Source organism: Calypte anna, chromosome 4B (genome assembly GCF_003957555.1).
Source record: "Calypte anna isolate BGI_N300 chromosome 4B, bCalAnn1_v1.p, whole genome shotgun sequence".
Classification (NCBI taxonomy): Eukaryota; Metazoa; Chordata; class Aves; order Apodiformes; family Trochilidae; genus Calypte; species Calypte anna.
In genome coordinates, this window is record NC_044249.1 from 1,430,860 (window position 1) to 1,502,948 (window position 72,089).

A 72,089-nucleotide genomic window follows, 5' to 3' on the forward strand; every position below is an offset into this window, starting at 1 on the left:
TATCCTCTCAACTCAGCGTTTTTAATTTGTTCTTAATGTATTTTAACAGATGAATGATCTTGCCTGTGAAGTCCCTTCCTAGGGGGAACTTATTTCCTTTCTATTGGCTCTATGTACACTTTATTTACCCAGACATTGCTTTTAAAAATGTGTTGCTGGTTAATGTTTAAGTGCCTTTTAAACTCTTTCCTGTTTTCAGCTACTGCACTTCTTAATTTAAAAGTAATTCCCCCAAAGAATGACTGGGTAGTTCCAAGCTGAACTTGCATTCAAATTCAGTATAGATAGGGTAAAAAAACCTAAATATAAAATTCAGAGGCTAAAGCTTAGGACCTGTGGGAGTCATGATCTCATGCTCTCTCCCACTGTTACCACTGTCCTTGCTCATCCTGACTTGCTCATGTTTTCCTTGGGGAGCAAGGTTTTACCACAGAATAACAGAATGGGCAGATCCCCATCACTGTAAAGGCATGGATATGGGATGGAGTAATAGAGCAAACCCCTTCTCTGTCTTGACTCCTCTGCTATCAATATCTGTGGAGCACTGAGGTTGGGAGGCTCACACAAGCATGAAGTCCTTTAAGGGGTATGTGAGGTATCTGGTTTGGGGTATTTGGGGGTTTATATTTGTTTTTTCCAAACTGCACTACCAGTACCACATGCTTTTCTGGGCTGATACCCATCTTCAGCCCTCAAGGCAGGAGCTGTCACTGTCATCCATCAGAGGGCATCTGGAAAGTAAATTCATTTGGGAAATGAAAGCAATGCAGTTCCCTTTCATATCTGTTACCTGCTGTAAAAAATATTCTAATACTTGAATTAGAATATCTGACTCTGTTGAGTGCTCTTCACTTAGGAAAACTAAAAATTTGTCTCAGAATAGATGGGGGTGATGGAAGAATAATTATGGATTATGTTGATGCTACTATTTGTATACACAGGATTGCATTCTTCTTTTTGTCTGCATGGCACATTCCTAAGCTGTAATTGCCAGATTTTCCAAGTTTCTCTAGCTGCCAAATCCCCCACTGTGACTCTAGCAGTGTTTTGCATTAGCTGTACTGAACAGTAAATATTATAAAGAAAATAACCATGAGTAAGTATTCTGCTAATGCATCTAAACCACTAACCCCCTGAAATTACTTTTGACCAGCAGTACGTGGCCCCAGATTTCAAGGCTATTTAGAAAAGAAATCAATCTTGGTTTTTTCTGTAAGGCATTACTCTGAGTCCCCCAAGCACTGCAAGCTTTGGTGACCTTTTTATCTTCTTGCATTGTGCAGTATTTCAAATGTTAGCATCTCTCCTTTGTTATTTGTTTAGCACACTGAATACTGAAACTGCACTACGACACGGAAACCTCCAAATTACAATACAAAAGAGAAAAAAAGTGCTTCCTGTTGTATTAAATAAGAACAACAGAAATCTGTTGACATAGCCACCACTGAAAGAATGATCTGCACAAAAGGAAGTTCATCAAAATGAATAGACACCAATGTTGGGCAACATCCCAGACTTTAAAATTAAATTCTAGATTAATTTGCTTTGGAAAGAATGGAGAGAGAAAACTAAAGTTTTAGTAACTGTAAAATGAGGAACAACGAGCTTCTCATATGCTGTTAACATCTCTAAAATACCATCTGAAGAACGAATATTCCTTGTAACACTTTTTAAAATAAGGTGGCAGCATGTACAGCATTGGTTTGTCAGTCTGTTTCTATTTTTAATTAATTTGAGATTGAGTTCTAAATGCTCAGATAAATGACAATGGCAGGAATCAGTGTTCAGCACTTGAAATAAAGCTGCATCGGGTGCAAATAAAGTTTAAGAGATCCTAAAATGAAAACTGCCATCTAAAAAGTATGAAACAGAGTATTTCTTCAGACTGCCTAGTAAGTCTGAGGTGATCTAGGAAAGGTCTGAAGGCTATGATGATAAACACCAAAGGCCTCGTTATGGTCATTACTGCAAAACTGAATAATTTTGGCTGAGGAAGTCATGAGTGTGAAGGCTTGTTCAGCTGACCCAGGTGTGCATCAGGGATGAAAGGGTTGTTATGCAAAGTGAGGCAATTTATTTCATAGGTTTTGGGGTATGGACTAAATGTGTTCACAGAAAATTACGTCTTTAAGTCATCTCTTTACACAGATCAGGAAGTATTCTAGAGGATATAGAGGCTGGAAAAACTATTTTGAATTAGGAAGCCTGATTTGGAATGACAGATCTTGCTGAGGACCAGAGAACTATTCTTAGTAATGACAAGTGGCTTGGGGGCTGGAGAAGGAATACAGATGTATTGAAAGGGGGAATTAAAAAAAAAAATTAAAAAATGGAAGGACTAGACCTGCACAATGGAAAGAGTTTGTTGTGTGGAGCTGTTTGGAAGAGGCTGTAAGGTTAATGTTAATGTCAGTGTCTGTGTGAGCATGCACAGCACTTTCAGTGATGAGGACTCCCCTTCACCAGGCAGCTGCAGAGCAGTTTGCTGAGAGCCTGCAGCTCAGGAGGGTTTGGGCTTCCCATGCTTAAAACAGAAAGTCAGGCTGGAAGAGGCAATTATCCAAGAACGAGAGGTTTTCTTGCCTTCCACTGAGTGGAAGTTGCAGTTCATCTTTTGGACCTCCCTGCAACAGGGTTTGCTCTGTCTGTTCCTAAAACACTTTTTCTGGAATGCAGATTTTATCCCATCAGAAAACCTAAACAAAACAACCTACAGCTTCTCCCAGTCGCCTGTGGTATAAGAACATGTGGGAGGCAGATCTTCCACTGAGCAGAAGGCAGAGAGCAGGAAGGGTTATTTGTTGGGCTGTGTTTGGGTTCAGTGAATACACGGAGAGGCAGAGCACAACACTGCGTGTGCCTCTTCCTCATCCCCGAGTTTCTGTCTTCTGAAATGCCACCTCTGTCCTGCTGGGCTGAAACTGCACAGAATGGAACTCGACTTCATCAGTGAGACGTGAGAAAGGGCTCACGGGTCAGCTGGGGATGGGCAATCCTCAGTTTACTGCTCTCTTTCAAGGCATGTTAGCTTTAGGAGAGCTGCTCACTCCGTGTTGATGTATTGCACTGCTACACCACGCTGCCTCAACACATCAAACCAGTTGAGTGTTCTGTGTGGAGGCTGAGGATGGCAGGTTCCACAAAAGAATATCTAAGTAATTAGCACATCCAGGCACAGAGAATGGCAGTGCTGGTTCTCTTGCCTTGCCCTTTTATGTGAGCTCAGTGTTGGACAAGTGTATCATTTACTTGTAATGCAATGCTGTGCTGCCTCCCCCAGTGCTGTGCCAAGTGACTGCAAACACCCCTGTGCTTTCTCAGCTTCAACTCTCTCTTGCTCTCTCCAAAAAACAATGCCACATCTTCATTTTATTACCACTCTCTGCACTCCAGGAAAGCCCTGTGAATAGGGATGTCGATTTCCAGGTTGGGTTCCTGCCTCCCCTGGATGCTGCAAAGGGCTTTGCTGTATAAGGTGAGCTCAGGCACAGCTGTGAAAGTCTCAGGGTGTTTCTTCATCTCCTTAGGGGTCAAGAAGGTGTTCAGACAAGCTTTCCTCTGCTATTTGTGTCTCAGATGCCCTCGTGCTGCAGGACATACCACATCCCTGGCAGATCCCCTCCTGAGAGGGTTACAGCATCACTGCTCTCTGCAGTCTGCATGGGGTTTGGGCTTGATCAGTCAGTTCTTCATCTGGAGTGAGTGCCAGGATGGCCATGAGGCTTTGCCCCAATGTCTGCTGATAATGGCATCACATCTGAAACAAGAATGGCAAGGTTGTGTTCAATGACTATAGCAGAGACTGACTAAGAATTAAGCTTCTGAAACACATTACAAATGTTTGTGGTTTGCAAAGTAGCAAGAAAAAGGCAGAACTGCCTTTTAAGAAAACATTTATAATGTGACTGGATGACTCTGTGACAGATCAGACATTTTCATTCTGGAAGAAAACATCACTGGCTGGCCAGAATTAAGTAAAGATGAGGAAATCTTTTCCATATACTCAAGTGTTATGCTTTGTGTGAAGTTCTAGTGTTAACTCAGATATGATTTAAGACAGCTCTGATTTCATGCAAATATCATGTCACAAGTGAAAGAAGAAAAAAATGTGAAGTTAAAATTATATGAATCTTTGAAAAATGACACACTAGCTTTATTTCTTGTCTTCAGTACCTACAACTGCACTAACAAGTCCTGTTTGTTTTGAAGGCAAAAAGCAGGTTTTCTTAGTGCAAAATCCTAACATTTTGATTGCTTGGCTCAAGAGCTGAAGCTCACTTGACTTCACAAATTTCTTTCTGATGTACTTAGTGGTCATGAGCTTTTCACAGCTTGGAGCAATACATCAAAATAATGAATGCAGCTAAATTGCCTTACAGCATTAACCAGCTAAGTCTGCCTCTTGCTATTAAGATCAGAGGGGCAGCAGTGCATGTGTGTGCAAACCCCAGGGATGGCAGGCTGGGTGACCAAGGGCAGCTGTGATAAGCAGAAATGTCATTCTGGAATATGATCCTTCTGCTTGATGTTCTGGCTTGGGATCCAACAGGAAAATCACAAATAAATGTGGGTTCTTTTTACGTGGTCCATTTTCATGTTAAACATCACACAATGTAGATCAACTATTGCTTGCATTCATAAGTATAACCAAGTATAAGTATAACCAAGTATTTAAACATGAAGTTGGGAGGCCTTTGCTGTGAATGTCCTCCCCACACACTAAACACAACCTCCTTTTTCCCTCTATGCAAAAGAAGTGCCCTTTATGCTCTGTCCTTCTTTAAATGTTCATCTCTCACCAAAACTCAGATAGTTTCTGTTCTGAGTGCAATCCTCACACCAAAGGTACATTGGGTGTCTGGAAGGCAGAGATATTCCTGCAGCTTCACAGCCATGCCAGAGAATCCATAGACAGGGGGACTTCTCCACTGCTGGAAGAGTCTTGCTGAGCTTCAATATACTTTTTCAATTGAGTCACCAATTAAAGGTCAGGAGAAGTCTTTATAAAGCATGGTGTTAATAGAAAAACTTCTGTTTGTTTCATTGGAGATGAAAGGTATATGATGCACTGTATGCCTCCCCTTTATCAGACTGGGAAGAACAATTGAAGAAAAACCTTGACTGCTATATTTCATGTTTATTCCACAGGAAAATCTCAGATATTTTCTGGTGGAGCCTAGGAATCTGTGTAGGCTTTCTCCCCAAATGAAAATAAGAGATAGGAAGATTACACAAGCACATACACACCCTGGTAAGCACTTGAGAGGCATTTGGGAAGTCTGAAATGGACATGCAAAGGAACTTCTTCCTCACATACAGCAGATTCCTGAACACCTTCAGGGATATTAAGGACTGGCTATAGAGGAGCTGACTTCATGGGAACAGAACTGCCCCAGACCCGACACACTGCTATGAAAAAATGGGTCAGTTCCTATGACAGTGCCTTAGGATTCCTAAGATCACTTAATAGAAGTCCTCCTATAATTCCAATAACATATACTAGGCAAGTATTAATGTAATAAATAAATGTAGTAAATGTGACTACATAAAATAAAAAATAAATGTGACTAAATAAATGTAGTAAAACATTCAATACAGCCCTCAGTACGGGCACCCAGAACATAAAACTCTGGTGTCAGAGCGTGGCAAAACCCCAACACACATGTTATGTAAAGAACCTCTTCCCAGCCTCCTCACTGGACTTTCACTCTCTGTTCATGGTTACCAGCAAGAACCTTAACAATTTTAGGAAGAAAGAGCCTCAGATATTTTAAGGCTACAAACAGAGGCTGAAATTTGGGGTTTGGTTATTGAACAAATAGATTAGTCGAGAGATCTGAAAGAGAAGATGTAAACAATTCACATTCTCAGTGAAACTGGAAGCCTTTCCATAATGTTTGGTTTCTTCATGGTTCATTTGAACTCCCTGGAATCCCACCCAGGGAAAAAAAAAAAAAAAAAAAAAAAAAAAGTTGCATTAAAGAGTTTGAGATGTGTTAGACATGTAAGAGTTGTGAGTGGTAGGAGCCTCAGGTCTGAGTGTGAATATCTCTGTGTTCCATCTCCTCTGTTTGAACAGGAATGTTTCCAGTAGTATTGAATTTGCTTTTCAACATGGCTTATAAAGATTTGCATCAATAACAAATAGTTGATTTCATAATAAATATTTCAGCTTGTACTCAGCCTAATCTGAAACACCAGAGCAGTGATTTCCCTCAAGTCCACATAGCAGAAAATAAATCAGGTAAAATCCAATACTCTGTACACAAAGACTTCATGTGCCATATTTTTTTTTTCAGACATACATGTTAGGCTTACACTGAATACAAACTAAAGCTTTAAAAACCCAGTGGATGTGTTGAGCTCTATTTCTGTTGATTCCACTGGGTTTTTTTTCCAGTCTTTGGTAGCTCTGAACCCATAGTAATGGTATTGGAGAGACTGATATTGCTGCTGTACCTTTTTGCTGTAAACTTTGCTTGAAGTTCTTGTAAAAACTGTGTTCTCTTATTTAAACCTGATTTTTTGTTTGCCCTTTGCAAAGCCTGGGAAGACTTAATGGTTTGTCTGTAGTGGTACGAGTAGGATTTTTCAGTCAGACACTATTATTTCAGCAATTTTTCCTGCTTAGCAGAGAAGACAGAGGCAAAGATCTTTGCTTTGACTCACTGACTGACTTGAACTTGTGAAGTCCTGACCTCTCTCTGATCCCCCAAGTGCTGCAGTTACCAGTCCCTTCTCCAAAACCATTTCAAGCCAATTTACTACTGTACTTGAACAGCCATATGGAAGTGCCAACTCAGACTTAGCTATGACTTTGCTAAGAAATACTGGCTAATCCCATTTACTTCAGCAAGACTTTCTCTCTCACACGCTAAATCTTACTCCTAGTATCCCCAGGCAGGATCAGGATAAATGTGTTCCAAGTGTTTGGGAATATTCCCTTAGCACTAGAAGAGCACCACTGCCTGCTGCAGATCCCACATTATCATACTCTGCTCTTCCTATACTCCCCAACATATTGAAACCCTTCCTCTCCATGGGGGGCTGTATATTTTTTGAGGTTATCATCTTCTTTAAAAGGAAATGACCCCCTGCAACCACGTGGGCTTGCTCTTCAGATGCCTAATTGGAAGTGATGTGGCCCTGCTAATTACTTGCTTGGGTCTTTGGTTTTCAGCTGTCTGACCACAGAGCTCAGAGGTGTCCAAGGGGCATTGTTTCTGCAGCTCCCTCCAATTCCCTTTTAACTGAGGCCCAAACTCCAAACTGGTTTCCTTTTAGGCAAAAAGAGATGGACTGGAGTCATGGGAACCCCAGCTGGTCAGCAGGAGAGAGGAAAAGGTCCCTCTCTTGGCTCTGGCAGGAAAACTGCTCATAATTAAACTCCAGGTTTATGGGTCCAGTGCAGTGGGCTTGACTGACCTGCTTATCAGTTATGGGGAACCTCATTATTTCAATTTTCAAGTAAAATCTGTTTCAGAACAGAGACAACCCAGCAGGATCCTTTATTTGGGCTGCTTAGTAACGGGTGGCTACTTGTTAATTATCAAGGTAGGGAAGCAGGGCTCATTATCAGGATGAGTAGTCATGTCAGCCTGATATTTTTTCCCATCAGCTCTTTTTAAAAGTCAAATAAGACATGAGTAACAATAGAAAACTTCGTGTGAGCTCTGAACTTTCAAGTGAAATGTATTTTTTCCACTTCAGGTTTTAAAGCAAAAAAACTTAAGTGTTCTGTTCCCTTTAATCCATAGAAGGACACGAACACTCCCACCAGCCATACAAACAATAAAAATTAAGTAGCAATTGTTTTACATTTGGAATCAATCTATAAAGCCTTAAAAGCATATCACTGGTTACTTGTTAAGGCATGTACAAGTAAAAGAGTAGCCAGTTTGAAAACACACTCAGATTTGGATGAAAAAAGGGAAAAAGTGAACAGAACTGGAGCAAATCCCTGGTGCTTCTTGAGTCTTGTTAAGGTTTTGCAGTGAAACTGAAAGGCAGGAATTCTGGGGTGATTTCTACCCCTAGTGGAACTGTGGCACCCCTCGGGTACTTGTTAAATCTGGTTATTTCTTTTAATTTTCTTACAAATAGATTATCTAGTGACCAATCCTTGTATGAACTCAAAAGCAGACTTATTGCTGTCTGAAAATACAGACTGGTCTTGTGGCTTTTTATTTTTTCTTTGTGGTTTGTGCCTCCACTGCACTGGGATGGACAGAACTGCAGAATGCAGCAGGGTGGTGATGACTTCATGAAGAATCTCTTCCCCTTTCCTCAGCTAATCGTTCCTGTTATATCTGAGAACACTGGTTTGATCCCTTCTCATGCTTTTTAAAAGGACACATTTCCTGAGTTTGCCTATTTTTCACAGGCAGGTAACTCCCCATCTTTGCTGCTACTGAGTCAAACACCACTTTAAAAAGTGCTCCAGTTTTTTGGGTTTTTTTTTGGGGGGGGGACTTGTTGGTTTTTTTTTTTACAGGAATGAAGTATAAACATTTCCTGCAAAAGTACATATCATGGAGGTTTGTTTGCCAAGTGGTTTTATTTTTCTCTTTGGCTGTGATTCTCAGAAAACGTTTAAACAGTAATGTAAAAATAAATGAGTAGTTTTTCTTCGTTACTATTTTCTTTCCCTGCAAGAATTTGTGCCTGAGGGACACGAGGGTATAGAGCAGATTAATGGGGAACCTTTGGTGAGAGCCCCTTGTTAAATATTGGCAGTACATCATGGTACTGGGGAAAACTGGTGCCCGTGGAGTTCTGGCTGATAACTGATTGCAAGACGCCTTCAAGGCTGCCATTTATCTTCAAGAAATGCAGCTCCTAGAGCTGGGTAAGCTTGGGCTGTCTGTATGCAGTGAGGAGGCAGATATGATTTTGTTATTCAGTTCCTGTGAGGTCAGTAGGAAAGCTCAAGCTGGCTGGGGTAACTTGGCCTCTGAGAATGAGGAGGGAAAGCAAATCTATTTCTTACAGTGTCAGAGGAGAGCTGAAGCCCTGCTGTATATTGGTGCACAAGGAAAAAAATAGAAAAAGAAGCATCCCTGTGGCATTGCAGATGTCAGAGAAGGGCCTGAGGGCACCATGCTGCCCACACTATTGCACTGCACCTCTCAGCCTTCCTCAGCATGAACTCCTCTCCCACTTGCAAAAATAACCTGAAGAACCTTGCAGGTTCAATGATATTGACACAGACCTCTTAACTCTTGGGCACCAGCAACACCTACCCTGGCTGGGTATCTCTGAAGTATAAAGGAGTAGCTACCCATATTTCCCAAATTTCCTTTGTTTTTCAATGAGAAAACCAAACTTTTACTGAGTATAAACTCTTCCCATGGGGGGAGTGGGATAAAAACACATCAGTTTGGGAGGATTTTAAGTATACATTTCCATGTAAAATGTTATAATCTATCAGCATCTTGAAGTGTTAGCTCCTGTTTCATTGAAACAAGGTGTTACACTGGGTTTAAATCATTTCCCTGGCCAGCAAAGAGGAAAACCAATAGGTGTGTATGTGATCTATCCAAACCTCTCATTGGAGTGGGATTATCCATGGGAAGAACCTTTGCCCAGCCACAGAGCAGGCAAGGAACCCTACATATAGCACCCAACAAGTCATCTCTCAGCACTATGCAGTTCCCAGGGGCTTGGGGAGTCTCTCTGCACAGAGCACAGGGAGAATTAATGGCATCAGACAACCAAGTGAAAGTGCCAGTAGGTGAAGATTGGTAGGATGGGATCCTTACACCAAGCACAAGCATGTCAGAATAATGATAACTTTAAAAGTAGTTAAAAAGAGATGAAAAAACAGAAAAGGAAAAGCAGCAGTAAAGCACAAGAATCTTGTTGGGGTTATCAGAGCAGAATCTAAAGTTCTGTCCTCTGTTTTTCCTGGCAGCTGTGCAGACAGTGAATAGGTAAGCAGACTGTTAATCCCATCTAAAAAACTCCATTTGTCACCTGTGAGCAGCAGGAATCCTTTCTATTGGTTTTTCAGCTTCAATTTTCGGAAACATTAAAATGTACTTTTCAGTACACCTCAGCTATCTCCTTTCCCCCCTCTCCTCTGCCTATGTGCTCTCAAGTCTTTAATGTCTGTATTTGCACATATACAAATGTAGTTGATAATTCTGAGTACAATTACAGATTATTACATTGCAAGGGGGGAATATTTCCTTTAATTCTCCTCTTCTCCATGTCAGTGCTGCTCAGGCTTTTCTTCCCAGCTGCTTCACAAGTGGAAACAGCCAGAGGAGCCATTTGTATGATACTATTAGATTGTCAAATAAGTCTGCCAACTGTCTTCATCTTGACAAATATTCTGATGGCACTGCTAGAGCAGTGGTAATGGACAAGTGGCCCTGGATGTGCCACACAATGTGAGGAACAGGTTTGCAGAGCTATAGGATCAAGCTCAGTGATTGGGGCTTTCTTTTGCCTAGGAGTTTGCTCTTGCAAGCCTGAGCATGCCAACTTTCCAGGCCCCTTTCTGGATGCTTATTTAAGTGAGATGTCTGGACAGCAGGTGATGTGCTTTGCTTCCACAGGGGGTGGCATTTTCCAGGCTGCAGTTTAGGACAGAAAGTCTGCAAATGTTGCTCTCCCAGTACCCTTAAAACCAACCCACCAGCTTTGTTCTCCTGTCTGCACAGGGAGCAGAGCTGCCAGGACACAGGGGCCCTGGGGACCAACTGGAGTTGCCTGTTTGAACCTTTTTGACAAATTCCTGCACGTGAACTCTTAGTGGAGACATGCAGCATGCTGGGGGGTCGGCAGCAGGGGAGAGGAGGGAGTGAAGGCACCAAACAGCACCCTCAGTCTGGGTCAGGATGCTCCCTGCAGCAGGACAGATGCTGGAGCAGGCTGAAACGCTGCCTTTCTGCACTACCCAGCAGATCTGATGTTATGTCTGGCCATCAAACAACAAAGTGAGCCAACCTTACATTTCTCTGAATCATCACAAGTGCTTACTTTGTATTAAAATGAATTTCCTTCTGGGCTGGATCACAACAGAGAAATGATAAATCTTGTCAGAAGCCCTGCTTGCCCTGGCAGGACACAGCCCTTGTGGTTTTGGCTCTGGCACATCTTTGCTTCACTGAGGGCTTCCATCCCACCTGCCCAGTTAAGGGTCAGGTTTGGCTGTGTCCCAACTGCTTGGGAACTTGTTTAACTTTCTCTTTAGAGACCATAAAGTGTGCCCTGATTCACCTAAAGCTCATTTTGTAGGGCAAACTGGAATCCAACAGAGCTGCTCTAGTGAGACAGAATCCCAGAACAGTTTGGGTTTGAAGGGACCTCAAAGCTCCTCCAGTTCCAACCCCCCTGCATGGGCAGGGACACCTCCCACAGCCCAGGGTGCTCCAAGCCCCATCCAACCTGGCCTTTAACTTCCAGGGATGGGGCAGCCACAACTTCCCTGGGCTACCTGTGCCAGTGTCTTGCCACCCTTACTCTTCTTCTTCCTAAGAACCAATCTAAATCTACCTTCTTTTAGTTTAAAACCCTTCTCTCTTGTCCTATCACTACATGTCCTGTAAAAACCCCTCCCCAGCTTCCTCCTAGCCCTTTCAGAAACAGAAGGCAGCTCCTCTAAATGCAAACCTCTAAACATCTCTCTAAGCATCTCCTGTTGTCAGCTGTGGATGTCTCTGGGAGGCTGATGCCTCTCTCAGAGCATGCAGTGGGGATGTGTGCTGGAGGGTCCTGCAGCTCCCTCCCATGTCCCCAGGTTTTCTTCCTAGGGAAAGCAAGGCACGGGCAAAGAAGAAATATTTGTGCACAAATCTCATCCTGATTTAGGTTTGGAGCCTGGCTTGGTTTGGGCTGAGCAGAACTGCTCCCAGGCTGTGTGTGGAACTCAGCACCAAAGAAAATCTCTGAAGTGCCAAGAATATTCCTGAAAAAATAAACTGTGTGGTAGTCTTGAGGTCTTTTAGCAAAAAGGGTTTGGGAGGCTTATGTCTCCTTGATACTTTATCAGGGGATTTCATAGTGTCCTTCAAGCTATTTTGGTTTACAGGGTAAAGAACAATGGGGGAATGATAATATCAATTGCTTCCTCAGATTGTCTTTGTTTATTTTTTTCCTCTTCTGTTTTGGGAAATAGCTGAATTTTTCATGATGCAGCAGACTGAATAGTCATTTGTTGTACTGGGTCAGGTCACGTCAGACAAATTACTCTGGGATATACTTCTGACCTTCATTTTTTTCCATAGCTGTATTAGTCACTACTGTGGATTATGTGGAGTAGTTTCATAAGCATATTTCTTTCCTGTGCTTTCCATCACATTCTTTGTGAAGTGCAGTAAAAGGGCAGTGTATCTTCCTATGACTTTTTTGTTTGTTTGCATGGTAATGAATCTAAAACCTGGACTAATACTTGATGTGAATTTACCACAGGTTGCAATAGGGGTTCTATTCAAATGATATAGTTTTTTTCCCAGATTTTCTTTTATTATTCAGGGTACTCAACTGCAACTTTTCAGTACATAGGAATTATAATTCTGCAGTATTTCATATAATTAGTTGTACTTCGTTCATTGGTAAGAAATGCTGCCCAGACTGGCTGGAGAATTTCTGCTCCTCAGTCCTCCTGGTTGTTGCAATAGGAATAATGGAGTGTTCCCTGCCAGTACAGGAAGGATTACACGGCTGGCATAAGAGTTACAGAGGAATTTAATTGCCTTATCCTAATTTTGCAGATCCTCTTTTGCCCTGCTCTCTGAGCATAAGGACCAGAACAGTCTGGGCCATTGTGTTAGGAAAGTAAATGTCTTACAGGGATGTCCCTCGTTGGTCATTCTGTGGTTTGATAACTCTTTTCTCCACCAATCCATCTTCCCTAAATAAACTGAGCTGCTTTGTTGTTTGGGTTGAGATAGCCCAGACCTGCTGTGAGTAATTTCTGCTTCCAATTAAGATATCTTCATGATTTTATACATTTTTTGACTGGGGTAGGAAGGCAACTTCCTAGAGGGTTCATGTGGGAGAGACAGAGTGAGAGCATTTTTCTTCCAGCAGGCTGGTTTTGTTGTGATGGGGTTTTTTGGCTTTGTTGTGATGGGGTTTTTGGTTTTGTTGTGATGGGGCTTTTGGTTTTGTTGTGATGGGGATTTTTGGTTTTCTTGTGATGGGGTTTTTGGTTTTGTTGTGATGGGGATTTTTGGTTTTGTTGTGATGGGGTTTTTGGTTTTGTTGTGATGGGGATTTTTGGTTTTGTTGTGATGGGGATTTTTGGTTTGTTGTGATGGGGTTTTTGGTTTTGTTGTGATGGTTTTTTTTTTTATTTTGGTCAGAGAGTTTTGAGTGTTTTTTTTCAGTAGGATGCTGTTCACAATACGTGTATCAGAGATTCTCCTTAGCACTAAATATCCTCTCCATATTCTAAGCAGCAATCAGGTGTGTCTGATAAGAGCACCAACCTGCAGTGCCTCTGGTTTGTAGTTCTGATGCTCTGTGCATTAGGTGAGAAGTCTCATGGTGGGACAAACCTCTTTTCCAAAAAGCTGCTGCAATTTTGCTTCTGTGGTGCCCATCTGTGCCATGGGCTGTCACAGCCTTTGCTGCTGCTCTCTCACCACCCCCAGTGCTCATTACATCAAAAAACAAAATGCAAAGAGCAGACAGACAACGCTCTGGATGTCAACATTTTAAAGTCAAGTCAGGTAAAACTGGTTTCAGACAAAAGGAGAGGAACCAGGATGGACATGTGTTAAAGGTATCAGGCTGAGGCTCAGAAGATCTGCTTACAGTTCCCAGACCTGTCAAAAACTTTTTGTAAAATCTCCCGCAAGTTGCTAAATCTTTTGGGCATCAGTTCTCCAGCTATAAAGTGAGGGATAACGTTGCCTGGCCTTAAAAAATAATTGTGGGGGAAAAGTCACTTGGTGGGGCTCTGAGGGAAGATGGCAGGGGCTGCTGCTTGCAGTCTGACCTCACAGAAATGAGCTCATTTCTTACTGGCTTAGGTTCCAAATCTGTCGAGTGGGAACAATAACTTTGCTACCTCTTCAGGTCTGGTATGAAACTTACTTCAGTAATATTTGAAAAAAAACCACTTGCCTTTAAATGTTCCCTTTTCCCAAGGGACTCCTCAGTAAAGTGGCAGCTTCCTGATGCTCACCAGAGAGTTTCATGCTGAAGGGGCTTGGCTCAAATATCTAAGCCAGCTGAGGCTTTCCAGGGTAAATCCTCAAAGAAGGGATCATTTAATCATTCTCATCTTCATTTAGATTCCCCTAAGTCTTCTGCCTTGTACATTATAACTCTGGCTTCTCATTTCCCTGAGCAATTTTCTCACGTGGGATTTGTTATCCTAAGTGCAGGAGAACTGTACTCAGTTGTTAAACTCCTCTGTAGCAGGAATAATGAAGCCAACAACACCTGATGGGGAGTGCTTTTCTCTTCAAGACTCTACTTAGAACCTTTGCTCTTGTCTGAGCACTCAATCACTTGAAAGGAAACAGAGAAATCTCCAATTTTAAAAATTATAAATAAAAAAGATGATGACACCTTGCCCATTTCCTTCAAACTAGAAGCTTGAAATAGGGCTCAATAGGTCTGAAAGGTGAAAAACCTCTCCCAGTGTAAATTACACATACCTGTATATAGAAACCCTTCCTTTTTCCTCTCAAGTCACATTTTTTTGCATCTTTTGGATGTCCAACAGTTCTTCCCAAACCTTCAACTAAAACACAGTGATCCATGTAAGTAACCTAAGTCAGGCAGTGCCTGGCTGTGCTTTATGGGCTTCTTTCTCAGCAGAACTCCTACAGAGGGAATTCCTATTATTATTCTAGAGCAGAGGAGAATGCTGAGTCAGTCCATTTCTATTTTCAACAGACCACACAGGTATTTTCCTTTTTTTGTTTGCTTGTTTGTTTGCTTTTCTACATATTTTCTAAGCTTGCTTTCATACTGGCACTTCTTTTTCTGTGTTTCTCAGATTCTCTAACAATAAATTCTTACCCATTGCTTCTTTTAATCTGGTTCTTGTGAAGAGATTCCTAAACATGTGATTTCTCTGCAAAGGAAGAGGTAGCAAATTCCTTCAAGATTTTTGGAATGTAAGGATGTCAGCCAAGTCTCGGGGAACGTGCTGGGAGTTAACAACAGCCCTGGTTTTGTTTTCTGATAAGATCTGGTTTAGAGGGATTTCCTTCTAGTGACCTAAGGAGTTGCTCATTAATCAGACTCATCAGGAAAACAAGAAATTAGCACCCTGTAGCCTCATCTCAAGACTAAACAAACCTACAGGAGGATGCCAGTGTTACAAACAGAGGGAAAACTAATGCTAAAGAAATACCAGTCACCAAAATAAGTTGTCAGAATCTTTCACACCTCAGTAGTTAGTTACCAGCTTCCTTGAGGTGGAGAGTTTATACTTTGGTCTTTAAAACACCACAGTTATCTACAGCAGAATATTAATACAAAAAGGCAAAACAACATAACTTACAAAGTCCTCTCTCTGCACTCTTTGGGGACAGTAAACAAATAAGTAGAATATATACAAATAAGGGGTTTGTGACTTAAGCTGGATTTAGAAAATTCATACGAGTGAACAGATCAAATCCCCTTAGAAATAATCTCCAAATTCCAGTGAAGTTAACCAGGAAAAAAGAAAAAAAAAGATCCCATGTCTCCTGAGGATAGCAGCTAGTAGCACTCACACGACATACTAGCTAGCTATGAGGTTTAATGCCATGCCTGCTGGCTTTTAACCATCACTAACAATGCCCTCTGAAAACCTTGGTGACTTTTCTTACAAAGCCTCCGTGCCCCCTGCCATCCCCTCTGAATTCCAGCCCTGCCTTGCCACAGATGTCAGGGCAAAATCCTTTCCCCTTTACATTGCCCTTATCTCTTCATTTATCTCCACAGATTATCTTTACACAAGTAAAACAGTCTAATGGTCACCTGATTGGTGTCTGAAGTCAGGTTTATTTTTAGAAAAGAAGATGCAGTGGTTATGGGGTGACAGGGGCAGAAGCAGCAGCTCTTTCATGCCCAAGTCACAATCTGAGGGTTTGCTCAATGCAAACACAAAGCCTGGGGACCTGCAAGAGCCAAAGTGCATCTGGGCTCAGCAGTTCTTAACATGAGAGTGAGTTTGCACATAAAAAGCTGGAACACGTGGTCAGCAGCTGGAATTTATGAGGATCTCCCATAAAACAGTAGTAACCACTTTGTGCTGCTGCTGCTGCATTCTCTGCTTGGTGACAAAGGGTGGCACACCAGCAGAACTGTGGGCATGAGCAGGAACATGCATTTCCCAGGGGAAAATTCAGACAGGAGGTTGGAGCAGATCATTCATTAGCTCTGCATTAGGTTTGGAAATTTGTCCCAAGCAATAAGCAACTGCTCAGTTCCGAAGTTGCAATCAGACCTTCTGCCACAAAACCAACCAACCAAAAAACCCAAAGTATTGCCCATTTCAAGTCAATAGCTGAGCAGGGTGCATTTCCCCAGATGCTGCTGAGGCTGCCTGCACAATCACTGTCTTTCTCAATTCAGCTTTTTGTGGGAAATAATTTGTTTCAAATCTGACTCCAGCTTGCATCCAGTACCAACCAAAAATCCCCATTTGGAGCTGAAGAATCAGACCACTTAAAAATATGAAGTGACTGATGCCAGCTCTTCTTGTATGCAGCAGGCATTTAGAAGCAGCCTGAAAGACATTTGTCATTCTTTCAGTGTTGTCCTCATACTAAAGCCCAAGAAACTTTTGAAGTGATTCAGTCGTGCAGGCTGTTCAGGGAGGCTTTTTCTGATTGTGGCAGCAGAGAAGCAAAGATGTTCTCTTCTCAGGCCTCACACGAGTAGAAATATATGGCTTTGAAATAATGCAGATTTATACTGGGACTCAAGAGAGAAGGCAATATTGGAAAATCCCTGATTACCTGATCCCAATGTTATTTTCAGCACACCACATTTGCTCTATCTGCTCAATAGTGTGCACCAGAACAAACATTGTGTGAGTTTATACACAGTAAAAGGAATATGTCATTCCAGGCTCTCCAAATATAACCACAAAAACAATGTAAGGGATCCAGGAAGAACAATAAGAAAAAATGACTGGGTAGGGGAGTCATACCAATGGTAGTCAATCTGAGAACACCTTCAGAAATTAAAGAAAATATATTAAGGCAGGCTTTAAAAGGTAGGAGGGAATAAATAAAATCAGTTTTTAGGGGGATATTGTGCCCCCCCAGTTACAAATACAGTGACCTGCCAATGTGGGGAGTGATAGCAGATTCTTGACAGGGCAGGTGTTGTGTTACTGGGTGTCTACAATTCAGCCAGGCCCAACACCTTCAAGGCTTTCCAAGCTAATAATCCCAAGTCAAAGCCAACCAGCCACTTTGCAGCCAGTGATGGAAAGAACATAAGGGGAGCACAAGGTGATTCCAGCAGCTCAGAGCAGCCCCTGTGCATCCTGAGTGCATTCTGTGCACTGACACAGCCCAGCAAAGGTCTGAAAAGAGGGAAAAATCCTTCAACCAGTGAATTCCCAATAAAAAGCTGAGAGGAACAGCAGGGATCAACAGTCTTTAACACGTTTCTTAAAATGTTCTGCTGTGGGAACATCCTCACTCTGGTGTATTTTTCATCCCTACTGTACTGAGTTGGAAGTTCTGTTTTGTTATTATTGTTTGTTATTATTCTTTTAGCTAAGTCATGACAAATTTGTCTACTAGTGATACAGCCTGTGCCAGCTGCTTGGTTACTGTTCACTGATTAATAACACGAAGTGGTATTTCTGATCTGTGCTAAGCAGGACTTCTGCTAGAGGAACCTCATCCTGTGAGGCTCCCACGTTGGTAATTCACATTCAGTTGGCTGACTGGAGCTGTGGACACACTGAAAAAATGGTGCAATATTTAGGCAACATCTTCTTTTGTGCTTGTTCTCCTTTTCATGCCTGTTTTCCATTAATACACTAAAGAAAGAATTTAGAGCCAGAAATGACCACAGAAACGGTTTCACCAAATACTGAAGAATTTATCTACGAGGCAATTTCTGCATTTGTGAATCAATATTGACAATTAATCTTTCACCTGCAGAGTATGTCCACACTTTCTGTAACACAGACAGCCAAGAGAGATTTAAACCCTAGTTTTGGAGCCTCCTAATTTACGAGTTTCTTGGCTATCAAGCAGAGATAACCTCCACCAGACTGCACCCCGAGCTGCTCTGTATCCTATGCATCTTTCCATAAAAATCCATATGCATATATGCAGGGTGTATGCCTATAGATCAGGGCATACTCTGCAAGCAACTGCAACTGTTTCAGGAGATGAAAGCAAGCAGAAGCAGAGTTCCTGTGCTGGTTATGTTTGCCAGGCCCAGAACTGTTTGGCATTTCTCCAATGACAAATGGTGACCACAGCCACCACACCAAGAGGGCACAGCATTGAGGCCACCACTGACTCAGCTGTCCAATAGGCATTGCTTCTTTTCTGTAACATGTCACAGCCTTTGCATTCTGTTTAAGGTTTAACTGGTGACTTAAATGGAAATGGTATTAATTATATGCTAGAAGGATGTCAACCTTCAGAACAGCTGCAGGCTTTTAGTCCAAGAGCAAAAAACCATAAAAGCGTTGTAAGCTTTTTTGCAGAGGGATGAGGTTAAGATGCGACCACAAGACCCCGAGTTATCTCATGAGAAAATCTCCCAAGGAGTCCATGTTCACCCTTTCTTTCACCTCTCTTCTCACAGGCCTCAGTTTCCCCTCCAGAAGACAAACCCATACATGCCCATCAAGAAATGGGAATGCAGGGGTGAGTTCATGTCCAGATCCTTTTTTACTGCCTGCTCTGGGCTCCTTTTTTTTAATTTTATTTTTCTGTAGTAAGTCTGATAAAACCTGCCAAGTTTCTCGTGATTTTTTACTGATATGAGCTTCACCTGCTGGCACACTTGGCTGAAGCTGAAGCACGTGTGTGTGTGTGTTTGTGTGTGTGTGCGTGTCTGAGAGTGTGTCTGTGTCTGTGTGTTTGTATGTCTGTCTGTGTGTGTGTCTGTGTGTTTGTGTGTGTGTGTCTGTGTGTGTGTCTGTGTGTTTGTGTGTGTGTCTGTGTCTGTATGTCTGTCTGTGTGTGTGTGTGTGTCTGTGTATGTCTGTCTGTGTGTGTGTCTGTGTGTCTGTGTCTGTATGTCTGTCTGTGTGTTTGTGTGTGTGTGTCTGTGTCTGTATGTCTGTCTGTGTGTGTCTGTGTGTGTCTGTGTCTGTATGTCTGTGTGTTTGTGTGTGTGTGTGTCTGTATGTCTGTCTGTGTGTCTGTGTGTCTGTGTCTGTATGTCTGTCTGTGTGTTTGTGTGTGTGTGTCTGTGTCTGTATGTCTGTCTGTGTGTGTGTCTGTGTCTGTGTGTGTGTCTGTATGTCTGTCTGTGTGTGTGTTTGTGTGTCTGTGTCTCTGTGTGTCTGTGTGTGCATGTGTGTCTGTGTGTGTGTGTTGTGTGTGTGTGAGTGTCTGTGTGTGTATGTCTGTGTTTGTGTGTGTGTGTCTGTGTGCCTGTGTGTGCCCTGACCAAGAGGGCTCCGGAGGGGCAGTGTTTGGATTTTGTGTTCTCTCTGGGGTTATCCATGTTCTATAAGGAGGCTCTTGAGGCCGGTGCCTCTGGTAGAACCCTGTTTTTCTAATAACCTTTCAGCTGGGAAGGCAAGTGTTGACAGGCTGGGACACAACCACAAAGGCACATTTGGGGAATGGATGGGGCTTTTTTCTCCCGTTCCTTTTATATTGCTGGTGGGCTATTTTTTTTTTTTTATTTTTTTTTCCCCAAGCCAAGGCACATATTTTGGTGATGACTGCATGATAAAGAAAAGCTTGTAACTATTTTACAGGCAACTGCATTGCTTCAGAGCAACACATTTGGTTTCTTGTCTGCTATGTTATTTTTTGAAGTCAGCACTATTTGGTCAGGCATTCACGTGGCACCCAGAGCTGGGTTCTGGTCTGACACAGTTTTGGAGAGGCTCTCGTTAGCACTTGGCTTTTTATTAAGCTCCCAACCTCTTGTTGCCACTAAAGAAACATGATCAAAAGGGGAGTTTTGCACTCTGTGTGTGAGGTGGGCATCTGGAGGAGCTACCAACCCATCAGAGGTGATAAATATGAACCCAATGCCATACCTAAGGTATTATTTAATTACTTTTGACATTTCTGATTGAGAGGCCTCTGAGATAATAACAGTGTAATAATTCCTTACCTATCTCTCCCAGTCACTGCAGGTATTTCTTGTTCTGCCCCCATCCTCTACACACCTGAGTAGCTGGGAATGTGTGTGTGGCATGGGACACGACACAAAAAGGTTTTTGTGAAAGTTCCCCCTGGCCAAATATGCCCAGCATGGCCAGTCACACAGCCAGCATCTGCTGTGTGTAATATGTGAAAGACTAGAGATGAGTTTTCTGAGATATGAATCAGTTTTACTTGTTTTACTTTGGGACAGGGATGGGTTGGTTCAGTTAGCTGCGCAGATTCATGGTTTTAAATAGTTCAGAATGCTGGAGTATTTTGGGCTAACTGTTTTATAACAGTTTGATAAACCCCACACATCTTGGCCACACGCTTGTTAACCCTCCTTGTGTGATGTCTCTTCACCATGCTATTACTATGCTCCATGCTGCTGGAAGATTTTAGTGCTCTCCCAAATTTATCCATTTCACTTTTTACCATTTCACTAAAAGAACCACCACCGAGTTTGCTACATCCATGGCCAAACCTCTCAAGCTTTGCACCAAAAATAATTCAAAGATTACTTCTCTTGCTCAGAGGGACTGCTGATTTCAAAGGATTGTTCAGTTATCTATCCATTGACTCGAGCTCCTTGAGAAGATGCTAAAATTCAGCACTTTTCTCAGCAGTCTGTTGTTTTTCTTGTCCCCATCAGCCCAAGCCAGGTGTGCAAACACTGTTATAGATACAGCAGTTCTCAATCAAGTCTGAGAAAGATGGATTTGTATTTGTGAGCAGAACTCAGGCACAACTGCAACACAGCAAACACTTCAATCTGTCCTGTGTTTTGCCTAGAGTAGTATTCACAATTCATTGACACTTCCCAAACACTGGAAGGTTTGCACTACGGGACAGTGCAAACAGTGCAAGGTAGTGCACTCTGGAAGTAATTTAAGAGTTATCCGAGTTCCCCTGAATGTTTTAAGAGGGAATAAATAAATAAACAAACCAGTAATCAATACATTAGAGCATTAGTGGAATTGTCAACAAACAATAATTCTGAATACAGCTGCATAAAAACAGGAGAGAAATCTCTTAAAGCCATGCAGTGTTCTTAGTGGCTAACCTTCAGTTGCTTAGTGTTTTAGCATATTAAAAGCAGTGTTTTGAAAGCCTGAAAGGACTTTTCACTTCCAATTTATTTACAATTCCTTTTCCTATGTAAAGCTTTATTTCTGAGTCACAAAATAGCAGCAAAAGTTTCTGGTTTTCTGAAGTACATAATTTCTATGGGGGTTGAGTGGAAAACGTAGCAAGTCAGATATTTGAATTAATAATCAACTCTAAAACATGTTTAATACATGTAGAAGGAAAACGTGCTAAGTTGTAGGAGGAATTGTGTGGTCTTAAGGAATTTTGTTAAGCTCCTCTACTTTTATGCATGGCCCAATCCTTTCCCAGCAAGGTTTATGTCACCATTTCTGTGGATGTCAGCAGGAAGGGATCAGAACAAACTGGTGAAGCTGAGGATTTGGGCACCTTTCAGTTGGCAGCTGTTAAAGTGTTTGAGGTTGTAATACTGTTACCTTCCTGTTTTCCCCCTCAGAATTATGTTTCATACATAATCCAATGAACACAAGTAATATTAAAACAGTTTGTATTTCAATGGTCAGCTTTTCTGTCACTTTGATTTTAAAATCTTTAAAGCTTTTTAAATTTCATTTACATGTTAAAAGTATTCACCCTCACCTCTTTTTTTACAATATTCCATGGAAAATTTCTCTTGAACTCCAACTGCAATGAAGACTTTTCAGGGAGATATTCATCCTAAGGAATGATTTTAGCTATTTAGGCAATATTGTAGAATTACAACAGAGAGCAAACTACAAAAAATACAGGTAAATTTGTCCAGCTGGGCTTCTAGGGCAAGAAAATTGCAGTCTATCTGTTGATATAAGGATTTATCTTTCCCAGCTCCAATATACACATGTGAGTTTCTAAAATATTTCTAGATCCAATCATGGGAATAGATTTTTTTCTTTTCCATTTGAATCTTTTCCTTACATTTCATTCAGGTGTTGCTCACTTTCTTTTCCACATTCCAAAGTAGATGTAAGTTATCTGGAAGCTTTTGGCTCCGTGGGTACCTCCACTATGGAAGGGAACAGCACTTTTAAGATACAAACTAAAGTGGCCTGAGTTCAAAGCTCTTTTTTCTTTGAACACTTTGGCAATGGCTCAGGGTTGGTGGGGCTGTTTTCAGTGGCACATCCACCCAAAGCTGGTTATCACATTGACACTCCTGGCCATGATTAGCAACTCATGTATGGCTGCTCCAACAAATATAGAGAACACATTATGGACTCCAGTGATTTCATTCCCAGAAAAATAAACTGTTAGATCTTTGTTTTCATTTGTATGTTTTTTTCCTAGCTTTTTCTTTTCTTTTCTTTTCTTTTTTTTCCCTATGTGATCTCCAAAAACCTGTGCCTATGGGAGGTGTGCACTCCTGCTGCTTTCCAGCAAGGCTTCCCCCTGGCATGGACAGCAGTAATTAGCCAGAGAAACAACGCTCACATTATGACACAGACATTTTGGGTAGGAGTCCTTTTTCAGTACCACAGCTCAGAGCTGTTTGCTACACACACTGCTTTGTCACACTCTTTATTCAGTTTCTGACATCTGCTTTAAACACTTGGGCACTTTTGTGTGTTTGACAAGCAGAATCATTTCGAGCATTTTCACAGTACGAGTGACATTCCTTCCTCTTTGAAAAGAAACTTGACATCTAAAAAATTCTGCATATTAATAACCCGACCCAGCCTGTTGTTTAACCATGGTATGAGCTCACCATTCAACCAATGAACACATCAACCTGTGCAAGCCATAAAATTCCTCCAAACTTAACAGTTCAGACATTCATGACTTGGATTTTAATGGATTTCAAACTCTGCTTAACATTGGGCTTCTCTGTCCCTCTTTACTTCCACTTCCTCTTCTCCCCATTCCCTTCCCCATTCCCATTCTCATAGAGGTCTTAGAACAAAAAGCCTTAATTTTTCTCCACCTAGTGCAGGTTTGATTAGCCTGTAGAAAACTAAGATTTAAATATTTAAATGTCAGCTTTTCTTGAAATAGTCAAAGTGTTCATAAAGCCATAGGTGACTGAAAGTGACTTCCTCTCCCTCAACTCCAAGCGACACAGACTGAATTGATGATGATTATGACAAACTACTCACTTTTATTAAACTCTCTTTTTTTCTGAATAGATGTATGTATCAGAGCTGGTTTATGTTTTGGCAGTTTCGTTTTGCTGAGGTTTGTGCCAACATTTCCTTCAGTTTCAGTCCAGATGGGTTCACACCCCTGAACTTAACTCTGGCTTTCAGGACTGAGCAAACTCAGACTCTTGACTGAAATAATAAGGCAAATGACTTGCACTTGAGAGACATATGAAACCACTTAAACCCAAAGCTTGAGTTGCCTCAGGTTTGTTTGAAATTTAGGCCAAAGTTACTTTATTAAAGCCACAAAACTTACCTGTCTTTTGTCAGACTGACCCATGCTTCAACTAAAACCCAGATCCATTTTCTTTGCAAGCATTCAAAGTGTTGCTTGTGGTAAGAGCCAGAGCCTGTACCCCTCCTTTAGCACTATGAGGGCAATTGAAATACCTCATTTTTTTGGATAGTCAAAGGAACAATGTTGAGGGGAGGTTGCTTTGGGTTTTCTGTTGAAGATTATGAAATGCAAACCCAGTGCAGGTCAGAAAATGTTACCTGAAACAACAGACTTAAGTCACACTCAGGCAATGTTTTCTCCCAGGTTGCTGCTTTAGCTCTGAGTTGACTCATTTGGAATGAAATGTGGATTATGAGAGTGGACAGTGACTTTACATTAAGAACAAATCTCATTCTCAAGCTCTTGTCCTGGGCTATCTCTGACCTTGCCCAGCTTTGGCTGTGGTCTCTCCCCACTGAGACTGAGGGAACACGGGGGACAAATGAGTCCCTCTGGCAGGCACCACTGGGACCTTCATTCTACAACCAGAACCCCTTCCCAGAGCAGGCTTCTATCTTGGACCAACCCTCTGGAGCCTTTTCTGAGCTTTGGGTTAATACCTTTCTTCAGCAGAGAACTCCCTAGTAGCCTGTGTTCACCTTAAGAAAGTTGAAAGCATCTTGGGAAGCTCCATCAAAATGTCTCTAGATAAGGTTTGGGTAACAACCCCATGAGGTGCAGAGGGATCTGGCAGAAATGCCCATATGTGAATTGTCAAGAACTCTGAAAGATTGCTTCATGAGAGGTGGGAGCTCTCCTGCTTTCCTCAAGACATGGACCTTAGCCCAGAAAACTATATGGTTTCAAAGGCTAAGTTATAGTTAGGAATGTCTTTCATTTCAGCAAATAATTCTCCCATCACTCTCCTGTGCTATCAGTACTTGAGAGCCCAGCAGATCACATTTGTGTTTCCTCAATTCCCAAGTCCCAGCATTATTTGCTCTGTCTCTGCTTCAGTTCTTAGCTACCAGCTCAGAAAAGTAAAGCTTCCCAAATGTGCACGGTGAGCAGCCAGAAAAAAATGAATTTATGTTCCTCTAGAGGAGCAGAGTCCTACACACACACAGACACACACAGACACACACGTCTTGGCATGCACCCACACACAGAGAGAGCAGGTGGGACCTTTGGGAGAAACAGGAAACCTTCTGCTGTTCTCCTCTGAACCCATCACATGCATTAGAGAGGAGAAAATGGGTTTCCCCATCTCTAGTTGCCTCATACATCCATCTCCCACCACACACACTGCAGCCACTGAGCCTGTATGTGTCCAAGAATATCTTGGAAAAATATATTCTGTCAATCAAATTAAGGCAAGGCTAGATGCCTGGAAAAATAGGATTTTCTGGTGGATGCTTGGGTAATGCTCAGGGGGTCAGTGCATAAACGGTGCAGGACTTTGCAGGACTGACAGGTAAGGCACCCTTCAGTTTTCTTATGCAGAGGTTTTTGCATGGCTGTTTTCCTCTGTGTGTGACTTCCCAGTTAGCTGTGAACTTTCCTAACACCAAAAAGAGAAGCAGACAGACCTGGGGGTGGCTGGAGTTGGTATTTTATGTTTATGAAGTGCTGTTTAGCAGTTGTTCAGATACTGCCTAGCGTTGCCATCGCTTCGGTGTATTTATGCTCATGCTAGGGAACTGAAATAACAGATCATGAGCTTTCATAAGTATCCAGGAACACCTCTGGTGTACAGGAGTTTGTTCTAAACCTGTGCTGCTGAATGAGGGATCAAGAGCCAGGATCAAGAGGGAAAGCTCCAAGGAGCTCCCCAAGGAGAAAGGGAATTAATTCCTCACCCATCCATTCTTTAAGCTGCACTTTTGCAGCTACAGCAGCATTAGGAATCTTCTCTTGGCAGTACTAAAAACATGAAACTGGGGGCTTATTCTCTTGCTGGTAAAAAAAAAAAAAAATGTCTCTCTCTCCCAACTGGCAGGTCAGTATTGATGTGACAGCTCTCTGTAGCTCCTTGCTGGTGGAGTTTCAGGCTGCCTCCCCGCATGCCTAACAGGGCAGCTATTCAGCTAACACTGCCTGGCCCCAGGGAACACCCTGGGAAGTACTGTATTTATTAAATGTTTTCAAGATCAGGGCTGAGATAATAGCTGCAATAAATCAATGGCAAATTTCCCAGTGCCTTTGTGGGGCCAGGACTCCACACCTTCATTTTTTCACAGAGCGTTCGGAAGGTTTGAAGGGTGCTTAAATGAAATAAGAGCTGCCTAGGACAGATTTATTGCACGTAATGCCATGGTATCTTGCTGCCTAATTCTGGCTGTTATATAAAGTCCGTGGACAGATAATCTGCAACCACTAAATTCCTCATTCCTTTTTGGTTTGGTACACCCTGGGACTCTGTGAAGTGCTGAACCTGGGTGTGCTGTGTGCTAGAGATCAGCACAGCTCCCTGGGAATCCCTTCCATGCCTAGAAAGTTGATTTTTGTGTCATCAGAGAGCCACAGAAGTGTTCTGAAAACTGTTCTCTTGTGAGAGGCTGAATAGCTTTTAGGACACTCAAAAGATGGAGTTGGCATCAGGCCCCAAAACAATGACAATAATTTTCCAAAACTCTTTATTGCTTTTTTGGTTTTGTTTTCTTTGAAAGCTTGAAAACAGATTCAGTCCAAAAGCGTATTCTCAACTCTAGCTACACCTCAATTGTGTTTATATGGAATAACTGTAAAGTTCTCAAAATCCTTTTTGGTTTTCATCTACAATATTGTGTATAACCTGCAGGTATCATCCCAGTGCTGACAGCAAATTTCTGCCTAGTCCACAGGCACAGGAGTCCTTCCCAGCTTGTCCTGTAACAAGGAGTTAATTGTGAGTATTTTTCGTGATACATTATTATAAAATGAACCTTTCTCCTATTTTTCTTCTGTATATTTTATCAGTTGAAGTTGTTCCTGTTGCACACCAATGTATGTTCAGTAAGAGACTGGTATGACTTCTGTCAGCAACCTGGCTGGTTTGCAAAGATTGGAAGATGTTTTGCCAATATTTTTAGCATTCTAAAACCAATGAACAGCAAGTTTTTATTCTTTATGTAGAGACCTTATGCATTTGGACAGGGGGAAGAGAGGTTGAGAAGCTGGTAACTTATATAAACTGAGTGCACAGGCTCAGAACACAGTCTCTAACCTGGTGTTTAAGGCACTTTTTCAAGTTTGGAAGGAAGCAAACATTATATTTAAGTATAAGCACACATTTATTTATTTATATATAAGTATAAGCACACATTTATTCTGGGTTGGGTACCTGCAGGCTCAGCTGGGAGCCATTTCCTTCAAGGTTTATCTAAAATGTTTGTGAGTGCACTAGTGAAAGGTTGAAAACATGTTTGGTGTTAGTGATAAGTGCATTGTTTATTCAGGACCCACCAACTGAGCAAAATTAGTCCGTTTTAAGATTATCTGCACTACTTTCCTCTGAAAGATTAGGGAGGTCTTTGAGGGAGGAAGGTTTGGGAAAGGCTATTTGATATCATAGCCATGTAGTGAAATTCTCATTAATGCTGAGGGAACTTTTCCTCTACATATTCCAAGAGGAACAAAATAACTCTACAGCTGTATGAGACCAGAAAATATGGTTTAAAACTTTTCTGAGTATTACAAGGACTTCTGGAGAAGTTAAAAAAAGGACAGAGAAATGTGTCTTAAGGGTCCTTCACATAAATATTTTGCCTTAAATTTCAGTCCCAAGATTAATTGTCCCCAGTCTCCAGCCTTACTTCCAGTGCATCAGAGAGCAGTCCAGAAGCAAACTCAGCATTTTTTTCCCCCTTCTTAGTGGAGCATTAATCTGTAGTTTTTGTGATTTAATAACATACTTACAGAAGTTTTCTTGGCTAAAATCTGATACATAATGCTGGTGACCTCCAGTGCCCTTCCTTTCTCTGAAGCAAAGGCCTTAATTGTTGGTCCTCTCACACGTACAGAGAGGCCACTCAGAAGGATGAAATCCAATATAAATAAATGACATTGTGTGAGGTCAACTTTCAATTTAATATTTATTTTACCCAGATGCCTGGAATGAGTGGCTAGGCTACATCTCAAGGTTCAAGAAAAACTTAGTGGGTACTTAGCAGGGAGCTAAGGAGAGACATGGTGAAGCATCTGTGCTACATTATATTTTAGGGAGGCTCCTCTAGCTTCAAACCCCTCAGGCTTTATGATGTCTGTAGTGCTGAGAATCTCAAGCCTGAGAAATGGCTGTCTGATAACTGAAAGGAAAAAAAAAGATAATGGTAAATAAGATCCAAGCCAGACATCTATGTTTGGATCCTATGAATGCCAAAGGGATGCACGCTGGCAGCTCTGAACCTCCCCTCAGGTGAACCCATTTAGGAGGAAGATCATGTTCATTACATGCCTTTAAATCCTCTTCCTTCACATACTTCACATATCCTACAACTAAATAAAATTCAGATGTCCTGAAGGTTTCTGCTAAGTGTAAACCAACCAACTGTCCAGCTGAGTAGGAGTTAAATGCCAGCAGATCTGTATAGTGCCTGGTGGGTTTGGGCTTCATTTTGCCATTATTATGGCACCATTTATTCCCTTGTATTCCTGGTAGCTATAAAAAGTCCATTCTTGTTCATAAACTGCCTAAGAAATCCAATTAAAATCTAATTTACTTATGACATGTTTATTTTCTGTAATTAATTTGGCTTTAGTACTCTAGGAAGTTCATTTTGTTTTGAGTTTCAGTTCTGGCTGTAGAAATTTCATTCTAAAACTTCAGTGATGTGTTTATGGAAAATGAAAAGAAAATAATAATCATAATAATAAAAAACAAAACAAACAAACAAAAAAAAAACCCACCCAAAAAACCAACCAAACAACCAAACAACCCCCCCCAAGCAAACAAATAAAAAAATCCAACCAAACAACTTTCCATGTAAATGATGAATGTATCTTTCTCTATGAAGTACAGTGGATAATTAGAGGCATGCAGGTAATACCTGATTACAAATCCACCTTTTTATTGTAGTCTTCTCCTAGATTATCCTTTCCTGGTAGTGGGGATGCTGCACCTTCACAAATGGCATATTTAAGCATTTTAACTTCTTCAGGGTACAGTCCTCACTCAGAACTGTCCTGTGTATCCAGCAAATACCTTGTCTGGCATTTATCAGGCAGAACATCTTGGCAAATGGATGACTAAATGGAGTGCATTTTAATTGTTAAGAAGCATCATTCTGAAGAGTCAAAACATTTTCCACATAAGGAAAAAACAAGTCACAGGAGCTACTGAGAACACTTGAGGTTCTTCTATAATCACAGAGCTTTGTCTTTCTTACAGAATTACTGTCTCTATAAGGACATATTTACAAGGGGTTTGGTACTATAGATCTGTTTGCACAAAACTTATATTTATACCACTTGGTTCAGAAGACAGGCCATAAAGTTAATTAAGAATAACACAGATATTGCTGAACTCCATCCTACTTTGACAAGCTGGCTTCAGGTATGATATTAATTATTTCAGCTGAGCTCAGGTACTTCACAGCACTTGGTGGTGGTGTGCACAGCATTCAGGACCTTGAGCACATCTGAAATCACTGAACCTTTTTAATCATGAGTTTTTCTTTTGCCAGTGGGTGTTGAACTCTTAATAAATGGGGTCTTGATAGTTTGGAGAATGGGTATTCCAGAGCAGACCCCCTAAATTATCCCCTCTGACGTTCTTGCTCCTGCGCATCCAGCTTCTGAGAGCAAATGAAGAGTAATGGGGCCTGGGAGAATAAATCCTCTGTGAAGCAGTGACTGGTGCCATGATGTAAATTCTTGGGAAATAAAGTGTTCTCCTGACTGTGTTTAAACAGCATTAGGAACGGGGAGGAGGCATTAAACAAAGTCCACCTAGTGCAATACTGAATGAGGGCTTGCTAACTGCCAGAGTCCCGATGATTCAGTGAGGGCTGAAGAAAAACAAAAATAATCCAGTACCCACAGGACTACCAAAGCACAGAGGGGCTCTGAACTGAAGTTAGACCCAGAATCTCCCTTCTGGCATTTCCCATATTCCTATTGCTTGGCTTAGGCTCCTATTGTTCTAATGTTGCTCAAAAACCCAGCGTATCCAAACGTCCTGTGTATAGAACACTGCTACACACGGAGGGCCCCTTGAGCACAGCTTTCTCGTGAGAACAGCTCCTCTTATTGCCATACAGAGAACTGGATGAATAACCCCACTGCTCTTAAAGTCATTTCAGGTTTGCCACTTCTTTCTGCAGTGGATTTCTACAGATTTCACCCCCAATACTCCTAAGGGTCAAAATACGACTGGAGGAAATGAAAGCGAACGGCACTAAAACATCAGCAGTAAACCTGTCCCACAAACTTCTTGTGGTTTTACAAGGATGTAGTTAATACATTAAGTTGTTGTTACCTAATTAGGTGACTTTTATTGTGTCCTCAAAAAGAAAACTGGTACCAAATGGCATGTGTGTAGGAATGAGAGGATGAGGACAATATGAGCAGGGAAGAGCCTCCGAGCCTCCACTTGAAGCCTGACTGCAGTGTGGGAGCAGAGACAATCTGAAGGAGAACTTAAGTATATGGAGGAAATCATTAGCAAATAATAATTAGTAAGAAGTTATTGGTGCTTTTGTCTTTGTAGAAATAAACTGATCACAAGCAAACTCATCCTTGCAATGCTGTTCTAAATAACACCTGCATAAATGCACATTATAAGTACAGGTGTAGATATATGTACACATATTAACAGGCTGTTTGGTGGGAGAGAAAGCTCAGCTTTGTACCTCAACAGATTATCTGTGTTTACAGGTAGCCACAACAAACCATGGGAAGGGTTTTTGCAAGATGAGAATGAGAATTTTGCAAGCTTCTTTAATTAATTTGGCTATTTACAAATGACCCAGAAATGCTACCGGGGTTGCTCTAGATTTGACCCACTTATCTCCACAAGCTATTTTTAAACTAAGACCTCTGGTATTTTCCTCTTTAGGCACTGATATTGTTTTGTCATTAGTTACCTACTATAACAGCAGAAAATAGCAAAAAGTGGCCACTTGATTTTTCAGTGGGGGGAAAAAAAAAAACCAGTGAAAAACCCAACAAGAAGCTTTCCATATGGAGGTTACTTACAAGTTGGACCAAAAGCCTTCATTCTGCATTTGATGTTAGAAGAACCAGATATAAACTGCTACTTCTTCTGCAGTGATCTTTTAGGAGACATTTACGAGGAGGAATAAAGCCAAACTCTCAAATAAAATAATGGACTCAGCAGCCATTTATCAGTCTTTAATCACTGCCTTGCTATTTAATATCATGTTCTAGGAGACACACAGGATCTTTGCAGAAAAAGGTTATTAAACACAGACTCCTGCTCTTTTTTTTCAAATAATCAGGTTCCAAATACACCCAGAGTGTGTCATTTTCCAAGAAAGATTTCCAGTTGTTTTTAGAACTATTCTCTCTCCTACTTCTGTATATTTAATTTTTATTATTATTATTTTTTCCCCTACATTTCTGTAGAAGGGACCAGTGGTATCTATGTCTCATGCTTCATCCTTTAATCTTTTAACTTCTAATATCAAAAACAGACCCCAAGCATTATGCCATATAAATAAGTAAAATGGCCATAATAGCCAATTAAAAGTTTGTGTGAGCAACGTTTTATTCCATTACTGCTGTTTATGGGTTCCTGTCTTTTTTTTTAAAAAAATACTGGTTCTAAGAAAAGAGCAGTAGCATATTTTAATCATGTTGAGAGAGGGACAGAGGAGCTCAGGTAGGGAAGGGGGGAGCTGTTATTAAAGGATCTAAAATTTGAAGAGGAACAGTTGGATGAAATATGTTGATTTGGTCCTGACATTAAGAGAGACATTAACAATTTTATACATTTTTTTCACTGTTTGGGGTGGTTTTTTTGTTTGCTTGTTTTTCTATAAAAACTTACCTTTTAGTATAGCTTTCTTCAGAAGCAGAGAGAAGCCAGACAGACCCTTTACTGCTCAGCTAAACCATAAATGCTGGATATCCACTGTAGCAGCACATGAAGCAAGCTGTTGTTGAAAAAGGTCTTGTGGTAGATGTTTATTTCTTAATTGCCTTGAGCACAGACGAAACCCCCTTCTCAGAACAAAATCATCTGCAATGCCTACAGGATTTATGTCAGGGGCTACCCAAAGGGCAAGTGCATTGGTTTGTAACTCTCACACCACAGCAGACTTGGAAAAAGAGAATTAAAGTCTGAGAAGAAAGTTTCCTAATGCCACATAAAGCTCAGCAAAGAAAATCTTGGCAGGTAGGGGGTGGAGGAGGTAAAAATCACAGAGGTTGTCTTGCTCCTCAGGAGCAGGGAAGGGATGGGGTAGGAGGCTGACAGAAACAATACTGAAGGGCTGAAAAATGCACACTACACAAATTATTCTATATATTATAATAATTATATAAGGTATAATATATATATGCATATATAAAATCTATATAATCATATAATTATATATAAATTATAACACTGTTTGTTATAAGTCTTCAGCTTCTATGGTAGAGTATCTTGCAGAAGTGACAGCCTGAGAAATACCTTCTTGTTCACCATAGTCTCTGACATGCTGCACATGGTGAATGAAGATAATTCAGTCACCAAACCCTGCTGCTGCTCAGTTTAGAAATCCAAGTGATAATTCTGTACCCATCTGATTTCAATCTGTGCCTGAAGTGAGCTCCCTGTGTTACCTGTGCTGTCAGTGGCACAGGTTTGTTCTGCTTTTCTCTTCCTCTTGTCATATTTTAAAAACCCTAATTTGTTATTGCAGTCTACACGTTCTTATAACCCATAATAAAGAGGGACATTTGGTGATGTTGGTCTATTTAGAAGAGGGATATGATCTAAAAAAACCCCATAATGCTGTTTTAGGAGAAAAACAGCCCCAGAGTGAACAAGAGCAAACTGCTCATAAAGGAATCCATAACTTGCAGCCACCTCAAGGCTTCCTTAGGAAGCAGAATGTTACAGTCTCTTTTGCAGTCAAGATCCAATGGCTCCCACCTGTACCCAAAAGCACAGAAAGACACTGCTATTTGCATCTTTTCATCTCTTTCCTAAAGTGCTCTCTGGAAGGCTGACAGCACAGGAGAAGTTCCAAACCAGTCAGTCCTGCATGCACTAAGTATCTAGCTCAGGTCTAAGCAGCCCCACAGTGACAGCCAAAGAAGTTCTTCAAATCACCAAAACCAGTCCTTCAAATCACATTACATTTGCACAAAATCTTACTCAATAGCAAGCACTGCATTTTTCTGAGAATAGAAGTATTTTCCATTAATTAAGAGTTCTCAAAAGTTGTAATGAAATACCAAGCACATGCCATTAATAGTCACTTGGGGCTGAAGAACAACCCTGATAATATCTGTGTACTGCTTAAAACTCTCCTGCCAAATGCTATCTGTCATCTGGATCTCTCACATCAGGAGCCTGGAGATTGCTTGTTTCAGATAACACCCAGAAAACTTCCTTTTCCAAGGAACAAGTCATTTTTTCACATAGTGGAGAGATGAAATGGAAAAAATAAAGTGCTTGAAAGAAGTTTCTAACATGCCAGGTTGCCAAAATAAAATGTACCTTTTTTGACTAAATGGTAGGAAGAAGCACATCCAATTGTCAGGAGAGGACAACTTAAGAAAAACTTATTTTTCTTGTAGCTCCTGACTGATATTAGTAGAGTCTCTACACACCTGATCTTGTATATTGTATTCTGTATTACTTTGAAGCTCTATACAAAAAAATACTACCCACATGATTAATGAAATGCAATTTATCTTTTAGAATAAACCTTTTCTGGTTTTTCTTACAAGTCAGCTGTAGCTAACAGATGGTGAGTCCTCAATAAGGCTTTCAGGACTATTGCAGGGGTATTTTCTCTAATCTCCTAAAACAAATAAGTACCACTATAAATCCTCAAGGCAACACACACACACACACACACACACACACACACATATATGAATAGACACACATACACATATGTATAAATATATATATATAGATACAAACAGACATGCTTTACCAAGAATATATCAATTATCACACACAGACATGCATACATATGTGTGTACCTATATATATATATTAAAAAGTAGCTTACTACATTCCATAAGATACTCAACAAAAGAATGGGAAAAAATCTTTTGCAATTCTTTATTTTTAAGGGGATTTTTTCTTTTATTGTTCTACTTTTAAATTTACCACTGCTATGAGATAATGCCCTTTTATTATCCTATCTAGACTTGGTATCAAAATGAATACTTCAGTGCAGTCTGTAGCACTAACAAAGTAATAACTTTTAAGCAACATAAGAGATTGGAACTGTCAGGACTGTAGTGGAGTAAATAATTGGAAATATTAGTGACTAATTATTGTTTCAATAGCTGCTTGAGTGAGCCACTGTCACAGCCCTACTTGTAACCACCCATGCTAATTCAGGTTTTTGGCACAAACCCTGGAATATGACTGCTTTTCAGCAAAATCCTTCTGTACACAGATCATTTCAGCTGCAGCTGAATTCACACTGCAGACTGGAGCTGCTGCTTCTCTGCTTTTAAGTGGTGTTTTGTTTCTGGTTGGAAAATGTGCTTCAGGATGCAGTGGTACAACTGAACCACAGCAGACATGAGCAAGGATAACTCTCAATCTATCTTTAAAAAAAACTACCATCTTTTATGTTAATTTTGTTTTGTGTTAAGTGCTTGACTAAACCTATTCTGCCCACAAATCCTCACTGCTTTTAACCTAAAACTTTTTTTCTGCTCTTTGTCTGAAAGCACTTATTAACAGTGCAACCTCCTATCCCTCCTCATGCAAGTGAAGGAAGAAAGCAGGAGTCAAATTATGAAAAAACCAACACTTCAATTGTTTGATCATAAAAAGTTTAGAGGCTCCCTGTTTTATTGACTGGTCTGGAGTACAGCTATGTACACATGTTCAACGTGTTCACAGGCACTGCACAAGTAGTTCTTATTTTGTTTTTGCTTGTAGCAAGGTCATTATTTATCTTTTATTGAAGATGCTTTAGTGCAAAATCGTCTTATAAAGCTTTATATTATGGACTCATAAACCAGCAGTAAAACCATTCTCCTCAGTGTAACTTGATAGATTATAAAGAGTTTTAACCTACAAGCAATTTTTAAGGTTTGGGGCGGGGATCTTATTGGAAAAAAAAACAAACCACAGACATCTTTTACTCACAGGATTCTGCTATAACTGCATTTCCAGCACATGAAGTACCCCAGGGCTAAACAAGACTGAAAATGGCCTGTACTCAACTATCCTAAATGCCAAGCCAGAATGTTTAATCCTTTTGATAAAAGTTTTCACTTATAATTTGAATTCTTTTTTAACCTCTTTCCCTTTAAAGGGAAGTACAAAGCTTTCTGGTAAGGAGTGGTTTCAGGAGCTGCCTCTTTCCTGGCCTGGTTTATTTGGAAGCACACAGACTGGGCTGGGAGGCTGGCAAGTCTTATTTTATTTTCTTTTAGCATATGTGACTTGATAGCAACTCAGTAAGATAGTCAGAAACTCACCTGCTTAAGCTGTATAATTGTGGAAATACAGGGTATGAATGTGATCTTAATGCAGTTTGTCTATTTTCAAGACTTTCTTAATATCTAAATCACTGCTTTAGATTTGGAAGGGAAGTGTGCAAGTGACTCCCTGCAGCTTCTCAGCAGCCTGAAATGAGGCTCCCAAGCTAGTTTTAAGCTATGCCATGTAGGTTTTTTCCTAAGCACAGGTTCACTTGAGAGGATTCTTGGAAACTGGGTATTGTGCTGCTAGAAATGTGAATATAAAATAATAGTATGAAAATATAGGTACCTGGTAAAGGAATAACTACATAAACACCTCTGTGAGCTTCTGAGGGTGGACTCCCTGAATATGAGGAAGTCATCAGCCATTATTTGGTTATTTCAGTCAAACATAAGCTACAGCTGCTTTATTTCCAGTTATCCAGCTTCCTTTCAGCCACTTGCTGCTCACAGCCCTGGCTTTGCTGCAGTTTGAAGCATTTTGACTGTTTGGCTTTTAAAAGAAACCTCTGCAGTGAATTTTTACTGCTAAATGGTTTGTGGATTATTCATATATTAAACCCTGTCACCTGTATTTAGCTGCAAATCCTAAATTAATGGGAAAAACTCGACACAAGAGTCCCTGATACTCTGCTAAGCAGAGATGCTAAAATAATTCAAAAGCACCTTTAGAAGAATTGTGGCACACTTCCAAGGGAAAAAAAAAGGAGTAAGAGAAAAGCAGCCTGCTAGTGGGATGATATTAATATTAAGCCACTATTAAAGAGAATTACAATCCAGTTCTACAAAGATTCACACGTTTCACTCTAAGTGTGCCAGAAGGGCTCCTGACCCCAGTGAGCTGCCCCACATCCACCCAGCCCACTTCTACTGATGCTCAGGAAACCAAAGCTGGGCAGTTCATCACTGGAGCCATTGCTAACAATCCTCCCTGCCAGCTGAGAGCAGTGAACACCCACTCAAATTTGCTTTTCTTTTTCTACTCAAACAGAAAATTTGTTATAGTAGACAGGAGCATCTGCTTTCAAAATGAAAGAAGACAGGAGAGATGAGTAAATCCCAGCCATTTAATTCCACATACACTTCTTGTTCTTTATGATCCTAATTCATTGGGATGTGTTATGTTAGTGCAAGTCTATCACACTCTGTATTATATTTAATTCGTAGATATTTTTATACAAATTGTTATAGACACAAAACAACTTGGAGGTAGAGGCAGAAGTTCCCCCATGTCAAAATGGCCCATGCATGCCCCCTTCTATTTCTTTTTCCTAAGTTAACATGAAAATATTGGGCAATTTAAGTGACTGAAGCAATTTCGATCATGTCTGACTGAATGGCTGTCCACCTCTTCATGTGGAAATAAAGGCTTTTGTTAAAGTACAGATGAATTACTTAAACTCCAGGGGGAAAAAAAATATATTTTGGCTGTGCATTTGTTCATTAGATCCAGCTGCACATGATTAACTGTCCATAGCTGGTTTTACTAATAAATCATGCCTGACAGATTTTGTTTTGCAAGATGGCAGGAGAAGAGGGCTTTTGTTTGGGGTTTTTTTGTGGTTGTTTTTTATCACAGTTGATTTATTTGTTTTGTTTTGTCTTCTGCTTGGGACCTTCTGGCAACAATAGTACAATATTCTCCTTTCAGAAAAGAAGTGTATTTTTCACTGAGAATCCCCAGCTTACAGACCACAGTGGGAGTGGGAAAATTGAAGTGGGCAAAACCAATTCCATAAATCGTTGAGCTGTTCTGTTGCCACCTACCCAGATTCTGAAGCAAAGATGTACATAGACACACATACATCTTTTAATGCCCATGTAAGAGCAGTCATTCCCCAGCCAGCCTACACCTGCATCTAGCTGATAACCCACATGTCATCTCCTCACTCGTGTCTCCTACAGGAGGTGGGACAGAGGGAGGTCTGCCATAATTTTACATTTTTTTTTCCATCTGGGTGATGTATAACTGGACCTCATCTCTTCTGCTGTCCCACATAAATCCCAAGCAGCAGTGGCTGTGGGGTCTGAGCCATCTGCCCATGGAAACAGACACTCATTTCTCTTTCTGAAAATCCGAAGGAACCCTTATCCCTTGCAGAATTTGCAGAGGTAGTGATAGCAGTGAGAGAGAAAGCCCCTCAGCATCCTGCAGCCCTGGGCTCTGTCCCTCTGTGCACATTCATTGCAACCTCTCTGCTCTTTTCACTGATAACATTTTCAGAGGATGGAGTGGATTCCTCACAGAGGGCACTGTACAAGAAAACCCCTCATGTTTGCAGCATTTATACATGTATAGTCCTATTACACATACATCATGCAGTTATACAGTGTATTTATTATCATTAAATAAAACCTGCCAGAAGGTATTGGACAGAATTATTCTCACTTTGCACCAGACAAAACTGTGATTTTTTTTTTCCCCTAATATACACAATTTTTATGACAACCACCTGTGTTGCAACTGAATTCTTCTCCAGAGCTAAAGCCATAATTCCAATGGAACCTTCTGTTCCCCTGGAAACAGACGTTTTTGAACCTTTTGTGACATATTTATGGCTTTGGTGGTGTTTATTTTCCTCCTCTTTGGTTACTGTATGAACAGACTGTTAATTTTCCCTTCTCTTGCCTCTGTTACACTGGTACCAGTAATTATTGAGCACTTAATGAACCCTCAGAGTCCATGGAACACACTGACTATGGCAACTGCTTCTGAGCCCCTCCATTTCTAGTGCCAACAACCCCCTGCACACACTTTGCCTAAAGAGCCCTTTAATATGAAAGCAGAACCTCAGCAAAGGTGTTTTATTTCCCATTTTCCTTTCCTGAAGACTGTTACACTCCAACCCAACTCTTTTCTATAGCACAAAGTGATCCTTACCTGGCAGCACAGCCAGGCTGCATTTCTGTCATGACACAACTATGAAGCTCAGCTTCTGGACCTGAAATTTGTCCTCATATTCACGTGTAAAAAAAAAAAAAAAAAAAAATGTAAGCAGCATGAGCACTGCTGTAGATCTGTGCAGATCCTGGGTGTCCCTGCCTTAATGCTTTCCCCAGCTGCAGGACATGCTCACAGTGCAAGCTGCGGCTGCTGTCCTCTTGTTTCATGGACAGCTGAGATCTTCATGTCAGAAGAAGATTAGTTTTCAGCCCCAGTGTCTCTTCTTTTGTGCTTTCTAATAAGAATCCTTGCCAAAGAGGATGGGGCTGCTTTTGGTGTAATTCAGAAGCTTTGGCATGGCATAAATTCTGGGTAATTCCACAAGAGCAAAGCTCTTACCCAGAGCTGCCCCAGGAGCTGTGCCCTCACTCCTTTGTGCTCTCCTGCCAGAAGGACTAAAGGGATGCTAAGGACAGAGGGCCCTTCTGAAAGCGTGACAAAAGCAGCCTCAGATCTCCTTTCCTGAGAGCCTGCTCCTGCCTTCCACATTCTCTTTCACAGCCCATCAGGCAGGGATTAACTGCATCTGGGCAGATAGGAGAGGAAGGATGCTGAGCAGCTCAGACTCAAGTACAGCTTATAGAAAGTGAGCAGCAGGGCCCCTGCCTGCCTGGATATTTAAAAAAAAAAAAAAAGACTAAAACACTTCATGTCATCGAGGTTGTGCATGAAGGAATGAACAGAGAAAAAAAGGAAATTAAGCATATAAAAACTGGAGAACAGTCTGCTTTGCATAAGTTGGTGGAGGACAGAGATAATAATCTGTGATGTTTTCTTATGGAAAATTCTTCTATCTTTTCCTGAACTCTTTGTTTTCCCAATTATCTCAGCAAGTTAATATACTCACTTCTATTGCTTATTACTGTTGGGTTTTTTAATTATTTTTTTTTCCACAGAGAACAGTACCAAGGTCTCATGCATTTGTATTTTAGGACTCCTTAACTTTCTTTCTAAAGCCAAGAGGTGCTGACCACTCCTGCAGCCTTTGTCTAATGCTCAGCAGAAGGGATTAACAGGTCCCCAGGTTTTGTTCAGGGATGGTGGGTGATGCATCGACCAAGAGTCATTGGTTTCACTCTTCAGAAACAAAACCATCAGGCAGGGCAAAGAAAAGTAAGATTTGCTAAATAGCATTTCTTTTATCCTTTACCTTTTGATGAGTTCTGTGGCTCTGCTGTCCACACCCCCCCAGTTGTGCCTGATTTCCTACACCAAGCTGTAGTTCAGCTTCAACCCTGATTTTCAGGGATTTTGACATGTCACTCTTTATCCCCCCCTCCTTTTCACAGCCAGGCAGCATATCTACAGCCTTCTGACCCCTTGTGTTGTGTCTCTAAGTACAACATATACATTTACAGGCATTCCAGGAATCCCTGTGCATCCAGTGAAATCCACATGGAACTTTCTGTGCCCATATCCCATCATATTTTCACATGAACACATGGCTTTTATAACAGATCCTGCTCATAATTTGGGGCCCTCCTTTTTCTGGGATCCAGCCACAGGATGGATTTTTTCATTAGTAGGGGCCTAAGACTTTACACTTGACTTTGGAAAAAGAGCAGGCAGTGGGGCCAAGTTCTAAGCTCTGTGCTCAGGATCATGCAGTCTGTTGTGTCACAGCAAAAATGTGATTCTGGGAGAAACCAGAAGCTCAGCTGGGCCTGGGGGGGCAGCTGATGGCAGCAGTCTTGGGCACAGTGCCTTACTTTTAACCATTTAGCACAAATAACTTGCATCAGCTTTTATCCAGCTGTCTTCTAGCTTCTTTATTATAAGAGACTGGTACCTACCCATGCCCAGCAGAAAGGCATATTCCTGTCTCAGGAGTGTCCTTAATTTTTATTATAAATAGAGCTGTATGTGCTGCAATTCAAAGAAATGAGGAAAATGGGGAATATTCCTGAGTACCACTAATAGCTTGAAATTGTCATGACACCTCCCATCACGGGCTCTTTCCACCTTGGGAGAAACATTAATAAAGTCTATTTTTAAGTGCCTCACCTTTTCATGAAGCACCTGTGTTCATCTTTAACATTAAGTAGGTGTTGATCCACCTTTGTGGAAACCCTATCACCTGTAGTTTCAGAATAAATAACAGAGAGATGCTCCTAAGGAGGCTTGAAACATGGAGAGTTAAGAAAAAGACAGGAAATCTATTAGCACAAGGTAATTCTCACCCAGGCCAAAGTTACCCTGCATTGCTGTTGGGTTAGATTAAACAGGTTTTATCATTGAAAAGAGCTAAATGGCTTTTTACAGGTACCACTGATCTTGGAAGATTGTCCCAGTGCCCATGGGACATCATGAAATAACCATACAGATTGATGATAAATTAGGGGGACCCTCCTTTTAGGTACCTAATAAGGCTGTGCCATCCTTCTGCAATTAATCTGTGAGAAACCCATTTAAAGAGCACTTGATGTTTTGAAAAATAGGGCTGACCTCAGCTGCCCAAGTTGAAATCACTTGGCAAATCCTAACAAGTTTGGGCATTACAGAGTGAGGCTTTGCTGCACCAAGCTGCCAGTGCTCTGAATGCTGCTCACAGGGACCATTCACATCCTCAGCTCTCCCTGGAGATGCTGCAGTGCCAACCAGTACTGATGGGCTGAGGTTTTATTTCACATCCACTCCCTACCTGCCAGCCAGCCAGGAGGCTGAAACTCTGGCCTTGTTTAATCCAACCTTATTATCTGTTTATCATTATATGCATTTACAAGGTAAGGATCACTGCAGCATCTGGACACACTCTGCAACTACATGGGCCAGACCTGAATCCACTCAAATTGTTAATATGGTGAAGCATTTATTGTATCCCAGCATTGTTTCTGTTGTGCTGTACACAGTCTGAACCTGCTGGGAAGACAGATCTTATCCCAGGGAGCTTAAAGAACAGAAAGGCAATTTTTTCCAAAGAGCAGAGCAATGGTATTATAGGGGTCAGTCCTGGCTTTTCTCCTGACTTTTAGCATTAATAAAACTACAGTTCAAACTAAGGAATTTCTTCTGTGAAGAACAAGGACAAAAAAAGCTCTGCCTCTTGTGTAAGGTTGAGAATGGAATATTTAATACTTACACAGCACTGATTCCCTGAAACAAGACCAAAATTCAGAGGTTTGGGGCTGCTTCTTCACTGTTATGTGCAGAAGAAGCTCCCAGTTATCTCCTATTGAAAACAAATTCCTGAACATCTCTACAAGTGTTTGGGAAGATGGGGTTATCTCTCCTGTTCAGAGCTTGACTTCTTGACTTGCTCTTAAAAATGGTAAGAAATAGCTGTGATTTGCCTGATTTTCCTGGTCACTTAACTTGCAAGAAACAATCTCTAAAGAAGGGGAGAAAGCTGCAAGAAATAATTTCTAAAGAAGGGGAGAAGGCTGCTCCTTTTTGTACAGCTCTTTTCTTATGCCAAACGTACACATGGCTGAATCTCTCCAAACTGTACTTCAAAAAAAAAACCAAAAGTACATCAGCTGTATAAATTGATGGGCACAACAACAAACCTTTTGTATGCTTATGATTAGTATAAATCTTATCAGTAATGCCTACCTGAGAATAACAGGAAAAAGGGGGAAAAGATGTCCAAGTCCAAGTGTTATATGAATAAACAGAGAGAGGTACACAGACACACACCTAAATATACACCTTTCTAACCATGTGAGCCCTTCAAAGCTTCAATTAAACAAGCATCATTCTCCATAACCAACAAAACTTCTGGACACATTCTTCTTTCCAGAAATGCAGCTGACTCTGGTATGTTGTTAGTGGGAAGTGACTGCAAGTAGGGGATTTGAATAAACATTTATTTATGTACAATTATGTCATCTGGGGGATGCTCCAGTTTTTTTCTGGCAAAGGGAGAGATTAAATGGAAAGAGCAGAATGGATGAACCTGGGACTGGGCTGGTTTTCTTCCAGTGAAGAAAGAAGGCAGTGGCACAGAAACTCTCCCCCACATGATGGAAATGTCTCAGGGGGACTTTGTCTCACCACTGCCAGCTCTATGTCCCCCACCTTAATTTTTCCCTCACAAACAGATTAAGTTGAAATAGCTCATTTTATATATGATGATTGTTTGCAGTTGCAACCCTCCCTTAGCACTCTAAGAACTGGGGAAAATGTATTGTTTGTTAAAGCTGTATTTTGCTAATAACATCTGGCAAGAGCTCAGCTTCCAGAGAGCACTGCTCCTCTTTACAGGAGGTGCTGTCATTCTGGACAGCAACAAATCTGAAGCACCATTTGATGCCTGGGTTGCTATGGCAAATTCACGTTTCAGTTTAATAATGTTGTAGATAATAAGACAGAATTGTTTGCAAATGGATAGAGAGGGGGTTCCACAAAGCTCCCAGGTCCCCTCCACTTGGGCCAAGGTCTGCTTTTTCCTGCCAAGCCTTGCAATTCCTGCACCTGATTCCTGCACAGCCCCCTGGCACATCTCGTGCATTTTTAGCTGCATTTTCCTGCTCTTGGTTATTCTGAACTTCTTGATTTATGAACAGTTTCTAGATAAGCTGCAGAGGAAGATTCTTGGGCCTTGATAAAGAAGATTTTTATGAAGAAGCAGACTCCAGGCAGCATCCCAACCAGCTGAACACTTTCAGGTACTACCTAATACCACTCTGTGGTTAAGGAATTGCTCTCCCCTGATACCTGACACAGATGAGTGCTGGTGGGGCAGAAGAAACCACTCCAAACCTCACCAACTCAAGTAAAAGCAGAGCTGCTAACAACACAGCCAGCCCACTCCACCTCTTTACAAACTCACCTCTCAAGACAAGGACATTTCACTCAATCCTGCCCTGAAACCAATGCAACTCTGGAGGACCCTTTGGCTTCCTCAGCTGAGATTTGTGGTGTCTAAAAAAACAGTAAAAAAAAAAGTATTTAGTAATAGCAAAAGAGATCTCCAAGGACATTATTTGCTTTACTTGTACCAGAGGTCAGCTGGTTTCAGCATGCATATTTGGTTTCTTTCTTTGTCAATATTTAACACCTATCAGAGAGAAGGGGGATGTTTTGCAGATAATGTCACTTTCACAGAATAATGGGAAAAAAAAAAAAGAGTATAAATATACTCTGAAGAAGGAATAGTTCATACTAATCACTAGTGCTCTGCCTGCAAGGACATCAGAGATGCAAAGGCAGAAACTGAACTGAAAAACTAGGGCTGCATCCCCCAGTCCATCTACAGCTGTGAGCTTTTGTGCTCCTGCTGGAGATCTGCTTATTTTATGCTAAACAGCTCCAAGGGAGAAAGGGAGGATATATTGTTTATAAAACATAATTGTTAACAACAGATTATAGGAGTGAAACCAGCAAATGACACATCAGCAAAACAGAACTCCACGTTAGCACTGAATTTATCTCATTTACTGCTTCCCAGGGCTGAGCTCAGCTCCTGCATCTCTGCAGCCAAAAGACTGGGACTGAAGGGCCCTTCCCAGGACACAGTGCCAGGAAGCACCAGGACACATCCTTTGGCACAGCCCAGAACTTCTCTCTGCTGAGAATGGCAATATTTTGTGACCTGTGTTTATGGTGTGATGGAGTTACATTTTATTTCTTTTTTAACTTCCACACACCTGAACTCTTCTTTTTAAAGTTTCACTTCTGGAAGAATGAAATATACCCAAATTAAACTCTGGTTAGATTATCTTCCCACAGCTTTCATTTTCTCTCATTTTTCACACTGCCACTGCTAGCCTGTATTAGCAAAGGAAAAAACCCCATATTTTTCACAATAATTGTAATGAATTAACTTTATTCAAGTAATTTTTTAAATACTGTGTGGCATGTGATTAAAATACCATAACTTACACACTCTCTCTTGCTTTTTAAATCAAAGACCAGTTATAATTCTACTTAATACAGAATGAAATGAGTGGTTTCCAGCCCTTCCTGTAACAGTTTAAATATAAAGAAAAAAAAATGTATAAAGTGCTTTCCAGTTACCAAACAACCCAGCACCAGTTACACTGGGGGTGTTTCCCATCAAAAATCAGAAACTTTCCCTGTCCCTCCTGCCCCATGCTTTTGACAACACCAATTTCCATAAGGGACGAAAACTCTATCTGATCTGAGTAGTGCCTTGAGAAAAGAGAATAAAATCTTGGGTTGTTGCCAATTCTACTGTCTTGGAACAACTTGTGCTATGAAAGCTCACACCACCATTGTTGCTAAAAAACTTTTTTTCTTAATATTGTCAAGACCTTTTCTCAAATCTCACTGATTTCAGGCCGATTCTTTTCTTGTAGCAACCACAGATTTTAAATCTCTGCAGGTCTGACCACCTGCAGAAGCTGCTGAAGCTGGGAAAAAGAACAAGCAGACTTTATTTCCCATGATTTAATTCCAAAAGTCTTGCACATGTGCTTAATTTAGAGTATGTGTGTATTCTCACTGGAACCAATGGGGATATGCAGATGACTAAAGATGTAGAAGAAGTTGTAGGATCTGGGGCTGAAATTAAGACAAGCTTTAACAAAGCTGCAGCTTTAACAAGAGAAAGCTGCAACAGAAGGGGAAATCAAAGCTGACAGAAGCAATAAACAGTCCTAATACTGTGGAGTCAGCCTCAGACATGTGCAGTGTGACCAGCATCACACCCCAGCTCAAAGTTTTAAAAGAAATGTAAAAATGAATTCCCAATCACAAATCATTTTCTCTTGTTGAGGAGAAGCAAAGTCCTGAGGATGAAGCCAAGTGAGAGCAAAGCAGTTTGCAGGCTGGAGAAAGACATGAACACTGCATGCTCACTGTGCAGTACAGGAAAATTAAAAGATGACCTCAGAATATTACAGATGTTTATGGCCATAGCAAAGATGAAAGCAAAAAGCAATTGGCTAAGAAACAGCAACAATTAAGGAAAGGTGACTCTGAAGATGTCTTTTGAAAGTGAGGACAAGAAGTGAGCTTTCCTAAAGGATGAATCAGGGGGAGGGCTGAGGGCAGAGGTTTGGAAGGAAGGAAGGAAAATCATCCATGGCAGCTGGATCTGCATGGGAGTCAGAGAAGTCAGAGGAGAGAAGGTGATGAAGATCAAGTATCAAAACCAGAGATGGGAAAGGCTCAGGTGAAGGTCTCAGCACTCAAGAAGACTCTCAAAACCACACTAGCACATGACTGAGGATAATACATTAAGAAACCATCAATCTCTTTTTTCTTTTACTTGACCTGAAAAATTCTTCCCTGTCACTCATACACTCACCAGTTTCAATGTACATTTAACATATACCATGAGATTAAAAAACCAAAACAAAAGTAGTACTGGAAATGTCATTATAATATTCCCTGCTCCAACACCTCATTTGGGATGCTGCTGCTGGCTTTTACACAAGCATTCCTGGTACCACCCTGATGTTTCAGATCACTTACCTCCCATTGGTTCCTTTGGGGCAGAATTTCTTCCCTCAGACATCCAATCTTCATATCCCTATGGAGTTATCCCTTTGTTATTGTAGACCTAGGCAAGAGTCAGGCATTTAGTAGGAAGTAAACACATAGGTATCAATATTAATTCTAATTACATTCCAATAGCACAAATTGTTTCTTTGACATTAAGCACCTGTTTAAAGTGATTTTTTAATTTTTTTCTTTTAGCTTAGCACCTCAGTTCTCAGACTGACACTCAGAATGACAGATGACCTCTAAAGACCAGAAGGCAACTTGGCTTGGGGGTGATAACTGTGGGTGGTCTGGAAGGGGAATGAGATAGGAGCTCAGTGAGATTTTCCAAAGGAAAAATCCTTGCAGCAAAAACCTCAGCTCAAATTTATGATGCATGTTACCTGTGTCTTGAAAGTTTTATGCTGACATAGTCAGGGATTTTGTTCTTAATATTAATTTCAACATTGACTCCAGTGCAGAGATGGGGCTGAGTCACAGCTTTTGGGGTCCTCGCCACATCAGAAAACCCCTAGAGTTTGAGGGCGTTTGGACTGACAGTTTTGGCTCAAATAATCTCAGGTCTTGTAAACATTTTGGCAGCCTTCCTATTTGTACATACCCAGCAAATGATGATGTGAACCAGCAAAGAGAATAAGTGTGCTAAAATAATCCTCTCCCCCCCTCCTGCTGTGCCTGTGAATGAAACTGAGCCCGTCAGAAAGGAGCAGATCTGCCAGTACCAGCAGGGAGGTTATCTTGGGTTTATTTACTATCAACTTTGCATATGTTGTTTGCTAAGAAAAATCCCCGTGAAGGGCAGATGGGCAGAACTGGGGAAGGATGCATTTCCACCACACACACGTGCATCTGTCTGACTTGTTAATTTCCTGAGTCTCTCAAACCATCCTGTATGGGACACCCCTAGGGAAAGGCACCTGAACTGATGAACAATCATCTCCATCAGGACAGGACAATGTGGGGAAAGGCACCTGAACTGCATCCAGCTCCATCAGGACAGGACAAGCTTCTTTGGCCAATGTCTCTGCCAAGCAGTGGCCACCTTGATGCAGCCCTGGGCAGGACCTACCTGATCCCAGGACTGTCCTCCCAGTCTCTTTTCTGTCCCTTGACTGCATCTGTCTTCTCTTTCCACAGGTCCCCACCTGTAAAAAGGACAAGAAAAACCAAAGGGGAGTCACCATCAGTGTTTTCTCAACTGCCTGATGTCTTCCACTTAGCAAATGGCCAACAGGTGAGAGAGGGAGGGTGCCAGAAGGAGATGAGTTTGTCCTTGTTTATTCACATCTGCTCCCAAACTCCTGCTTTTGATTTTCTGTGAGCACAAACCACAAGCAACTGCTGAGGGCTATGGGAGGAGCAGCACGAAATTAGTGCACGTGAAATCAGGATTAGTCCTTAATATGGGACAGAGCAAAAGGGCTGAGGAAGCCACAATAAACAGCTTGCAAAAGAGGGAAGGGGCAGGGGAAGCCAATAACGACAACCATGGTTTTAAAAGAGCAAAGATCCCAAAATAAAGCCCACAACATTGGTGGTCACTTGTGCTGTGCTTAAGCTGTCATCTGTTGGATCTGGCAGCCTGCATGTCATTCAGCAGATAAATGGCTTTACCAGAGCCCTCTGGACAAGCAGAATATACAGTGCACATATTTAAAGCAGACTGCTAGGGCTGGGGGAAACTGTGTTGGTGGTCACAGACACCAAAGAATCAGGTATAGGAAACTCTGAGTAAAGCAGACATATGCTCAGAGGAGAAAATAATGAGAAGCAAACCTTTTTTTTTTTTTTTCTCCCTTCTTAGCCAACATTTTGGCAATCCAGGCTAATTGCACAGGAGCAGAGCCACCCATAAATTTAAGAATACACAGAGATTACGTTTGTGTGGCAAACCTGGAAGTGGTCTTTTCTTTCAGGTAGCCACAGAGCCATACAGTCTGCTTTGGGAAAGCAGGACATTTTATTTGCTCTCATCCCAGTTGCTGTAAGGCACCACATCTGGCTGAGATCCTGCCTACCCTGCAGCCTATTAAAGATGCCCCAGCAAAGCAGTTTCAACTGGATGCCATGTGCTGAGTTGCAGCAAAGCAAGAAACAGTGGGATTTTTTTCTTTTTTTCAGATTATTGCATGGGCTCAGAAACCCTGAGCCTGTGCAAACATTAAAAAATATTCAAAATATTTTAACTGGAAAACACACCCGTTTGCTGTAATGCCTGTGGATTTCTTAAAAAAATACAGGATCTTCTTTTCCACCACCCTCTCAAATACGATGTGGGATAATGAAGGAGAATTCTAAACTATTTTCTTGCAGCATGTTTGCATAGGCTGTTTACAGCCGCTTTAGTTTATTCATTTATGTGCATTTTGTCTCAGTTTTCAAACAAAACCAAACCTTTCCTGGGGGCAGCTTCATCCAAGTTTTGTCTTCTGCTCCATTGTTCTGTGACACACTCCATGGGAACAGGGAAACTGCTGGAACATCCTCCATCCCCACCAGGGCTGCCGTGAAGTTCCCAGGGCCAGCAGTTGTGCCTGAGGCTTCCAAAGGGTATTTCTGGGGCACTGCAGCCCCAGGGCTGCTCAGCTCTGGGACCAACCCACCACTTGGGTTATTTTTTTGAAGATGCCTCCATGTGACAGATTGAACACACTCTCTCCTGTGTGTTTCTCACCATCCCTGTGCCAATGCTCTCTGGGTGTATCAGCCAGATTTATTACTTATGTCTCACTTTCTTTCCCTCTCGACAGGCTGTGATTAGGATTAGCATCTTCTGTTATCTACTAAGTACACATGTAAGGGAACAAGAAAACTGAGCTTTTTTGTAGCCAAGGGCAAAGAATCCTCTGCAGATCATTCTCTTTTCACACGATATTTCTCACCATGTAAGGCAAAAACAAAGTTTTTAAAATGCTACCTCTACAGAATTTTCCAGTTCCTTTTGTTTCTTACTGATCCACATCACTGGGGTGTCCCGTGCTGAGCAGTTTGTAGGCCAGCACATGAATTATTTTCAGATGCCAAAGAAAGCTTCAGAACTGCCCAGTCTATTTCAAAACCTAGAAAAAGTAGGTTGTGTCTGGCAGCAGCAGTATGCATTAAACCTCCTCAGAGCAAGCTTTGTTTTTAAGGACAGACAACCTGTTTGCATCAAGTGGGACCAAGCTCTTCCTTCAAGGCTTTAATGACACCAGATACTATTCTGTCATTCATTAAGTTTTTTTCCTTTTACCCAGAAACACTTTTTTTCTGTATCCTCTTCTTCACTTCCAGTTTTTAGCCCCTGAGGAAGTCAAAGACCTCTCTGATTACCTCTTGGAACGTACACATTGAATAAAGTAGAATCAAAAGAAAATCCATTTTAGTTGTGCAGGAGATTGCTCCTAAAACTGCTGCACACTTCAGGAGTTACCTTAGGGTGACTTTGCTGAAGAACACAACCTTTGCACCCCTCCAGACAGAGGCAAAGGCACAATTTCTGCTCTCTCTGTACTGATTTACAGAACTGGAGCCCATCAGCATTTCCCAGCCTGTGTGCATGCAGCACTGAGCCCTCAGCCACCTCCCCTCTGGCAAAGAGCACAGTCACAAACCAGAGCAATGGGACCTGATGGGACCTTGGAGAAATGAGAAGAATTCCTGTAATCAGCCCTCTCATCATCTGTCCACTTGTGCTTACCTACACTGGTCCCTCCCTGCTGCAGAGGAGGTCTGGGGGCTGTGCTGGAGTGCTGAAAACCTCTCTGGCTGGTTTTGCAAGAAGCATCACAAAGTCTTCCTCCCAAAGAGAAGTGAGGCAATCCTGTCAAAGAAAACTCTGGCTCCCAGAGGAGAAAACAAACCATAAGCAAACCAGATGGACATCTCAGAGAACTGCCAGTTTTTCTGCTCCAACCTGGAGTCCCTCACTACTTCGGTGGCAGTGTTGAAGTCCAGCTCTTAGAACTGTATATGATGTGGGAAATTCCACTTTTATTTATGCAGAATTCCCTTCCAGCCCTTGGGACTGCAGAGTTAAAAAAAAATAAAACAAAAAATAAAACAAGGACTAGAAAAGCACAGCAGAAGGGCAAGCAAATTCCCTCCCCCCTAACCTCAAGTCCTTAGCAGCTGCATGATTGTGAGGAGTGTGATTTATTAAGGAGTTTCTGAGTCATGATCTTGAAGCAGTTAGTGGTGGCAATGTGACACGGATCCCTCAGATAAAGCAAATGCTCTGCAGACACCCAGCCAGGCCCAGGGGGAGCAGAACCCCCTGGAGCAGAGCCCCCTCCTGCAGCCCCGTGCTGGGGAGGAAACTGCAGCTGCCTGACACTGCTCCTGCCACAGGGCTCAGCCCCTGCCAAGGAGGCAGAAACACAGGGCAGGGAGGTAGGGTTTAGGGGTATTTTATTTTACTATTTTATTTTATGCTGTCCAGAGCAGAATCTGAATAGCAGCAGAGTAAAAAAAGAAATAATAATAATTAAAAAAAAAAAATCCTTAGCTACTTTTCCAGCTGCATCAGTTTGGTTCCATGAATGCCAGTATCTACATCCTTGGGCTGTGGCAGCACATCCATGCTAGCAGGGGCAGGCCATAGATGGTGAATGCTGAATTCTCCTGCCCAAAGAAGGCCTGAAAACATTTTGGGGAGTAATCTCATGGTTTTTGGATGCACTGAGAGGAAGGATGAGGCAGAGAAGACAAGCAGGGATTTGGAGATGGTACCTGACATCTGCCTAAGAATCTGAAATCTATGGAATATTTGGAACCTCTGTGTTTGCAAGGCTCTGGAATGGGCTTAAAATAATATGTAAATTTACAAAATAAAATCCCTGCAGGAATGTTTGACTGAATGCACCTTCAGGAAGCTGAGGCCAGCTGGGAATGTCCTTGAGCCCCATGAGGTTCTGCTGCAGATAGCTCACAGGGGAGCAGCAATGCTAGGTTGATTTTGATTGTCAATAAGTCTGCTTTCATCAGAAAATTACCAGTAACCAAGAAACACCCCTCAGGCTCGATTTGCTGTCTATGAAACCAGTACAGCACCAGGGCAATATCCTGGGTTTTGATGGAGTTCTGCTGGCATAAAATTGATGTCAGAGGCAGGTGAATCAAGCCCCAGGACAGCTGTGAATTATTTTTCTTTCTATTTTAGTGTTCAAGTGAAAAAAAAAAATGGTGGAGTTGGGAATGAATCCCAAATGCAGCCAACCTGAAAGTCTTGATAGAGAAAAATGTGGGCTTAGTGTTAGTTTAATCAGTCAAATACACAGAATATGAGTCCTCTTTACTGCAAGCACACCTGAACAACCTGGCTGCTACAGTTCTTCCTAAACAAGCAACCAACATCCATGCACTGCCACCAGTAAAACTTCACAGCGTGTTACAGTGGACAAATCCAAATGTTTGGATAAGATTTACTGATTATTATTTCATCTTTCTGAACACAAAGCTAAAATATTTGCCCCCTGATATTAGGAATAATTTAGTAAACTAATGTTAGCTAAGAACTTAGCAGTGCTTTTTTCTGTGTCATGTATCTACAAGAAAATCCAGAACTGCATTAAACTGAAGAATGCTACACTAAAACCACTAAGAAAGGATGGCCTTTGCAGTGCAAGACAGTAACTTAAGCAAGCCAGTTTAGTTTTGCACCATTTGAAAAATCCTAGCCTTGTAATGTTTACTAAATATTTGCAAAATTACATGGAATTGCCTAAAATTGGAAATCTGCTAACTAAGCAGAAAGAAAACATCTGTAAGTAATATAATAGCTGAACATAAAAATATTAAGCAGGAGACAAATGTTGCCAGAACTATAGATAATTATTGTACTTCACTGGGCCCAACTCTGATTATTGTCAGCTAAACCTGCAAACACATCTGAGATCCAATCCACTCTTGCACCACGTTGACATCAAGGGAATTTATTGACAGGAGGGCAGCAGGGACCTGGTGGTGTGTGAGCAATCAGGCACTGGCTTCAGAGTTGGCCAGGAGAGACATAACCACTTCTGATTTCACTGACTTGAGTAGAATGAATAAAAAAACCCAAAAATGCAATTTTGAAGAAGAAACAACTGAAAAGCCCCATGAAATGCCCAGCTAGAAAAGCCACATGAAGCCAAAAACCAACATGGACTTACTAATATTTCCTGGGACAGCATGATGTCAAGTGTGTAGCACTGGTTGTCTGGTGTTCCCTCTGCAAACAGGAGAAATAGGATGCTACCTGAAAAACAGAACATCGAGCACAAAATCAAGTTCTGAGGAAACTTCCTGCAGGAAATTTTGGTAGCACATCACTGAGCAAAAAATGGGCCTCCCTCTTTTTACAGTTTTTTTGCTGAGGGAAAACTGAAATGAAGTACTCTCATTTTGGCAGGAACCAACATCAGGGGCACGACTAAACTCCATTATTTACACAATTCTAGGGGAATAGTTACTTAAAGGCAAAGCAGAAAGGTCCAAGCATTGAAGTTGCTCTACATATATTCCTAAACTCTGTTTATAGCTAGTCAAACATATTTGCTTCAAGAAAGGGAGAAGGATAAGAAAGAGCAGGAACAGGATTATGATTCTACCAAGCAGACTGCAGTAGCACGTGGCTCCAGAATTCTTTTCTGTAGATGTTTCTAGGTGCAAGATACAGCCTGAGATGATTGGAGAGGGCAGCATTTAAAAGAGGGAGGAAGCAGGGAAGAATGAGAATTCTGTATTACCTAACAATTTCAATTAAAACTTGATTCACATTGTGATTCATTCAGCAACATTTCAGCTATAATACTACAGCTATGGAGAAAGGGGAATACTGTTTCAGAAACCACCAGCTCTGCCTTCCTCCCATGGATATTTAGAGTGGCTATCAGACCTCTGTACTGCTTATTTTAAAAAAGGTCTTGCTCAAAATAAACTGTAAATTGTTTTATCTTACTGTCATCAGCAGAGAAAAAGAATTCATGTTTCAATCTCCAACAAGTGATGTTTACAATCAACTGCACCATTTTCTTGACCACAATCACAGTATCTTGTTGAAAAAGGCTTCCATGTGGTTTCAGTGCCACAGGAAGTGATGGCTCATCCTTAATCTACTTGTCACTGAAAGGATAATTTTAAAAATCCCCATGTTCATTCCCTTGATTGAGTCATTTAGCCCAGTGCTTGAATCCTTTACTTCTCCAGTTACACAGCTGGGGTGCATAATTGCAAAGGAAATTATCTGTGATTCCCCTCAACAATGGGTGCAATGGGTGTTCCAAAAAAGTCAAAGATATTTCAACTTTCTTTCCCTTAATGACCTGCTAAATTCTACAGCTTTCCTTTCTCTGTGCTTCTTGGAAAACAGCACAGTGAAGCAGAATGTCAGCTCCCTGTGACACCTGCCCTGTACAGACAGAGTGATGGGACAGAGCTCTGCTGTACCCACTTCACTGTCACTAACACAGGAACACAGAAAGCTGGTGGCTGGGGAAAAGAAACCATTCTTTGCCTGCTTTTTATGCTGCTTGGATTTTTTTGAGCTTTATGCATGACATGAAACATTACCAAATAGAGTTAACTAGTTATTGAGTTTTTCCATGAGGTTTCCTACCTCAGACTCTCCTCCATTTATCTTCTCACATAATTTGCCTTCTCTTGCTCTTTTTTGTTTAGTTTTGGTTTTAGTTGTAGAAATTAATCTTGCCCTTACATCCAGAGCAATGCCAAATGGTCAGCATAAACCTCTGCCAAATCTGAGCTGTTGGTTGTGTCTCTGCTTGTGTCTGGGCACTCATTTAACTCATTTCCCTGTATTTTGGGCACATGTAGAACAGACAGGATGCAACTGGGAGCAGGAAGGAGATATTCATTGAGTAGAGGGCAATAGTATTCATCCACAAGCCTCATCCACAAGGTGTGCACAGTACATATAAATATACATATAAACACCAGTGCAGTTGATAGAAAATGTAGGCAAATGAAATTATGTGAAAATGAAATTATGAAGGAAAAATAGTTCTTCCTTCCCTGGCAATGAATTGCCTTTCTAACCCCTTGATGGCAGGGCATGAGGAGCTCCCATCACACTCCATACACGTAGACATAGGTGATCAGATTGGGTCATCCCAATATTAAAATCATCCTACATGTGTTAAATTAGTAACCTTTTAGGAAATCAGTCCAACTCTATGAGTGAACAGAGCATGCAGCCACTTGTGCTTCATGCACCAATAGGTGTGATTTCAAAACCTGCAGCACTGAACCTGGGGCCATCCTTACCCCACTAAAAAGCAGATCTCCTCCAAGCCAGTGGAACCTGGCAATCTGCACTGAGCAGAACAGCTTGTAGGAATACATCTCCATTTGTAATCATTTCAGTGTATGGATGATGACATTAGGGAACATCTGGATCTGATGATGTCCACGGGAGATTCCAAAGTGGTAGTGTCTAAATGTGATGATGAGATAAAGACAAGAGAGTTTATTTTAGATTGCAATAAAAGGCCAGGCTCAGCTCAGGGATTCAGGTGTGGAACCTCAGGTGGCAGCTTGAACACCTCAGCTCTTGGGAACCCCCAGCCACAGCCACTTCTCTCTTCTCCGAGCAGCCCTGCAGCTGCTCCCCAGCCAAAATTCTTAACAGGCTTGTGCTTCCCAAACTATGTGGCTGTAATTCAAACCATGCACTGCTCACCATAATTAAGAACCAAGCTCTGAGTCCAGAACAATAGTCTGCTCAAGCACTAGCACATGGGAGCAAAATGAGACTTTTCTGTCTTGGCTCCTGCTCACTTTCATCGTTTTTTTTTCCTCTTCCAAACAAAACCTTAGCTTCCCCTCCCCTCCCTGAAGCACATCCATGGGCAGTTTTCAGGTTACCAGAGACTCCTCCAGACTTTCCTCACCACAGAAACAGAGCCACAAAGTTCTCCCTCATGGACTGTCACTCCCCAGTGCTGAAGCAATAAATCCAGGATTTCTGACTTTGAGATCGCTCCTTTGGAGCTGAGACACCAAAAACTGACAAGGCACCAATATTTCTGGTCCTCTCCATCTACTTTTGCTGTGGAAGAGGAGGGGAAATGGTGGCTTTACACAAACTTTGCTGTTGCTTAAACCACTGCTGACTTGAGAACCACTCCGTGCCTGAGCCTGCCCAAGGGCAGCCTTGGGGACAGCTCTGACAGCCAAGAACAGCTCGTATGGAGCAGCCCTGGGTGATTTCTGGTTTCCCACTACATTCCCTGCTCCACCACCCAAAGGCTGAGAGAAACAAAATCAGTTTTATTACACATTTTGCCTCTCTCAGGCGAGTTTCCTGCTGGGCTCTGCAGCCAAAGGAAGGCTTGGTGTCCCTTAGGAGAGAGAGGGTCTTCCTCATCCCTGGGGCACAGGACACCACTGACCACATCTGCACCAAGCCTTGGGTTATGCACAGCCACTGCTAACCAGCCCCACCTGCCACACAGACTGAAGGTTTAAACTAGGAATGCAGAAAACAACAGGGACAGAAGTGTAAGCAGAAGGAAAAGCCACTCTGCAGTGGAGAAGGCTTCTCTTCCTCCAAGCACTAAGCTTTTGACAGAGGACTTTCCCCATTTCAGGCTACTGACAAAGATATCAACCCAGGAAATATTTTCTGTTTTGCAAAACAAAGTCCTGCAAAGGAGGCCAGCGAAGAAACAGAAAATATATTTTGAAGATCTGAAATCAAAACCATCTGGAGACTTGTGGAAAAATGCAGCAGACAAGGGTTAACGAAGAGGAAATATCAGCCAGGTTCTTGTCCTACTTTTTTGATATTTATTCCTTGCAAAGGGAACACTGTCTTTTCCCACAGAAAGGCCACCATGAGTCTCTGTAGGTGCAGAATTTGCAAAAATTAGAGGGATCAGCTGAAAATCTAAGCAGTCAGCTAATGATGGGTCCTGTTTCTGCAAGGAACGTGAGGGGGATGTAAGGGGCAGCTCAGGTAGAGTCCCAAGAGATTGTCCCCTTAGAGGTGACTTCCCAGCTCAGTGATGGATGAAACACCTGAGGGTTTGGGGATGGGAAGGAAAGGGGTGAATTCTTCTCCATCGCTGGCTGCCTTGGTCTCTGGTGTCCCTCCCCTGTAGGGGTTGTGGGGCCACAAAACCCCTCCAAAGTCAGTGAAAGAAGGATATTGCTGCCAACTTACTTAGCCTGCTGCATTTTGTGAGTGGGAAGGGCAAGAGCCACCAGAAGAGCTGCACAGCAAGATCCAGCTGGGAGACCACAATTTAGAGGAGCCCAAAATAATTATTCTTGCATTACCAGATCCCTTACCCTCATCATGGGGCACTGCCCATGGCAGCTTTCTCTCTCACTCCAGATAATTAAATTGAAACACAAAAGCACAACAGGTAGATTAAGGGCCTTTCTATTCCCTAATTAGCCCTTGCTATCATTAAATTAGAAGTGTCTGAGATTGTCCTTGTACAACATAACCACTGAGCTTAAGCAGCACCCCTGCCTGATGACTTAGCTATTGAAAAACAAGATAGCTGCAATGTTTATGTCCTTTTTCCATGGAAGGCTCAGAAGGAATTAAGAGACATCCACTTACCAGCCTGTGGCTCATTTCTACTTGGGAAGCAAGGATTTGTTGCCAGGAGCTCAGACACTCTTGTCATGCCATTAACATTGTTCCTACAATTCCCAGCTGCTCTGTGGTGTGTGATGGGATGTGGATGATGCTGCTCACTGCTGGCCTGGTGCTTCAGCATGGCTTGGCCTGCAAAAAGAGGGAGAAAGGCACCACTGTTAATGTCAGTCTCATCTTGCTATTGGCACCAGAACTGCTTATTGCCTGCTGAAGGCACCCATGCTACCTGTGAGCCACGTAAAGATCAGCATTTCAGTGTCCAGAGCCATCAGACCAGCATTTCTTTTTGTTTCAGCCTTGCAATCAATGGGTGAATCAATGGTGAGAACTGCCTAATGCTTCTCTGCTTTTGAGCCAGATGAGCTACATTCAAATACTTCTGAGGTCTCAGAGCACAGACCTTTTTCTCCAAGGCCCCTTTTACCTCCAAACACATCCCTTACAGATACCCATCATGCTGCTCCTTCTTTAGAATCCTAATCTGAAGAATCACAAAGATAAAACTCACCTGGGCTTTTGCCAAAATAATTGGAAAGTGCAATTTATACAAGTTTTTAAATCCAGCACCAGCTACTCTTTGTAGGGGATTCAGTTGGGTTATGGAAACAAATAATTTCTTTTCAGGCAATACCAAACACAAGTTTCAAACAGAAATCTAATAAGGTAAAACAGCCTTACACCAAAATAACTGTTAGTACAATATCTTGTGAAGAAAGCCAACAGCTCCTAAGCAGGCACCATGGAAGAGCAAGCATGCCTGGAGTTAACAACTTGTAAAGTTAAATGCTATTAAGAATAATTACCCTATGATTACAGCAGAGTGTTATGTATACTCTGTCTCAGCTTTGTATTTAAAATGAAACTCTAACTCTTGTCTGTCACTGTCAGAGATTAATATTCTGTACAGAAGAAAATCTGCATAAAGAAAATGTTGTCCTAAGAACACTGGATACTCCCCTCCAGCTCCAGAAATAAAACAAAGTGTGAAAGCATGAAACTAAGAACCAAGAGCATGGGATGGAACATTAAATGCCACCTCAGCATTTTTCAGAGCCAGCTCCTCACCCTTTGCTGGGCTGCCCTGAGCCTCTGGGTCCTGACTGCCCCCCAGGCACTGAGCACACACATGGGGATCACAGCATCAAGCGAAACCACTGCCTGGAGAGCAGCACAAAACCCTCAGCACATCTGGGGCTGATCCATCTTTCATTGTTTTAGTCAGAACCTTTAGTACAGGTCTGAACCCTCCCAGAAAGCTGTCCTTGAAGGGCTCCTCAACAAAGATTACAGTCAAAAGAGGCCACTTGGTTACTTACAGGCTTTGGTACTGGCAACACAGGAGGAGAAAAATCATCTTGTCAGACCCCTGTCAAACCTCCTTAAGTCACTACAGAATTTTTTTTTCTTTGTGGCTTGGCACCAGCTGTATAGAATATTCTGGGAGATGTCTAAAATAATACCTGGCTTTCTGCAGAGTCAGTGGTTCTGAGAGTCCAGGAGGATGAGAAAACTCTGAGTGCATTGCACTCCCTTCTGAACTGCCAGGCAAGTGATGAGTCTGACTGGTGAGAAAAAAGAGACTTTTGTATTGAACAAGAGGCAGGCATGCTCAGGAGATGCCTTCTGCCCAGCTGGTGAAGCAAACATCCATTTTTATCAGTTCCTTCAGGGCTTGCATTTCCATATGAACACCTTTGGTGTGCAGTCACTTGCCTACGTGTATGCAGAGAGCATGGATGTGGTGAAGGGACTGTGGGAAGGGTAGGAACAAACACATGCAGGAAATACAGGAGGGGTAAATAGCAGGAGAATTAGTGGGTTGAAGTAAAAAAGAGGACAATGTGAGACAGGAGGGATTGATACACATACAGGATCTGTTCAGTTGTAGACACTCAAGCTACTGTGTATTTTCTCACCAGGTTTGTATTTCAAAATCTGCCAGCTACTTACAGTTCCTAGGCTCTGCTAGAAAGTATAATTTATTGCAATGATTTTGATGTAAAAAAAACTAACACTTTGTTTTTCAAAGAATTTTTTGATTCCTCTGACATACAAACCAACACAGGTCACAGGTAGAGCTGAAAAATGACTGCTTGCACTCAGCTTCTTCTCTTGAGAAGTTGGGAGTCAGAGGGAAGCAGGGAGCCCAAATGAGGTAAAATATTGGTGTGCAGATCACCTGCCCTTTGTTCTGAGAGCTGGATATGAGCCTGATGGAGAACAAGGGGAACAGCTCCAATGTCCCAAGTATGGGTGGCTGCAAAAGAAACAGGGGGGGACTGAATAAATAATGTCAGGAATTCAGTCGGCTGAAAGCATGTGGAGAAATGGAAATTAAATACTCTCTGTACTTCCCATTTAGACCCAGAGATGGGAAGAGGAAGAGGAAAAGGCCACTGAAGGTAGAGCTGCCCCAGTGGCTCCTACTGGGTCAGGAAACAGGGAATATAGGGCCAGAGCTCTTAAGAAGGAAGAGTGTCTGCTCTACAGAGATGTTTTTACAGGGAGTTTAATATCTGAAAAGGGGTTTGGGTCCTAGAACAGGGATGAACTTGGTTAGAATTTACTCTAAGAAGTGTCACCCTCCCTGGGTTTTACCCTGTGCATCTGTAAGCAATCTCCTGCTGGCTGTGAAGGGGTTTTTTGTGATCACAGTGGAAATTAACTCCTATGGTAGATTTTACACACTACTGTAGGGTCATCATCAATCACTTTCTTGGACCTAAGTCTTGATGTTTCACTAAATATATGCCCTGGAACTTGGAAACAATAGCACTAACAAACTTGGGGTACTGAGATAAATATTTCATCAAGTACATCAAAGATTCAAGACCTTTTCATAGGATTTGCCTGACTCTCTAATAAATCAGAATGGATACATTCCATAGGCATGTGTATCTCTGGATCAAAACTGAGTTTTCAAAGTTTGTAAGCATATACTCCAACTGTTGAAACTTCAAGGGACCTCACAGTCAGCAAAGAAATTCTTTGGTTCACTTTTTTGGGGTGGAGTAGATACTTTCCACATGAGAAAGGATCATGCTCCACTGTTGAGCTAAATAAAGTTGCTGATGCACTGGAAATCTGGGAAACTACTGGGAAACAGATTGCAAGGAAAACTTTGACAGCAGAGGAGTGAGAGATCAGCTGAGTGCTGTCTGCCTGAGATGCCCCAATCACATCAAACCTTTCACCTTTTATTGCAGTAAATGTGCTAAACCTGCCAGAGAAAATGAGTTCTGGCCAGGAGAAGAGATGATGTGGAGAAATGCATTTTTTTGTTGTCACTGATGTTTTAATCAAACCAGTTCTGTCCACTTCACAGAGACCACGTGTTGAAACACAGACAGCACATCACTGTAAGACCCTGAAATCTATTGGGGTTTATTTCTCCATACTAAAAGTTCTCAATGCTCCTCAAGCTGTCTCTATCTTTTCCCTGTTTGGCTTTGTGTTTTGAGAACCTTACCTGAGACTTGCTTTGTAACTTTCCTAAAGGAAATAAATCTTGTAGAGTAGAGCTTTTAATGAGAAATCATTGAAGCTCCTACATGAAATCATTTAAGAACCTACCTGAAATTTTCAGCTGAAAGCATGAAATGAACCTAATGCTCCTGTAATATTCTATGAACCACAAGAATCATGCAATCACAAAAATAAAATTTAAAAAAAGGTCCGAGTCACATTGCACAGGGTCCTGAGTCTGTCCTGGTTAATGTATGCAAGTGTTTCATTCAGGCCCCTTGTCTCAGGTTTGGAGAGAAAGAAGAAAAAAGATCTTGTGGCATCTCAGGGATGCAACCAACAAAATTACTGGTTTTCTTTTCTTTCTCTGCTATTGTCTGAATTAGGAAACTAGAAAACATTGCAATGAACTGAACATCTGAAAGACAAAGGTAAAATTAAAGCTGAATATCCTTGATATGAGTCCTTTGATGTAAGGCTTAATTCAGCTGAGAGATATGAGTGTGGAAACTGGTGGGATGTCTTATGTCTCCTGCCATAGCAGAGAGGAATTCTCTGAGCAGTCTGTAGTTAAAATAGCTGAGGCAGATGTTACTTCTACCAGCACAAAGCAAGGGTTCTCATTGTTTGACTTTCAAAATCCCCTCTAAGTTCCTTACTGAGACATAAAATGATTTGTTTATTAAATCTGTAATTCTGCAAAACTTGTGAGGTCCAGCATGAGATGTCTGATTCTCTGCAACCTCCAGGGCATGTCTTTCATCTCTTTAAGAACGTGTCTCCTGCTGTCCAACACCAAGTGCTATATCTATAACCTAAGAAGACAGTAGAGATCCTTTTTCCTTACTAGATTCATCATAAATAGTTACCAATATATTATTATTATTATTGCATTTCATTCTTGCAGAGACATGGAATCTGTCCTTGAGCTGCACTTCACATATTTCTTTTTTATTGCCTGAAAAAATGTACTTACCTGCTGCTCTCCTGCTCTCAAAATATCTCAAAGGTGATTTTATATATCATATAGAAAAGATTCACTTTATTGATTCTCACTCAGTGGCAGAATCCAGTAAAACTACACACTGAACAACAGGTGATGTCGAGAAATACAAGCAGGGCCCTCCCTGAACTCACTGTCCAATTGGTAGATCTGTGTTTCCTCAGTGGTCTGACCAGGCAGCCACATCTTCATCCACCAGGAATCACAAATGGATTAACAGCCCACTGGCAACAGCAAGAAAAATGCAGTTACATGGATCTATTTTCCCCCAGTATTCTGGACTTGTGTGCACCTCTAACCAAAGCATCTGAGACCTGTGGGTTTACAAAAACCCAACCAAACACATCTTCTCAGTAGCTGTGAACCCTGTTGTTAGACTATAAGTAAAACATATTTAAAAACCTTTACTTTCAGGTCTAACCATGACATTTTTTGGTCCTTTACCAAATACACTTTACTTTTCTAGATGTGAAAAGCTTCATTTCTACGAAGTTCAGAAAACATCACAGGGAACCCCAGTGTTGAGAGAACCAGAGGCATTGTGTAGCTGAGCTCCCATGTAGAGGCAGGAGCATCCCTGGGGTCCCAGCTCCCTGTCCTGCAGCAGAGCTGAACACACACAGCCAGAGCTTGGGGTGCCAGCTGGCACAGGAGGTGAGCACTGCAGAATCACTTGGCCCACCCACATAGACAGTGCTTAAACCCAGTAAATAGAAATACAAGAGGAGTTTTATAGAAAGGCCAGACCATAAATAACTAAAATCTATTGGATAAATACGTTTACAGCAGGCAGAGCTCAGCAGCCAAACTTCACCTTCTATAAAAAATTTTGGAGCAGGCGTTGTTGCCAAATGTCATTTACACAAAAAAACCTGAAATTAACCAAAGTTTTTGTTGCCTCATGCAGCCAGCTACAGCAGTAGAAGCCTATCTCATCACAAGATATGCTAGATTTTAATATGCAACTATCTTTGCACCAAGAAAAAAAACAACTATGACATTTGTAAACCAGTTTTCCTCAAGATTCAGCTCATTCTGCAGTTTTCTCATAAATGTGATGCTGGTAACAACTGTATGAGCAAAGATGGAAACTGCCTGGGTTAGAAAGTTCCCTTTGTTATCTGCACTTGGATATTTAAGGGAATTACAGGAAGATATGAAGAAGCTCTTCTCTCTTTTATTTATCATTTGCATTTACCTAAATGTAAGCAAGGCAAGCACCCTTAGGGGTATCAGAGCTCTAACTAAAGAGCAGTTAATAAAAATAATTATAATTATCATTTAATTATATATATAATTATTACATATATATTATATATATAATATTATAATAATTATTATTAAAGTGAGTTTCCCCACTCAGTTCTAAAACAATGCTCCAGTTTAAAAATTGTCGAGCACAATTATTCCTAAAAACATAGGCAGACTATTCAATAATACATTTTCTTTCTTTAAAAGATGACCACAGGATTTCAATCACTTGCAATCTGTCTTGCACAGGAATGATATTTCCCTTCCCTAGGCCTCTGCTCTGTGGCACTGCACAGGTGACACATTTCCCTGTGGTCACAGAAAAGGTAAGGAAGGTAAGGGGCCAAGAAGAGCTGATCTTGCTCCTGTATTGATCTGCTCTGCTCTGGGATTAAACAGCAAAAACTTTAACTGAACTGGTCCCCGTAAAGGGGGATCAAGGGTTGGACTCGATGATCTCTGAGGTCCCTTCCAACCCAGCCAATTCTATGGTTCTAAACTGGAGGACAGAAATCAAAGCTAAGATCCCATTGCTCTTCCAGTCCCTGCCCAAGTCTGTTACGTGGCTCCCAAACCAAATCACTGGGGCAGGACAGACCCCAGGACACAGGAGGCAAAGAAACAAGCAGGAACTGGAGAGTCAGATATCAACACCTACCAATAAATCCATTTTCTTTTCTGCTTTCAGACTGATGCAGTAAAAATGGTGTTCACAGCACAGAATTTCCTAAGCAACTTTCCTGTGTACTCCCATAATTTTTTCATAGCTATCTTGCTACAAGCTGTAAAAGAGGAAAACCAACCAGCAACCTCATAACAACAACTGAAACAAAACCAAAGCAACCCCTATAAGACCAAGCTATTTTGGAGAGAAAACTTTATCACATTGCCCTTATTACAAAGCTTTACAGGCAAAAGTAAACATTTCTTAATGTTGTGCACAACCAGCCTGTCTTCTGAGCAAGACAGCATCAAAGCAAGGAATTTCTTAGCATTCAAGAAAAGACAGAGAGTTATAAGACAGAAAGAAGAGCCATCATCATACTGAATGAGGAAAACATATTTTGCTCCATCTATAAAAGAAAACTGTTTGTCTCAGAACATGACCCAACCTCTACAAGTCAGGAAATTAGGAAAATCTTAGTCCCACTTGAGAGTTAATATTAAGTTTTACAGACTATTTTTTTGAGCACTGAGCTTGGGCAGTGGGCAGTGTTTGAGCCAGGTACCACAGAGCTGATCCAAGCCTGAAATGAGCTCTGCATTTGGGATGTGCTGCAGAAACCCCCAAAGCCTGCAGGATGGGCTTGTCTGCAGCTGCTCACTGAATCCCATCCATCAGACTTGCTGTGGATTCCTTAGCCTGAGCCTCCCTAGATGTTAAAATAACTCCACACCAAGAACTGAAGTTTGATTCCCCCCAGCTGAGTGAGGAAGATTCCCCAATGTCACTTGGATCAGAAAATACCAGAGCTGATAAGGGGGAATGCACACAGGGTTCTCCCACCTACCTCTTTTTGAGGGAAAACAAACACATTTCCAGGTTCCATTTGAGGTGTAGGCACAATTTCACATCATTTTCATCTTTTCTTAGTTTTCACCTGGTTTGACCAGAATTCCTGAGGTTTTACTTCATGCATTTACTCCCTTCCAGACCCCAGGCAGGGTTTCATTCTTGGCAGGCCAGGCCATGGTAGCAGAGCATGGTACCAATTAGGGGAGTCCACACTTTGGCTGCAAAGAAAGGAAAGATGCAGAGCCTGGCGTGAGATGAAAATGGATCACTGGACTGTAGCTGACACCTGGCTCCCCAGAACCTTTTCCCCCCTGGGTATTTTGTCAGAGCACTTTGCTAAGGAAGAAAATCTTCTGCAGAAGCAGGAGAGCATCACTGATCACACCCATCAGAGCCTCCTGAAAAATGACCACTGGCTTCCAAAGGGGCTGTGAAGGAAAAACACACAGACAATAATAGTAATAATAATTAATAACAATAATAACAACAATAATAATAATAGGATCTTACCTTTCCCTCTCCTTTCCTGAGCTCTACCCTTGGACCTTCCCCTCTTTGACTCCATTCTTCACCCAAGATTTTGACCACTGCACCCATCTCCTCTGTACTTTGTGCCACATGTGAAAAAACCCCCAAGGATCCACCTGCTTTACAGCTAGAGTATGGTTTTTCTCATTAGCATATACCAGATTAATTGAAGTTTTCAACAGTGTGGGAAGATGACATGAATGGGACCCAGATGTTCAAAATAAAACTCAGTGTTTTGTTTTCATACTTTGTGAATTAAGGCACTATTCTATTTTATTTTTTTTAGCTGCTGGTAAGTTTTCTTGATAACCATTCCTGATAGCTACTACTTGTCACTGAATAAAGTTAAATTATCACATATATAATCAACTTGGAGGTTTTCTCTGCAGGAGACTCACATTACAGGAGAATATGCATTAAAGATCTCTCTGCACTTTCATGGAGGAAATAAAAGTAACTGAGTATAATTTACCCTTACCACTAATGAATTCACACTGAATAATATTGAATCCTCTACCAGTGACACAATTTCCAAAACTAATCTCTTCACAGAACTGTGGCAGGATGAGTCACACACAGGGACCATTAGGAAAAGAAAAGCTCTTAGAGAGCTGCTAAAGAGGGATGTTTATAACTTATACTTCAACATGAGTAGAAATGTCATCAAACAGCTTTCATTGCCAAAAGGTGTCCAATTCTTTTTCTTTGAATTTAAAATTTAGATTCTTAAAACAAATACCTGTTTGTTATCTACTGAAATATCTGAAGAGTCAAAGAAGAGCCACTAGGCCATGTAGTTACAATGAGCCCCAATAAGCCTCATTTCTCTGTACCAGTTTAAATCTTCTTGATTTAATTTTAAGTAGCTCACTTCCTATCTTTAAGTTCTTTCTCTTTAAGATGGAAACAGGAGCCCTGCATGTCAAAAGGAGATAAATGTCTGAATATTCCCCACGTACCTCGCTCATACAGTGATGAATGTCCTAAATGAGGCCAAAAGCAAATGTATAAGTCCATATTTATTTCAAGCCTTAAAGATGTGAGAGGGCTCTGCAGTGAATAATGAAAAGAAAGAAGAAAGAGCAGGAAACTGCCTGGAGTATGTGTGAACTTGTAAGGCTGAGCCTTAATGAAAAAGGCAGAGGAATTAGAACTGCAAATCCACTTACTGTTAGCACTCCTGGCTTCAGAGGACCTCACAGATTAATGTTCCTTTAATGTAGTTCCTATTAATGATGTACATGCCTAGATATATACATATATGTCTATATATCAATATATACTTAAGCATTGGATGAGCAATGGATTAATTCTTTGACTCATGAGCAATTTACTGTGTAAGAATTCCAGGAAATAACACCTGGATGAGAAATGTCTTTTGTCCTGCAAATTAATTTCTTACCAGTCATCATTTAATTCAGCAATCTCTAATAAACAGGACATACTTTGCTTTCCAAGTTAAAACAAAACAGTCATTATCAAAAAGCCCCCCACCATTCTATTAAACCCATTTTAACCAATTCAGCCCAAATCTGCATTTATTTCAACCTGTAACTTAGCAGTCCTACTCCCAGCTTTATTTCCCCCCCTGTGGAGGTTTCCTCAGCTGCCACCCTGCATCCCTCCAGGCTGCATCTCCCTCCCCTCTTGGGCTCTGCTGGGACAGGTAAGGTCTGTGCCACCCACCCTGCAAACACAGGGCTGCACAGCTGAGCCCTGCTCTCAAGTTTCCCGTGGTCAGGGTTGAGGTCAGGCTGAAAAAAAAAAAAAAAGAAGTGAGAGGGGCAACACTTTGTGTCTGTGTTTTTATGGTGGTTTTATTTATGAGCCCCCCACACCTGCCACTGCCACCTCTGGTGACATCTGCAGAGCCCTCTGCGCCCACACCAACAGGCAGGCTCCCCACTGGGGAGGGCTCTGTTGTGAAAAAAACAGGGAAAAAGCAGGAAACAAACCCAAAGGAAAAAAAAAAAATGAAAGTATGGACTTGAGCACAGCTCTGGTGTAGGTAGATGGAGACTTTTCCCTCCAAGTCCTCCTCAGCAGGTACCCACTCTGCCCCTTCCCTCTCCTCACCCGGGTGTGCATCCTGGCAGGACATCAGAACTGCTCCTCAGCTGATCTTCATTCAGCCCAATTAATTCAAAGTTCCAACTACGGGAAGGAACAAAGGGTAAAATAAATAAAAATAATGAAACAATTGCTCAGTTTGTGTAATTGCATGGGCTTCAATAGAACTACACTAATTTTCAGCAGCTGGGGTTCTGGCTCTTTATTTTTATTTACTTTACCTCCTGTTCTTAATTTCCTACCCTCCCATTTGTTTGTTATTTTCATGTTCTATGGTGGCTTCATTTGGAGTGTAAATTCCTAGAGAAACCACACTGCTTTTTCTTTTTTAACCAACCACACAGCCCGGGATGCACAGTGAATGCATCCCACCCTCTAACAGAGGCATTTGGGGTAGGTACAGAGACATCAGAGAACTCAAACAAGAATATCTCCAAACCCACCTCCACACATATTTTCCACTTTGGACAAGATCCCATTACACAGACATCATTATATTTTGAAATTCATGACTGAGGAATGATTTTTTATTATTATTTTTTTTTTTGTCAGGTGTTTGTATGAAATAGATTTCATATGTTTCTGGGCAGAGTTGCTTTGGTCCCTTGAAATGTGATAACTTAATAGACATCTTTCTTAATGGCTCTAAATGACATCGACTGAACAACTCCCTTCTCTGCCAACTATTGGAGTGAGGCTGAGGTGGACACAACCAAAAGGGCTGCTTGGAAAGTGTCTGTGAAGGAAAACTACAACAAAACCTTATAAACAATTTCCCAGGATAAATTATTATATTATATATATGTGTGTGTATGTATATATATATTCCTATCACACACATGAAACCCTGGAAGTATAATTTACAATTTTTAATTCCCAATTACCAATTGTTGCTGTCTCTATTAATTATGTTGTGTTGTCAGATCAGAACTGAAGTTATCAATTAAAATGAAATGGGAACTCGTCCCATTTGACTCAACCTGGTCACATAATTAGCACTCATTTATAGGCTCTTCCATTAATGGTGTCACTCCATTTACTGACTACTATAGGTAAGGGAAATAAATGCCCCAGATTTTTTCAGGCCTATATAATGTGTAAATTGCAATTTCAGGTAAAGCAATAATAATGCCATTTATAGCACAGTTCTGTGGAAAAACCCCAGCTCATGACAACTACTCCATATTTTTACTGGCCTTTCTATGCAGCTGAAATACTGCTCTGCCTTGGCATCTTTAGCAGGACTCAGACAGGACTCTGAATATTGAAGTTCTCCAATTTTAGGAAAGAAAATTAATTATTTTACCGTGATGATAAATCTGAGGGAACCCAGAGTGCACTTCTATAACCAGCTGTATAGAAATCTATTTAAAATGCCTCCAGTGCCACAAACTGCCCTGTTTTCCAGTCCTGTAAAGTAAACCTGACATCCCTGCAGCACACACCACTCTCCTTGTCCCTCTTATCATTTGAGATGGATCCCTGACAGGCAGGCAGGGGTTTTACACAGAAATCCTTACTGCTCCGTGCTGAGTAAAAGAAAGTTGGAAACCCTAAAGCTTTTATGTCTCCTTTTTGCCTTTCCCAAACGTAAAGCCCTTCTCCATGGGACATATTGCTCATTCACTCAGCACACCATGGATCTGGGCAGATTTTAGGGGCTGAGGACAGCATATATATATATATATATATATATGTATTTATCACTTTGCCTTTGAATGTCTTCTGCCCCAAGTGCACTGGTTGGAGGAAGGAGTGATACCTGCAAGCAATGGCTACAGACACTTCAATTCCACTGAGTTTTTTTCAGAAAAAAAGGAACAGGAAGGAAAAGGAACAGAAGGAGATGGCCCAACTTCAAGGGTTAGCACTGCAAAGCAAAAAACCTAAAAGTTATTCTGCTAAAGGGACTCACTGGAATAAATATTTAAGACTCCAGAATTCTGAAGCTCAAGCCCATAATCCTCATGTTTCTAGACCATACCTAGCAGTGGATGCATTTTATCAGAAATCAATTTACTTTTGAGAAGGCATAAATGAAGCAAATGAAAAAAAAAACCAAAAAAAACCAAAGAAAAAAGTTATTTACAAATTCTGAATGTGTCTTTTTTAAGTTAAGAGTTTTAAAAACAACCTAACATGAAGACCATGCTGCAATTTGAAAAAACCAATAGGGAAACATCTAAAAAGATATTTTTTTTGTTTCCCTTTTAGGTGGTATGTGAAACCCCTTCACCAAACACATGCCTCTGCATTTGTACAACAGTTTCAAATTACAAACTGCATTCTCTGACTATTACAGAAACCCATTGTACTTGGTGGCAGCCCTGAATTCTTTTTTTATTGGTCTAGGATGTGTTGCAGTCAAAGCAGAACTATTTGGTCAACCACACATCCAGGGCTGTTTACTCATGGTTAATCCAGCACAAATTAATCATCTGTGAGCAGGATGTGCAGACAGATAAGGGGCTGATTGCAAGCCCCAAGTTTACCTCCACCATCTGTAAATTGTCTCCAGCCAACCACACAAATGTTTCCTCCAAGCACAAGAGGATGGAAAGAAAGATCAGCTCTGAACACTGAAAAACCTCCAGGACTTAAAGCTATTTTTGTCACCTTCCCAGCTTCCACAGCTCAGTGCTGCTGGACTTGGCCAGAGCATGGAAACCTTTTTGTCTTTATTTAGTGACTGCCATGAAGCAGGAGAAACTGGGGACCAGAATTTTCAATAGTGCCAGTTACTTTTTGTTCCAGTTCCCTAGGGCTTCAAAACTCTCGTTGAAAGCCCATGAAAAACCCCAAAACAAGAAATACTTAAAAAATCAGAAAGAAAAGGTAGGCAGAGGCATAATATACCCAAATCCCCTTTTCTCCTCCTGTCAGTATCTGCAGTAGAGTCAGAACTGGATGGAAATGAGTCCACAGTGCTAGAGGAAAAATAAATATCCACCAACTAAAATACCTGCTGCAAAGGGGATGGCACAAGAGCCCCACAGACCCCAGAACCCTGTTTTGGGGGCACCATCATTCTGCCACTGGTGTTCTTTCCATGTCCAACCTGACCTTCTTTGAAATTGGGAAATATCTAAATGTCTGTCCTCAGGGTCTCTAAGGGAGTAATTAATGCCTAAGGGTCCTATTCAGAGGTAAATATGGAAAACAGCATCAACGTTTATTCAGTAGAACAGTTCCAAACACCACAGTTCTTGCTGGTTTTATGATAAAACAGAATCTGTTACTCAGTATAAAGTCTGAATTTGGTGGAGTCCTAAAATAATCCCAAAGAAGGGAAATACTGTGTTATCTGACAACAATTACAGAATGTGTGAATGGTATGTACATCCCATTAAGCTGCCTGGAACACCTTCACTGTTTTAATCTTAGGTGAAATCCTAGAAGGCTTTTTTGTTTATTTTTTTTTTTTTCCTGTTTCCCAATTGTCCTTCTAGTGGGGGACAGAAAAAACCAAGCAAATTTTTCTAAGCACTCTGAATATTATATTCTAGATTTGGTATTTTAAAATATCTTTAAAAAGCCATTTCATTTCATATTCACAATGTAAAAGCATTATGCTCCCATTTCTGCAGTGCCTGGGAAACTGTCCAAATAAAACCCAGGATTGGACTATCTACATTTTGCAAATGTTTCCCAATGTTCTATGGGGTTTTTTTTCCACAAGAATTGTCGCCAAATAATTTCTATCCAAATTAGCAACAGCCACTCACCCAGAAAAAAAAAACCACACAACAAGAAACCAAACTTAGTACCTTGGAGCAGAAGAGGGTGAGGAAGGGAGGAAGCTTTCTGCCCAGTGCCTGCTCTCCTTGTGCATCATGCAGAGCCACCACAGCTCCCAGGTGAAGCTCCACTGGCTCTCTGACAATAAATTATTGCAGCTTTGTGCTCCTTTTAGGAGGTGAGGCAATATAGAGAGACTTACAGACATTCCTGGTCAGACATCTGAAACTGTCTGACCATAAAACACCAGCATCCCCCTCTCTCCTCAGTGCTACACATAATCCCTTCTCTTTTAGTGTGAAGCTTCGATCACTTCTGATTTTTTCTCATCCCAGTTCCTTGTCCTCTCACGTTACCACCCAGGCAGGCTTTGGGGGAGATCTTGGGTGTTTTGGGGCAGAAAAAGAGTTCCTCCTTTTTCCTCAAAGTTCCTCAAAGAGTTTTTCACCTCATTGGGTTTGGGAGTGCAGTGGATCCTGTTAACATTGACATTCCAGGATGCACAACTATTGTTGAATTTTATTACTTATTACCCATCAGAGCAACTCTTATTTGAACTCAAAACAGGAATAATTGCAGGCTTGTTCCTGTCTCTAAACTAACAAAACTTTTGCCACAACTTCAGTACAGTCTCAGGCCCTGGAGGACTTTCACAACACCCAGCTCCAGCTTTTGAAGTTCCCCATGGTTTGACTCAAACGCCCAGTCACTCAGGAGCAGCAATTTTTCAAATTCTTTGCACACCAAAATCCACATTCCAAAAATCACAGAGACCACTTTAAAAGCAGAAGTCATTTCACCAAACGTGTCACCTTTTTCTCCCCATTTTTCCCCTAGTACCTGCTGCTTACTGTGGCCTTGGCAAGTTGACCTGTGCTGTGCTGCTGTTTCAAGAGGAGCAGTCACTGTGAGAGCAACCCAGCAACAAAGTGCTCCTTGTTCCTGAGCACCACCTTGTACAAAAACATAGAGAGCTGAGGGTGGCTTACACCTCCTCACAGTCTCACTAAACTCTGGCTAAAAATTTTATCTGAAAATGGACCCCTTCAAACCAAAAATACTCATGTTTGACTGGAGTGTAGGCATCACCCAGCCAGTGGGAAGTTCTGCACCAGAAGGAGCATCACTGCCCCTTGGCTCTAGGGTCATCTCATGGATCATCTTCCTGGCACCCACACCACATCCAAAAGGAATAAATTAAAGTGTGAATAGGTATTTACACTGTCTGCAGAGGTGACCTGCACACGTGTTTGTGCAATGGTTTCCACCTAGGACTAGGATGAGGTTCTGCCATGATGCCAAGGAAAATGGTATGGCTGCTGCAGCAAGGGTGAAACAGCTTCACTGGGGAAGCTGACATGGTATTTCTTTGCCAGAAAGTTTTAGAAAAGAGACCTCGTGTTTGGTGAAGCTTTAAGGACTTTTTGGAAAACGTGCTCCACTTCATAAGAAATTACTCAGAATGTGGTTCAGAATGTGTTTTTTTACCTAAAGAGAAATGTTTGGTGCATATGAAAAAATACAGAAACCCGTGAAAGATATCTTTGTTAAATGCCTGTGATATGTGTCTGTTATTTTTCTGTCTTGCAAGCTAATAAACTTAAGACCAGTTGCTTTACAGACAGGGTAGTTATTAGCTCTCAGTAGAAAATAATGTACCACAGGGAATTTACAATAAAAGAAAAATGCTCTTAAATATTTGGGGCCATCTGAGCCACCCAGGGTAAGTGTTTTCTGGCAGCAGAGGTGTTATTGTTGCCATAGCCCTGCCACATGATGTTATTCTCCTCAGTAAAATGTAGGGTTTTTAATGAAAGAACTCTGCTTAAGCCCAGGGGCAAGGAGCAATTATTTCCTTCTTGTACCTGGGATGGAAGGAATGGTTTTGAGGACTGTGCAGCAGTGGTAAAGGAAAAGAGCAAAACTGCAATTTGTGGTTTAAATAAAGCAGGTGGATGCAATGGAAAGGCATTTAAATTATGGCCATGCTCACAGAGAAAATCATAGTTAAAGGACTATAGCATTGATTACAGTTACTATAAAAGGCAAATGTGTTGCTTCTGTCTTTCAGAAAGAAGACTCCCAACCAAAAAGACACTAAAGACCCCAAATCTGTGAGGAGGTTTTATTTTCATGGACCCTCCTTTCAGCTATTAGGTGTCCTCTGTTTTTTCTTAATTGTAACTTGAATCTTGCTGTTGACGACCCAGCTTGGCAATCAGAGCAGCTACTGCTGAAAGCCCAACAGCCAGACTGTG

General features: G+C 41.5%; 1 long non-coding RNA gene across 1 annotated transcript; it reads left to right on the plus strand.

The window, feature by feature from the left end:
• The first annotated feature begins 26,506 nt into the window (after positions 1-26,506).
• LOC115598353 lies at positions 26,507-46,887 on the plus strand. The gene is made up of 3 exons (XR_003987593.1): positions 26,507-26,589; positions 42,765-42,866; positions 46,807-46,887. It is a non-coding gene; the product is annotated as an uncharacterized LOC115598353 (long non-coding RNA).
• The last annotated feature ends 25,202 nt before the right edge of the window (positions 46,888-72,089 follow it).